Source organism: Bufo bufo, chromosome 2, assembly GCF_905171765.1.
Source record: "Bufo bufo chromosome 2, aBufBuf1.1, whole genome shotgun sequence".
NCBI lineage: Eukaryota > Metazoa > Chordata > Amphibia > Anura > Bufonidae > Bufo > Bufo bufo.
The window spans coordinates 842,049,306-842,121,394 of NC_053390.1; the positions used below are offsets into that span (position 1 = coordinate 842,049,306).

The window sequence follows — 72,089 nt, forward strand, 5'->3', positions numbered from 1 at the left end:
GTGCTCTCCACAGTGCTGCACCCCCTACATCTCCTCCTCATCTCTGTCTACCATCCTACCTGTACTCTCCACAGTGCTGCACCTCATACATCTCCTCCTCATCTCTGTCTACCATCCTACCTGTGCTCTCCACAGTGCTGCACCTCCTACATCTCCTCCTCATCTCTGTCTACCATCCTACCTGTACTCTCCACAGTGCTGCACCCCTTACATCTCCTCCCCATCTCTGCCTACCATCCTACCTGTGCTCTCCACAGTGCTGCACCCCTTACATCTCCTCCCCATCTCTGCCTACCATCCTACCTGTACTCTCCACAGTGCTGCACCTCCTACATCTCCTCCTCATCTCTGTCTACCATCCTACCTGTACTCTCCACAGTGCTGCACCTCCTACATCTCCTCCTCATCTCTGTCTACCATCCTACCTGTACTCTCCACAGTGCTGCACCCTCTACATCTCCTCCTCATCTCTGTCTACCATCCTACCTGTACTCTACACAGTGCTGTACCCCCTACATCTCCTCCTCATCTCTGTCTACCATCCTACCTGTACTCTCCACAGTGCTGCGCTCCTACATCTCCTCCTCATCTCTGTCTACCATCCTACCTGTACTCTCCACAGTGCTGCACCCCCTACATCTCCTCCTCATCTCTGTCTACCATCCTACCTGTGCTCTCCACAGTGCTGCACCCCCTACATCTCCTCCTCATCTCTGTCTACCATCCTACCTGTACTCTCCACAGTGCTGCACTCCTACATCTCCTCCTCATCTCTGTCTACCATCCTACCTGTACTCTCCACAGTGCTGCACCCCCTACATCTCCTCCTCATCTCTGTCTACCATCCTACCTGTACTCTCCACAGTGCTGCACCCCCTACATCTCCTCCTCATCTCTGTCTACCATCCTACCTGTGCTCTCCACAGTGCTGCACCCCTACATCTCGTCCTCATCTCTGTCTACCATCCTACCTGTGTTCTCCACAGTGCTGCACCCCCTACATCTCCTCCTCGTCTCTGTCTACCATCCTACCTTTGCTCTCCACAGTGCTGCACCCCCTACATCTCCTCCTCATCTCTGTCTACCATCCTACCTGTACTCTCCACAGTGCTGCACCCCCTACATCTCCTCCTCATCTCTGTCTACCATCCTACCTGTGCTCTCCACAGTGCTGCACTCCTACATCTCCTCCTCATCTCTGTCTACCATCCTACCTGTACTCTCCACAGTGCTGCACCTCCTACATCTCCTCCTCATCTCTGTCTACCATCCTACCTGTGCTCTCCACAGTGCTGCACCTCCTACATCTCCTCCTCATCTCTGTCTACCATCCTACCTGTGCTCTCCACAGTGCTGCACCTCCTACATCTCCTCCTCATCTCTGTCTACCATCCTACCTGTACTCTCCACAGTGCTGCACCCCTACATCTCCTCCTCATCTCTGTCTACCATCCTACCTGTACTCTCCACAGTGCTGCACCTCCTACATCTCCTCCTCATCTCTGTCTACCATCCTACCTGTACTCTCCACAGTGCTGCACCCCCTACATCTCCTCCTCATCTCTGTCTACCATCCTGCCTGTACTCTCCACAGTGCTGCACCTCCTACATCTCCTCCTCATCTCTGTCTACCATCCTACCTGTACTCTCCACAGTGCTGCACCCCCTACATCTCCTCCTCATCTCTGTCTACCATCCTACCTGTACTCTCCACAGTGCTGCACCCCCTACATCTCCTCCTCATCTCTGTCTACCATCCTACCTGTACTCTCCACAGTGCTGCACCCCCTACATCTCCTCCTCATCTCTGTCTACCATCCTACCTGTACTCTCCACAGTGCTGCACCCCCTACATCTCCTCCTCATCTCTGTCTACCATCCTACCTGTGCTCTCCACAGTGCTGCACCTCCTACATCTCCTCCTCATCTCTGTCTACCATCCTACCTGTACTCTCCACAGTGCTGCACCTCCTACATCTCCTCCTCATCTCTGTCTACCATCCTACCTGTGCTCTCCACAGTGCTGCACCTCCTACATCTCCTCCTCATCTCTGTCTACCATCCTACCTGTACTCTCCACAGTGCTGCACCTCCTACATCTCCTCATCTCTGTCTACCATCCTACCTGTGCTCTCCACAGTGCTGCACCTCCTACATCTCCTCCTCATCTCTGTCTACCATCCTACCTGTACTCTCCACAGTGCTGCTCCTCCTACATCTCCTCCTCATCTCTGTCCACCATCCTACCTGTACTCTCCACAGTGCTGCACCTCCTACATCTCCTCCTCATCTCTGTCTACCATCCTACCTGTACTCTCCACAGTGCTGCACCTCCTACATCTCCTCCTCATCTCTGTCTACCATCCTACCTGTACTCTCCACAGTGCTGCACCTCCTACAACTCCTCCTCATCTCTGTCTACCATCCTACCTGTACTCTCCACAGTGCTGCACCCCCTACATCTCCTCCTCATCTCTGTCTACCATCCTACCTGTACTCTCCACAGTGCTGCACCTCCTACATCTCCTCCTCATCTCTGTCTACCATCCTACCTGTACTCTCCACAGTGCTGCACCTCCTACATCTCCTCCTCATCTCTGTCTACCATCCTACCTGTACTCTCCACAGTGCTGCACCTCCTACATCTCCTCCTCATCTCTGTCTACCATCCTACCTGTACTCTCCACAGTGCTGCACCCCCTACATCTCCTCCTCATCTCTGTCTACCATCCTACCTGTACTCTCCACAGTGCTGCACCTCCTACATCTCCTCCTCATCTCTGTCTACCATCCTACCTGTACTCTCCACAGTGCTGCACCTCCTACATCTCCTCCTCATCTCTTTCTACCATCCTACCTGTGCTCTCCACAGTGCTGCACCCCCTACATCTCCTCCTCATCTCTGTCTACCATCCTACCTGTACTCTCCACAGTGCTGCACCTCCTACATCTCCTCCTCATCTCTGTCTACCATCCTACCTGTACTCTCCACAGTGCTGCACCTCCTACATCTCCTCCTCATCTCTGTCTACCATCCTACCTGTACTCTCCACAGTGCTGCACTCCTACATCTCCTCCTCATCTCTTTCTACCATCCTACCTGTGCTCTCCACAGTGCTGCACCCCCTACATCTCCTCCTCATCTCTGTCTACCATCCTACCTGTACTCTCCACAGTGCTGCACCCCCTACATCTCCTCCTCATCTCTGTCTACCATCCTACCTGTACTCTCCACAGTGCTGCACCTCCTACATCTCCTCCCCATCTCTGTCTACCATCCTACCTGTACTCTCCACAGTGCTGCACCCCTACATCTCCTCCTCATCTCTGTCTACCATCCTACCTGTACTCTCCACAGTGCTGCACCTCCTACATCTCCTCCTCATCTCTGTCTACCATCCTACCTGTACTCTCCACAGTGCTGCACCCCCTACATCTCCTCCTCATCTCTGTCTACCATCCTACCTGTACTCTCCACAGTGCTGCACCCCCTACATCTCCTCCTCATCTCTGTCTACCATCCTACCTGTGCTCTCCACAGTGCTGCACCTCCTACATCTCCTCCTCATCTCTGTCTACCATCCTACCTGTACTCTCCACAGTGCTGCACCTCCTACATCTCCTCCTCATCTCTGTCTACCATCCTACCTGTGCTCTCCACAGTGCTGCACCCCTACATCTCCTCCTCATCTCTGTCTACCATCATACCTGTACTCTCCACAGTGCTGCACCTCCTACATCTCCTCATCATCTCTGTCTACCATCCTACCTGTACTCTCCACAGTGCTGCACCCCCTACATCTCCTCCTCATCTCTGTCTACCATCCTACCTGTACTCTCCACAGTGCTGCACCTCATACATCTCCTCCTCATCTCTGTCTACCATCCTACCTGTGCTCTCCACAGTGCTGCACCCCTTACATCTCCTCCTCATCTCTGTCTACCATCCTACCTGTGCTCTCCACAGTGCTGCACCCCCTACATCTCCTCCTCATCTCTGTCTACCATCCTACCTGTACTCTCCACAGTGCTGCACCTCATACATCTCCTCCTCATCTCTGTCTACCATCCTACCTGTGCTCTCCACAGTGCTGCACCCCCTACATCTCCTCCTCATCTCTGTCTACCATCCTACCTGTACTCTCCACAGTGCTGCACCTCATACATCTCCTCCTCATCTCTGTCTACCATCCTACCTGTGCTCTCCACAGTGCTGCACCTCCTACATCTCCTCCTCATCTCTGTCTACCATCCTACCTGTACTCTCCACAGTGCTGCACCCCTTACATCTCCTCCCCATCTCTGCCTACCATCCTACCTGTGCTCTCCACAGTGCTGCACCCCTTACATCTCCTCCCCATCTCTGCCTACCATCCTACCTGTACTCTCCACAGTGCTGCACCTCCTACATCTCCTCCTCATCTCTGTCTACCATCCTACCTGTACTCTCCACAGTGCTGCACCTCCTACATCTCCTCCTCATCTCTGTCTACCATCCTACCTGTACTCTCCACAGTGCTGCACCTCTACATCTCCTCCTCATCTCTGTCTACCATCCTACCTGTACTCTACACAGTGCTGTACCCCCTACATCTCCTCCTCATCTCTGTCTACCATCCTACCTGTACTCTCCACAGTGCTGCGCTCCTACATCTCCTCCTCATCTCTGTCTACCATCCTACCTGTACTCTCCACAGTGCTGCACCCCCTACATCTCCTCCTCATCTCTGTCTACCATCCTACCTGTGCTCTCCACAGTGCTGCACCCCCTACATCTCCTCCTCATCTCTGTCTACCATCCTACCTGTACTCTCCACAGTGCTGCACCCCCTACATCTCCTCCTCATCTCTGTCTACCATCCTACCTGTGCTCTCCACAGTGCTGCACCCCTACATCTCGTCCTCATCTCTGTCTACCATCCTACCTGTGTTCTCCACAGTGCTGCACCCCCTACATCTCCTCCTCGTCTCTGTCTACCATCCTACCTTTGCTCTCCACAGTGCTGCACCCCCTACATCTCCTCCTCATCTCTGTCTACCATCCTACCTGTACTCTCCACAGTGCTGCACCCCCCTACATCTCCTCCTCATCTCTGTCTACCATCCTACCTGTGCTCTCCACAGTGCTGCACTCCTACATCTCCTCCTCATCTCTGTCTACCATCCTACCTGTACTCTCCACAGTGCTGCACCTCCTACATCTCCTCCTCATCTCTGTCTACCATCCTACCTGTGCTCTCCACAGTGCTGCACCTCCTACATCTCCTCCTCATCTCTGTCTACCATCCTACCTGTGCTCTCCACAGTGCTGCACCTCCTACATCTCCTCCTCATCTCTGTCTACCATCCTACCTGTACTCTCCACAGTGCTGCACCCCTACATCTCCTCCTCATCTCTGTCTACCATCCTACCTGTACTCTCCACAGTGCTGCACCTCCTACATCTCCTCCTCATCTCTGTCTACCATCCTACCTGTACTCTCCACAGTGCTGCACCCCCTACATCTCCTCCTCATCTCTGTCTACCATCCTGCCTGTGCTCTCCACAGTGCTGCACCCCCTACATCTCCTCCTCATCTCTGTCTACCATCCTACCTGTACTCTCCACAGTGCTGCACCCCCTACATCTCCTCCTCATCTCTGTCTACCATCCTACCTGTGCTCTCCACAGTGCTGCACCTCCTACATCTCCTCCTCATCTCTGTCTACCATCCTACCTGTACTCTCCACAGTGCTGCACCTCCTACATCTCCTCCTCATCTCTGTCTACCATCCTACCTGTGCTCTCCACAGTGCTGCACCTCCTACATCTCCTCCTCATCTCTGTCTACCATCCTACCTGTACTCTCCACAGTGCTGCACCTCCTACATCTCCTCATCTCTGTCTACCATCCTACCTGTGCTCTCCACAGTGCTGCACCCCCTACATCTCCTCCTCATCTCTGTCTACCATCCTACCTGTGCTCTCCACAGTGCTGCACCTCCTACATCTCCTCCTCATCTCTGTCTACCATCCTACCTGTACTCTCCACAGTGCTGCTCCTCCTACATCTCCTCCTCATCTCTGTCCACCATCCTACCTGTACTCTCCACAGTGCTGCACCTCCTACATCTCCTCCTCATCTCTGTCTACCATCCTACCTGTACTCTCCACAGTGCTGCACCTCCTACATCTCCTCCTCATCTCTGTCTACCATCCTACCTGTACTCTCCACAGTGCTGCACCTCCTACATCTCCTCCTCATCTCTGTCTACCATCCTACCTGTACTCTCCACAGTGCTGCACCCCCTACATCTCCTCCTCATCTCTGTCTACCATCCTACCTGTACTCTCCACAGTGCTGCACCTCCTACATCTCCTCCTCATCTCTGTCTACCATCCTACCTGTACTCTCCACAGTGCTGCACCTCCTACATCTCCTCCTCATCTCTGTCTACCATCCTACCTGTACTCTCCACAGTGCTGCACCTCCTACATCTCCTCCTCATCTCTGTCTACCATCCTACCTGTACTCTCCACAGTGCTGCACTCCTACATCTCCTCCTCATCTCTTTCTACCATCCTACCTGTGCTCTCCACAGTGCTGCACCCCCTACATCTCCTCCTCATCTCTGTCTACCATCCTACCTGTACTCTCCACAGTGCTGCACCTCCTACATCTCCTCCTCATCTCTGTCTACCATCCTACCTGTACTCTCCACAGTGCTGCACCTCCTACATCTCCTCCTCATCTCTGTCTACCATCCTACCTGTACTCTCCACAGTGCTGCACTCCTACATCTCCTCCTCATCTCTTTCTACCATCCTACCTGTGCTCTCCACAGTGCTGCACCCCCTACATCTCCTCCTCATCTCTGTCTACCATCCTACCTGTACTCTCCACAGTGCTGCACCTCCTACATCTCCTCCTCATCTCTGTCTACCATCCTACCTGTACTCTCCACAGTGCTGCACCTCCTACATCTCCTACTCATCTCTGTCTACCATCCTACCTGTACTCTCCACAGTGCTGCACCCCCTACATCTCCTCCTCATCTCTGTCTACCATCCTACCTGTGCTCTCCACAGTGCTGCACCCCCTACATCTCCTCCTCATCTCTGTCTACCATCCTACCTGTACTCTCCACAGTGCTGCACCCCTACATCTCCTCCTCATCTCTGTCTACCATCCTACCTGTACTCTCCACAGTGCTGCACCCCCTACATCTCCTCCTCATCTCTGTCTACCATCCTACCTGTACTCTCCACAGTGCTGCACCTCCTACATCTCCTCCTCATCTCTGTCTACCATCCTACCTGTGTTCTCCACAGTGCTGCACCCCCTACATCTCCTCCTCATCTCTGTCTACCATCCTACCTGTGCTCTCCACAGTGCTGCACCTCCTACATCTCCTCCTCATCTCTGTCTACCATCCTACCTGTACTCTCCACAGTGCTGCACCCCCTACATCTCCTCATCATCTCTGTCTACCATCCTACCTGTACTCTCCACAGTGCTGCACCTCCTACATCTCCTCCTCATCTCTGTCTACCATCCTACCTGTACTCTCCACAGTGCTGCACCTCCTACATCTCCTCCTCATCTCTGTCTACCATCCTACCTGTACTCTCCACAGTGCTGCACCTCCTACATCTCCTCCTCATCTCTGTCTACCATCCTACCTGTACTCTCCACAGTGCTGCACCTCCTACATCTCCTCCTCATCTCTGTCTACCATCCTACCTGTACTCTCCACAGTGCTGCACTCCTACATCTCCTCCTCATCTCTTTCTACCATCCTACCTGTGCTCTCCACAGTGCTGCACCCCCTACATCTCCTCCTCATCTCTGTCTACCATCCTACCTGTACTCTCCACAGTGCTGCACCTCCTACATCTCCTCCTCATCTCTGTCTACCATCCTACCTGTACTCTCCACAGTGCTGCACTCCTACATCTCCTCCTCATCTCTTTCTACCATCCTACCTGTGCTCTCCACAGTGCTGCACCCCCTACATCTCCTCCTCATCTCTGTCTACCATCCTACCTGTACTCTCCACAGTGCTGCACCTCCTACATCTCCTCCTCATCTCTGTCTACCATCCTACCTGTACTCTCCACAGTGCTGCACCTCCTACATCTCCTACTCATCTCTGTCTACCATCCTACCTGTACTCTCCACAGTGCTGCACCCCCTACATCTCCTCCTCATCTCTGTCTACCATCCTACCTGTGCTCTCCACAGTGCTGCACCCCCTACATCTCCTCCTCATCTCTGTCTACCATCCTACCTGTACTCTCCACAGTGCTGCACCCCTACATCTCCTCCTCATCTCTGTCTACCATCCTACCTGTACTCTCCACAGTGCTGCACCCCCTACATCTCCCCCTCATCTCTGTCTACCATCCTACCTGTACTCTCCACAGTGCTGCACCCCCTACATCTCCTCCTCATCTCTGTCTACCATCCTACCTGTACTCTCCACAGTGCTGCACCCCTACATCTCCTCCTCATCTCTGTCTACCATCCTACCTGTACTCTCCACAGTGCTGCCACCCCCTACATCTCCTCCTCATCTCTGTCTACCATCCTACCTGTACTCTCCACAGTGCTGCACCCCCTACATCTCCTCCTCATCTCTGTCTACCATCCTACCTGTACTCTCCACAGTGCTGCACCCCCTACATCTCCTCCTCATCTCTGTCTACCATCCTACCTGTACTCTCCACAGTGCTGCACCCCCTACATCTCCTCCTCATCTCTGTCTACCATCCTACCTGTACTCTCCACAGTGCTGCACCCCCTACATCTCCTCCTCATCTCTGTCTACCATCCTACCTGTACTCTCCACAGTGCTGCACCCCTACATCTCCTCCTCATCTCTGTCTACCATCCTACCTGTACTCTCCACAGTGCTGCACCCCCTACATCTCCTCCTCATCTCTGTCTACCATCCTACCTGTACTCTCCACAGTGCTGCACCCCTACATCTCCTCCTCATCTCTGTCTACCATCCTACCTGTACTCTCCACAGTGCTGCACCCCCTACATCTCCTCCTCATCTCTGTCTACCATCCTACCTGTACTCTCCACAGTGCTGCACCCCCTACATCTCCTCCTCATCTCTGTCTACCATCCTACCTGTACTCTCCACAGTGCTGCACCCCTACATCTCCTCCTCATCTCTGTCTACCATCCTACCTGTACTCTCCACAGTGCTGCACCCCTCTACATCTCCTCCTCATCTCTGTCTACCATCCTACCTGTACTCTCCACAGTGCTGCACCCCCTACATCTCCTCCTCATCTCTGTCTACCATCCTACCTGTACTCTCCACAGTGCTGCACCCCCTACATCTCCTCCTCATCTCTGTCTACCATCCTACCTGTACTCTCCACAGTGCTGCACCCCCTACATCTCCTCCTCATCTCTGTCTACCATCCTACCTGTACTCTCCACAGTGCTGCACCCCCTACATCTCCTCCTCATCTCTGTCTACCATCCTACCTGTACTCTCCACAGTGCTGCACCCCCTACATCTCCTCCTCATCTCTGTCTACCATCCTACCTGTACTCTCCACAGTGCTGCACCCCTACATCTCCTCCTCATCTCTGTCTACCATCCTACCTGTACTCTCCACAGTGCTGCACCCCTACATCTCCTCCTCATCTCTGTCTACCATCCTACCTGTACTCTCCACAGTGCTGCACCCCCTACATCTCCTCCTCATCTCTGTCTACCATCCTACCTGTACTCTCCACAGTGCTGCACCCCCTACATCTCCTCCTCATCTCTGTCTACCATCCTACCTGTACTCTCCACAGTGCTGCACCCCTACATCTCCTCCTCATCTCTGTCTACCATCCTACCTGTACTCTCCACAGTGCTGCACCCCCTACATCTCCTCCTCATCTCTGTCTACCATCCTACCTGTACTCTCCACAGTGCTGCACCTCCTACATCTCCTCCTCATCTCTGTCTACCATCCTACCTGTACTCTCCACAGTGCTGCACCCCTACATCTCCTCCTCATCTCTGTCTACCATCCTACCTGTACTCTCCACAGTGCTGCACCCCCTACATCTCCTCCTCATCTCTGTCTACCATCCTACCTGTGCTCTCCACAGTGCTGCACCTCCTACATCTCCTCCTCATCTCTGTCTACCATCCTACCTGTACTCTCCACAGTGCTGCACCTCCTACATCTCCTCCTCATCTCTGTCTACCATCCTACCTGTACTCTCCACAGTGCTGCACCTACATCTCCTCCTCATCTCTGTCTACCATCCTACCTGTGCTCTCCACAGTGCTGCACCTCCTACATCTCCTCCTCATCTCTGTCTACCATCCTACCTGTACTCTCCACAGTGCTGCACCCCCTACATCTCCTCCTCATCTCTGTCTACCATCCTACCTGTACTCTCCACAGTGCTGTACCCCCTACATCTCCTCCTCATCTCTGTCTACCATCCTACCTGTACTCTCCACAGTGCTGCACCTCCTACATCTCCTCCTCATCTCTGTCTACCATCCTACCTGTACTCTCCACAGTGCTGCACCCCTACATCTCCTCCTCATCTCTGTCTATCATCCTACCTGTACTCTCCACAGTGCTGCACCCCCTACATCTCCTCCTCATCTCTGTCTACCATCCTACCTGTACTCTCCACAGTGCTGCACCTCCTACATCTCCTCCTCATCTCTGTCTACCATCCTACCTGTGCTCTCCACAGTGCTGCACCTCCTACATCTCCTCCTCATCTCTGTCTACCATCCTACCTGTACTCTCCACAGTGCTGCACCTCCTACATCTCCTCCTCATCTCTATCTACCATCCTACCTGTACTCTCCACAGTGCTGCACCCCCTACATCTCCTCCTCATCTCTGTCTACCATCCTACCTGTACTCTCCACAGTGCTGCACCCCCTACATCTCCTCCTCATCTCTGTCTATCATCCTACCTGTACTCTCCACAGTGCTGCACCCCCTACATCTCCTCCTCATCTCTGTCTACCATCCTACCTGTACTCTCCACAGTGCTGCACCCCCTACATCTCCTCCTCATCTCTGTCTACCATCCTACCTGTACTCTCCACAGTGCTGCACCTCCTACATCTCCTACCTCATCTCTGTCTACCATCCTACCTGTACTCTCCACAGTGCTGCACCTCCTACATCTCCTCCTCATCTCTGTCTACCATCCTACCTGTACTCTCCACAGTGCTACACCCCTACATCTCCTCCTCATCTCTGTCTACCATCCTACCTGTACTCTCCACAGTGCTGCACCCCCTACATCTCCTCCTCATCTCTGTCTACCATCCTACCTGTACTCTCCACAGTGCTGCACCCCCTACATCTCCTCCTCATCTCTGTCTACCATCCTACCTGTACTCTCCACAGTGCTGCACCTCCTACATCTCCTCCTCATCTCTGTCTACCATCCTGCCTGTACTCTCCACAGTGCTGCACCCCTACATCTTCTCCTCATCTCTGTCTACCATCCTACCTGTGCTCTCCACAGTGCTGCACCCCCTACATCTCCTCCTCATCTCTGTCTACCATCCTACCTGTACTCTCCACAGTGCTGCACCCCCTACATCTCCTCCTCATCTCTGTCTACCATCCTACCTGTGCTCTCCACAGTGCTGCACCCCCTACATCTCCTCCTCATCTCTGTCTACCATCCTACCTGTACTCTCCACAGTGCTGCACCTCCTACATCTCCTCCCCATCTCTGTCTACCATCCTACCTGTACTCTCCACAGTGCTGCACCCCTACATCTCCTCCTCATCTCTGTCTACCATCCTACCTGTACTCTCCACAGTGCTGCACCCCCTACATCTCCTCCTCATCTCTGTCTACCATCCTACCTGTACTCTCCACAGTGCTGCACCTTCTACATCTCCTCCTCATCTCTGTCTACCATCCTACCTGTACTCTCCACAGTGCTGCACCCCCTACATCTCCTCCTCATCTCTGTCTACCATCCTACCTGTACTCTCCACAGTGCTGCACCCCCTACATCCCCTCCTCATCTCTGTCTACCGTCCTACCTGTACTCTCCACAGTGCTGCACCTCCTACATCCCCTCCTCATCTCTGTCTACCATCCTACCTGTACTCTCCACAGTGCTGCACCCCTACATCTCCTCCTCATCTCTGTCTACCATCCTACCTGTACTCTCCACAGTGCTGCACCCCCTACATCTCCTCCTCATCTCTGTCTACCATCCTACCTGTACTCTCCACAGTGCTGCACCCCCTACATCTCCTCCTCATCTCTGTCTACCATCCTACCTGTACTCTCCACAGTGCTGCACCCCCTACATCTCCTCCTCATCTCTGTCTACCATCCTACCTGTACTCTCCACAGTGCTGCACCCCTACATCTCCTCCTCATCTCTGTCTACCATCCTACCTGTACTCTCCACAGTGCTGCACCCCCTACATCTCCTCCTCATCTCTGTCTACCATCCTACCTGTACTCTCCACAGTGCTGCACCTTCTACATCTCCTCCTCATCTCTGTCTACCATCCTACCTGTACTCTCCACAGTGCTGCACCCCCTACATCTCCTCCTCATCTCTGTCTACCATCCTACCTGTACTCTCCACAGTGCTGCACCCCCTACATCTCCTCCTCATCTCTGTCTACCATCCTACCTGTACTCTCCACAGTGCTGCACCCCCTACATCTCCTCCTCATCTCTGTCTACCATCCTACCTGTACTCTCCACAGTGCTGCACCCCCTACATCTCCTCCTCATCTCTGTCTACCATCCTACCTGTACTCTCCACAGTGCTGCACCTCCTACATCTCCTCCTCATCTCTGTCTACCATCCTACCTGTGCTCTCCACAGTGCTGCACCCCCTACATCTCCTCCTCATCTCTGTCTACCATCCTACCTGTACTCTCCACAGTGCTGCACCCCTACATCTCCTCCTCATCTCTGTCTACCATCCTACCTGTACTCTCCACAGTGCTGCACCCCCTACATCTCCTCCTCATCTCTGTCTACCATCCTACCTGTACTCTCCACAGTGCTGCACCCCCTACATCTCCTCCTCATCTCTGTCTACCATCCTACCTGTACTCTCCACAGTGCTGCACCCCCTACATCTCCTCCTCATCTCTGTCTACCATCCTACCTGTACTCTCCACAGTGCTGCACCCCTACATCTCCTCCTCATCTCTGTCTACCATCCTACCTGTACTCTCCACAGTGCTGCACCCCCTACATCTCCTCCTCATCTCTGTCTACCATCCTACCTGTGCTCTCCACAGTGCTGCACCTCCTACATCTCCTCCTCATCTCTGTCTACCATCCTACCTGTACTCTCCACAGTGCTGCACCTCCTACATCTCCTCCTCATCTCTGTCTACCATCCTACCTGTACTCTCCACAGTGCTGCACCTACATCTCCTCCTCATCTCTGTCTACCATCCTACCTGTGCTCTCCACAGTGCTGCACCTCCTACATCTCCTCCTCATCTCTGTCTACCATCCTACCTGTACTCTCCACAGTGCTGCACCCCCTACATCTCCTCCTCATCTCTGTCTACCATCCTACCTGTACTCTCCACAGTGCTGTACCCCCTACATCTCCTCCTCATCTCTGTCTACCATCCTACCTGTACTCTCCACAGTGCTGCACCTCCTACATCTCCTCCTCATCTCTGTCTACCATCCTACCTGTACTCTCCACAGTGCTGCACCCCCTACATCTCCTCCTCATCTCTGTCTATCATCCTACCTGTACTCTCCACAGTGCTGCACCCCCTACATCTCCTCCTCATCTCTGTCTACCATCCTACCTGTACTCTCCACAGTGCTGCACCCCCTACATCTCCTCCTCATCTCTGTCTACCATCCTACCTGTACTCTCCACAGTGCTGCACCTCCTACATCTCCTCCTCATCTCTGTCTACCATCCTACCTGTGCTCTCCACAGTGCTGCACCCCCTACATCTCCTCCTCATCTCTGTCTACCATCCTACCTGTACTCTCCACAGTGCTGCACCCCTACATCTCCTCCTCATCTCTGTCTACCATCCTACCTGTACTCTCCACAGTGCTGCACCCCCTACATCTCCTCCTCATCTCTGTCTACCATCCTACCTGTACTCTCCACAGTGCTGCACCTCCTACATCTCCTCCTCATCTCTGTCTACCATCCTACCTGTACTCTCCACAGTGCTGCACCTACATCTCCTCCTCATCTCTGTCTACCATCCTACCTGTGCTCTCCACAGTGCTGCACCTCCTACATCTCCTCCTCATCTCTGTCTACCATCCTACCTGTACTCTCCACAGTGCTGCACCCCCTACATCTCCTCCTCATCTCTGTCTACCATCCTACCTGTACTCTCCACAGTGCTGTACCCCCTACATCTCCTCCTCATCTCTGTCTACCATCCTACCTGTACTCTCCACAGTGCTGCACCTCCTACATCTCCTCCTCATCTCTGTCTACCATCCTACCTGTACTCTCCACAGTGCTGCACCCCCTACATCTCCTCCTCATCTCTGTCTATCATCCTACCTGTACTCTCCACAGTGCTGCACCCCCTACATCTCCTCCTCATCTCTGTCTACCATCCTACCTGTACTCTCCACAGTGCTGCACCTCCTACATCTCCTCCTCATCTCTATCTACCATCCTACCTGTACTCTCCACAGTGCTGCACCCCCTACATCTCCTCCTCATCTCTGTCTACCATCCTACCTGTACTCTCCACAGTGCTGCACCCCCTACATCTCCTCCTCATCTCTGTCTATCATCCTACCTGTACTCTCCACAGTGCTGCACCCCCTACATCTCCTCCTCATCTCTGTCTACCATCCTACCTGTACTCTCCACAGTGCTGCACCCCCTACATCTCCTCCTCATCTCTGTCTACCATCCTACCTGTACTCTCCACAGTGCTGCACCTCCTACATCTCCTCCTCATCTCTGTCTACCATCCTACCTGTACTCTCCACAGTGCTGCACCTCCTACATCTCCTCCTCATCTCTGTCTACCATCCTACCTGTACTCTCCACAGTGCTACACCCCTACATCTCCTCCTCATCTCTGTCTACCATCCTACCTGTACTCTCCACAGTGCTGCACCCCCTACATCTCCTCCTCATCTCTGTTTACCATCCTACCTGTACTCTCCACAGTGCTGCACCTCCTACATCTCCTCCTCATCTCTGTCTACCATCCTACCTGTGCTCTCCACAGTGCTGCACCCCCTACATCTCCTCCTCATCTCTGTTTACCATCCTACCTGTACTCTCCACAGTGCTGCACCTCCTACATCTCCTCCTCATCTCTGTCTACCATCCTACCTGTACTCTCCACAGTGCTGCACCCCCTACATCTCCTCCTCATCTCTGTCTACCATCCTACCTGTACTCTCCACAGTGCTGCACCTCCTACATCTCCTCCCTCATCTCTGTCTACCATCCTACCTGTACTCTCCACAGTGCTGCACCCCCTACATCCCCTCCTCATCTCTGTCTACCATCCTACCTGTACTCTCCACAGTGCTGCACCTCCTACATCTCCTCCTCATCTCTGTCTACCATCCTACCTGTGCTCTCCACAGTGCTGCACCCCCTACATCTCCTCCTCATCTCTGTCTACCATCCTACCCGTGCTCTCCACAGTGCTGCACCCCTACATCTTCTCCTCATCTCTGTCTACCATCCTACCTGTGCTCTCCACAGTGCTGCACCTTCTACATCTCCTCCTCATCTCTGTCTACCATCCTACCTGTACTCTCCACAGTGCTGCACCTCCTACATCTCCTCCTCATCTCTGTCTACCATCCTACCTGTACTCTCCACAGTGCTGTACCCCCTACATCTCCTCCTCATCTCTGTCTACCATCCTACCTGTACTCTCCACAGTGCTGCACCTCCTACATCTCCTCCTCATCTCTGTCTACCATCCTACCTGTACTCTCCACAGTGCTGCACCCCCTACATCTCCTCCTCATCTCTGTCTATCATCCTACCTGTACTCTCCACAGTGCTGCACCCCCTACATCTCCTCCTCATCTCTGTCTACCATCCTACCTGTACTCTCCACAGTGCTGCACCTCCTACATCTCCTCCTCATCTCTGTCTACCATCCTACCTGTGCTCTCCACAGTGCTGCACCTCCTACATCTCCTCCTCATCTCTGTCTACCATCCTACCTGTACTCTCCACAGTGCTGCACCTCCTACATCTCCTCCTCATCTCTATCTACCATCCTACCTGTACTCTCCACAGTGCTGCACCCCCTACATCTCCTCCTCATCTCTGTCTACCATCCTACCTGTACTCTCCACAGTGCTGCACCCCCTACATCTCCTCCTCATCTCTGTCTATCATCCTACCTGTACTCTCCACAGTGCTGCACCCCCTACATCTCCTCCTCATCTCTGTCTACCATCCTACCTGTACTCTCCACAGTGCTGCACCCCCTACATCTCCTCCTCATCTCTGTCTACCATCCTACCTGTACTCTCCACAGTGCTGCACCTCCTACATCTCCTCCTCATCTCTGTCTACCATCCTACCTGTACTCTCCACAGTGCTGCACCTCCTACATCTCCTCCTCATCTCTGTCTACCATCCTACCTGTACTCTCCACAGTGCTACACCCCTACATCTCCTCCTCATCTCTGTCTACCATCCTACCTGTACTCTCCACAGTGCTGCACCTCCTACATCTCCTCCTCATCTCTGTCTACCATCCTACCTGTACTCTCCACAGTGCTGCACCCCCTACATCTCCTCCTCATCTCTGTCTACCATCCTACCTGTACTCTCCACAGTGCTGCACCTCCTACATCTCCTCCCTCATCTCTGTCTACCATCCTACCTGTACTCTCCACAGTGCTGCACCCCCTACATCCCCTCCTCATCTCTGTCTACCATCCTACCTGTACTCTCCACAGTGCTGCACCTCCTACATCTCCTCCTCATCTCTGTCTACCATCCTACCTGTACTCTCCACAGTGCTGCACCCCCTACATCTCCTCCTCACCTCTGTCTACCATCCTACCTGTACTCTCCATAGTGCTGCACCTCCTACATCTCCTCCTCATCTCTGTCTACCATCCTACCTGTACTCTCCACAGTGCTGCACCCCTACATCTTCTCCTCATCTCTGTCTACCATCCTACCTGTGCTCTCCACAGTGCTGCACCCCCTACATCTCCTCCTCATCTCTGTCTACCATCCTACCTGTACTCTCCACAGTGCTGCACCCCCTACATCTCCCCCTCATCTCTGTCTACCATCCTACCTGTACTCTCCACAGTGCTGCACCCCCTACATCTCCTCCTCATCTCCATCTACCATCCTACCTGTACTCTCCACAGTGCTGCACCCCCTACATCTCCCCCTCATCTCTGTCTACCATCCTACCTGTACTCTCCACAGTGCTGCACCTCCTACATCTCCTCCTCATCTCTGTCTACCCTCCTACCTGTACTCTCCACAGAGCTGCACCTCCTACATCTCCTCCTCATCTCTGTCTACCATCCTACCTGTACTCTCCACAGTGCTGCACCCCCTACATCTCCTCCTCATCTCTGTCTACCATCCTACCTGTGCTCTCCACAGTGCTGCACCCCCTACATCTCCTCCTCATCTCTGTCTACCATCCTACCTGTACTCTCCACAGTGCTGCACCCTCTACATCTCCTCCTCATCTCTGTCTACCATCCTACCTGTACTCTCCACAGTGCTGCACCCCCTACATCTCCTCCTCATCTCTGTCTACCATCCTACCTGTACTCTCCACAGTGCTGCACCTCCTACATCTCCTCCTCATCTCTGTCTACCATCCTACCTGTACTCTCCACAGTGCTGCACCCCTACATCTCCTCCTCATCTCTGTCTACCATCCTACCTGTGCTCTCCACAGTGCTGCACCCCCTACATCTCCTCCTCATCTCTGTCTACCATCCTACCTGTACTCTCCACAGTGCTGCACCCCTACATCTCCTCCTTATCTCTGTCCACCATCCTACCTGTACTCTCCACAGTGCTGCACCTCCTACATCTCCTCCTCATCTCTGTCTACCATCCTACCTGTACTCTCCACAGTGCTGCACCTCCTACATCTCCTCCTCATCTCTGTCTACCATCCTACCTGTGCTCTCCACAGTGCTGCACCCCTACATCTCCTCCTCATCTCTGTCCACCATCCTACCTGTGCTCTCCACAGTGCTGCACCCCCTACATCTCCTCCTCATCTCTGTCTACCATCCTACCTGTACTCTCCACAGTGCTGCACCCCCTACATCTCCTCCTCATCTCTGTCTACCATCCTACCTGTACTCTCCACAGTGCTGCACCTCCTACATCTCCTCCTCATCTCTGTCTACCATCCTACCTGTACTCTCCACAGTGCTGCACCTCCTACATCTCCTCCTCATCTCTGTCTACCATCCTACCTGTACTCTCCACAGTGCTGCACCCCCTACATCTCCTCCTCATCTCTGTCTACCATCCTACCTGTACTCTCCACAGTGCTGCACCCCCTACATCTGCTCCTCATCTCTGTCTACAGTCCTACCTGTACTCTCCACAGTGCTGCACCTTCTACATCTCCTCCTCATCTCTGTCTACCATCCTACCTGTGCTCTCCACAGTGCTGCACCTCCTACATCTCCTCCTCATCTCTGTCTACCATCCTACCTGTACTCTCCACAGTGCTGCACCCCCTACATCTCCTCCTCATCTCTGTCTACCATCCTACCTGTACTCTCCACAGTGCTGCACCTCCTACATCTCCTCCTCATCTCTGTCTACCATCCTACCTGTACTCTCCACAGTGCTGCACCCCCTACATCTCCTCCTCATCTCTGTCTACCATCCTACCTGTACTCTCCACAGTGCTGCACCCCTACATCTCCTCCTCATCTCTGTCTACCATCCTACCTGTACTCTCCACAGTGCTGCACCTCTACATCTCCTCCTCATCTCTGTCTACCATCATACCTGTACTCTCCACAGTGCTGCACCCCCTACATCTCCTCCTCATCTCTGTCTACCATCCTACCTGTGCTCTCCACAGTGCTGCACCTCCTACATCTCCTCCTCATCTCTGTCTACCATCCTACCAGTACTCTCCACAGTACTGCACCCCCTACATCTCCTCCTCATCTCTGTCTACCATCCTACCTGTACTCTCCACAGTGCTGCACCCCTACATCTCCTCCTCATCTCTGTCTACCATCCTACCTGTGCTCTCCACAGTGCTGCACCTCCTACATCTCCTCCTCATCTCTGTCTACCATCCTACCTGTACTCTCCACAGTGCTGCACCCCCTACATCTCCTCCTCATCTCTGTGCGATGGGTGTACAGGGCGCAGTGCGGTTTCTAAGCGTCCAGCTTTATTCTATATCTGACCCGTGGTGATGCTGGGACTTGTGGTACTCCCATCTTGATTCTTGCCCAATACTATCCAGGAGCCAGAAGCTGGGTTTGCTGGGATGTGTAGTTCTCCTCCCATGATAGGAAGGGGCTGTTCTGATTACTAGGGGTTTGTAGCCACGCCCTTCTATTGAGACCTCGCCCTGTGAGGGGCAAGAGATTAACATTGTACAAGAGGCGTTTCTAAGCAACAACCGAGCTTCCGCCCACTCACGTGAGTGATCACATGATTGTGACAGCATTAAAGGGTCCTTAACTTTAGAGCCCCGCCCCCTCCAGCATTGGTCACGTGACAGTGACGTCATCGCAGGTCTTTTATCTCGTGCAGGGGAGCAGATAAAGAGCAGGTGCTGCCCGGCGGCTGTAGTGTCCGGTCCTGTCTGGCGGGCGGCCCTCAGTCACACCGGCTGACCGTGCGGTTTTCCGCTAGAAGGTGAGTGTACATGATGCGGTTTTGGTGCAGTCCTATTAGACCTGCGGCCTGTAGTGCTGCTGCTGCTGCGTCTCCCTCCCTTTGTCAGATGCTGGATCTGTATTAGAAATCCACTATCTCCTCAGCAACTTGTGGTGGGAAGAGCTGCAGATCCCCATTCACATTAGGGAGGTGAGGAGCAGTTTACAGCGATTGTCACAGGGAAATAACCGCGGAGACAGCGGAGCAGTGACCCCCTAAGTGACTGAGGGCTATGAATGATCTCTGTGACTCCTCCTCCCCGATCCTGCGCTCTCCTAACTCCTCCTCCCCGATCCTGCGCTCTCCTAACTCCACCTTCCCGATCCTGCGCTCTCCTAACTTCTCCTCCCCGATCCTGCGCTCTCCTAACTCCACCTCCCCGATCCTGCGCTCTCCTAACTCCACCTCCCCGATCCTGCGCTCTCCTAACTCCACCTCCCCGATCCTGCGCTCTCCTAACTCCACCTCCCCGATCCTGCGCTCTCCTAACTCCCATAGTGGTGAATGAGAGCTATGAATGATCTCTGTAACTCCACCTCCCCGATCCTGCGCTCTCCTAACTCCACCTCCCCGATCCTGCGCTCTCCTAACTCCACCTCCCCGATCCTGCGCTCTCCTAACTCCACCTCCCCGATCCTGCGCTCTCCTAACTCCGATGGCGATGAATGAGAGCTATGAATGATCTCTGTAACTCCACCTCCCCGATCCTGCGCTCTCCTAACTCCACCTCCCCGATCCTGCGCTCTCCTAACTCCACCTCCCCGATCCTGCGCTCTCCTAACTCCGATGGCGGTGAATGATCTCTGTAACTCCCCCGATCCTGCGCTCTCCTAACTCCCATAGCGGTGACTGAGAGCTATGAATGATCTCTGTAAATCCACCTCCCCGATCCTGTGCTCTCCTAACTCCACCTCCCCGATCCTGCGCTCTCCTAACTCCTCCTCCCCGATCCTGTGCTCTCCTAACTCCTCCTCCCCGATCCTGTGCTCTCCTAACTCCTCCTCCCCGATCCTGTGCTCTCCTAACTCCTCCTCCCCGATCCTGTGCTCTCCTAACTCCTCCTCCCCGATCCTGTGCTCTCCTAACTCCTCCTCCCCGATCCTGTGCTCTCCTAACTCCTCCTCCCCGATCCTGCGCTCTCCTAACTCCTCCTCCCCGATCCTGCGCTCTCCTAACTCCTCCTCCCCGATCCTGCGCTCTCCTAACTCCTCCTCCCCGATCCTGTGCTCTCCTAACTTCACCTCCCCGATCCTGTGCTCTCCTAACTCCACCTCCCCGATCCTGCGCTCTCCTAACTCCCATAGCGGTGAATGAGAGCTATGAATGATCTCTGTAAATCCACCTCCCCGATCCTGTGCTCTCCTAACTCCTCCTCCCCGATCCTGTGCTCTCCTAACTCCACCTCCCCGATCCTGCGCTCTCCTAACTCCCATAGCGGTGAATGAGAGCTATGAATGATCTCTGTAACTCCACCTCCCCGATCCTGCACTCTCCTAACTCCGATGGCGGTGAATGAGAGCTATGAATGATCTCTGTGACTCCTCCTCCCCGATCCTGTGCTCTCCTAACTCCTCCTCCCCGATCCTGTGCTCTCCTAACTCCTCCTCCCCGATCCTGTGCTCTCCTAACTCCTCCTCCCCGATCCTGTGCTCTCCTAACTCCTCCTCCCCGATCCTGTGCTCTCCTAACTCCTCCTCCCCGATCCTGTGCTCTCCTAACTCCTCCTCCCCGATCCTGTGCTCTCCTAACTCCTCCTCCCCGATCCTGTGCTCTCCTAACTCCTCCTCCCCGATCCTGTGCTCTCCTAACTCCTCCTCCCCGATCCTGCGCTCTCCTAACTCCCATAGTGGTGAATGAGAGCTATGAATGATCTCTGTAACTCCACCTCCCCGATCCTGCGCTCTCCTAACTCCACCTCCCCGATCCTGCGCTCTCCTAACTTCTCCTCCCCGATCCTGCGCTCTCCTAACTCCCATAGTGGTGAATGAGAGCTATGAATGATCTCTGTAACTCCTCCTCCCCGATCCTGCGCTCTCCTAACTCCCATAGTGGTGAATGAGAGCTATGAATGATCTCTGTAACTCCTCCTCCCCGATCCTGCGCTCTCCTAACTCCACCTCCCCGATCCTGCACTCTCCTAACTCCGATGGCGGTGAATGAGAGCTATGAATGATCTCTGTAACTCCACCTCCCCGATCCTGCGCTCTCCTAACTCCGATGGCGGTGAATGAGAGCTATGAATGATCTCTGTAACTCCACCTCCCCGATCCTGCGCTCTCCTAACTCCACCTCCCCGATCCTGCGCTCTCCTAACTCCCATAGCGGTGACTGAGAGCTATGAATGATCTCTGTAACTCCACCTCCCCGATCCTGCGCTCTCCTAACTTCTCCTCCCCGATCCTGCGCTCTCCTAACTCCCATAGCGGTGACTGAGAGCTATGAATGATCTCTGTAACTCCACCTCCCCGATCCTGCGCTCTCCTAACTCCACCTCCCCGATCCTGCACTCTCCTAACTCCGATGGCGGTGAATGATCTCTGTAACTCCCCCTTCCCGATCCTGCTCTCTCCTAACTCCACCTCCCCGATCCTACGCTCTCCTAACTCCACCTCCCCGATCCTGCGCTCTCCTAACTCCCATAGCGGTAAATGATCTCTGTAACTCCACCTCCCCGATCCTGCACTCTCCTAACTCCGATGGCGGTGAATGAGAGCTATGAATGATCTCTGTAACTCCACCTCCCCGATCCTGCGCTCTCCTAACTCCACCTCCCCGATCCTGTGCTCTCCTAACTCCGATGGCGGTGACTGAGAGCTATGAATGATCTCTGTAACTCCACCTCCCCGATCCTGCACTCTCCTAACTCCACCTCCCCGATCCTGCACTCTCCTAACTCCGATGGCGGTGAATGATCTCTGTAACTCCCCCTCCCCGATCCTGCTCTCTCCTAACTCCACCTCCCCGATCCTACGCTCTCCTAACTCCACCTCCCCGATCCTGCGCTCTCCTAACTCCCATAGCGGTAAATGATCTCTGTAACTCCACCTCCCCGATCCTGCACTCTCCTAACTCCGATGGCGGTGAATGAGAGCTATGAATGATCTCTGTAACTCCACCTCCCCGATCCTGCGCTCTCCTAACTCCACCTCCCCGATCCTGTGCTCTCCTAACTCCGATGGCGGTGAATGATCTCTGTAACTCCCCCTCCCCGATCCTGCTCTCTCCTAACTCCACCTCCCCGATCCTACGCTCTCCTAACTCCACCTCCCCGATCCTGCGCTCTCCTAACTCCCATAGCGGTAAATGATCTCTGTAACTCCACCTCCCCGATCCTGCGCTCTCCTAACTCCACCTCCCCGATCCTGTGCTCTCCTAACTCCGATGGCGGTGACTGAGAGCTATGAATGATCTCTGTAACTCCACCTCCCCGATCCTGCACTCTCCTAACTCCGATGGCGGTGAATGATCTCTGTAACTCCCCCGATCCTACGCTCTCCTAACTCCACCTCCCCGATCCTGCGCTCTCCTAACTCCGATGGTGATGAATGAGAGCTATGAATGATCTCTGTAACTCCCCCTCCCCGATCCTGCTCTCTCCTAACTCCACCTCCCCGATCCTACGCTCTCCTAACTCCACCTCCCCGATCCTGCGCTCTCCTAACTCCCATAGCGGTAAATGATCTCTGTAACTCCACCTCCCCGATCCTGCACTCTCCTAACTCCGATGGCGGTGAATGAGAGCTATGAATGATCTCTGTAACTCCTCCTCCCCGATCCTGTGCTCTCCTAACTCCTCCTCCCCGATCCTGCGCTCTCCTAACTCCACCTCCCCGATCCTGCGCTCTCCTAACTCCGATGGCGATGAATGAGAGCTATGAATGATCTCTGTAACTCCACCTCCCCGATCCTGCGCTCTCCTAACTCCACCTCCCCGTCCAAACATGCTCGATTTTTCTCACGCGAGTGCAAAACGCATTACAATGTTTTGCACTCGCGGGGAAAAATCGCGGGTGTTCCCGTAACGCCCGTGTGAAAGGGGCCTTAGTAATGCAGCACCGCTGAGTAACTACTGTCACCAACAGGCTTGATTTTGGGCTAAGCCAAAGCGCGTTATCCTGGCCGTTCCCTGCGTTCACCCTTTAGCCCCTATACAGGGATCTAGACTTCGCTGCAGTGGAGCCACCAGACCACTACCTACTGGTATACGGTTAACACACAGTCTGCAATAGCCGAGGTCGGGGCGTATTCCGTCTAAGGCCGAGGTCAGGGCGGGTTTGTGCGCGTTCCGCATATAGGACCGAGGTCAGGGCGGGTTTGTCCGTATTCCGGATATAGGAGGCCGAGGTCAGGGCGGGTTTGTCCGTATTCCGTCTAAGGCCGAGGTCAGGGCGGGTTTGTGCGCGTTCCGCATATAGGACCGAGGTCAGGGCGGGTTTGTGCGTATTCCGTCTATAAGGCCGAGGTCAGGGCGGGTTTGTCCGTATTCCGGATATAGGAGCCCGAGGTCAGGGCGGGTTTGTCCGTATTCCGGATATAGGAGCCCGAGGTCAGGGCGGGTTTGTGCGTGTTCCGGATATAGGAGCCCGAGGTCAGGGCGGGTTTGTGCGTGTTCCGGATATAGGAGCCCGAGGTCAGGGCGGGTTTGTCCGTATTCCGGATATAGGAGCCCGAGGTCAGGGCGGGTTTGTGCGTATTCCGGATATAGGAGCCCGAGGTCAGGGCGGGTTTGTCCGTATTCCGGATATAGGAGCCCGAGGTCAGGGCGGGTTTGTGCGTGTTCCGGATATAGGAGCCCGAGGTCAGGGCGGGTTTGTGCGTGTTCCGGATATAGGAGCCCGAGGTCAGGGCGGGTTTGTGCGTGTTCCGGATATAGGAGCCCGAGGTCAGGGCGGGTTTGTCCGTATTCCGGATATAGGAGCCCGAGGTCAGGGCGGGTTTGTCCGCATATAGGAGCCCGAGGTCAGGGCGGGTTTGTCCGTATTCCGCATATAGGAGCCCGAGGTCAGGGCGGGTTTGTCCGTATTCCGCATATAGGAGCCCGAGGTCAGGGCGGGTTTGTCCGTATTCCGCATATAGGAGCCCGAGGTCAGGGCGGGTTTGTCCGTATTCCGCATATAGGAGCCCGAGGTCAGGGCGGGTTTGTCCGTATTCCGCATATAGGAGCCCGAGGTCAGGGCGGGTTTGTCCGTATTCCGGATATAGGAGCCCGAGGTCAGGGCGGGTTTGTGCGTGTTCCGGATATAGGAGCCCGAGGTCAGGGCGGGTTTGTCCGTATTCCGGATATAGGAGCCCGAGGTCAGGGCGGGTTTGTGCATATTCCGGATATAGGAGCCCGAGGTCATGGCGGGTTTGTCCGTATTCCGGATATAGGAGCCCGAGGTCAGGGCGGGTTTGTCCGTATTCCGGATATAGGAGCCCGAGGTCAGGGCGGGTTTGTCCGTATTCCGCATATAGGAGCCCGAGGTCAGGGCGGGTTTGTCCGTATTCCGCATATAGGAGCCCGAGGTCAGGGCGGGTTTGTCCGTATTCCGCATATAGGCGCCCGAGGTCAGGGCGGGTTTGTCCGTATTCCGCATATAGGCGCCCGAGGTCAGGGCTGGCAGCAGAGGGTCAGAATCTAATAAACTGGCGCCAATCAATAAATGGGCAAACGGGAACAGGTGCCTTTCTATACCCGCTAATTGCTCTGGCAAGGACATGGGTTCAGCAGCGGTGGTATTGAAGACTAGATGGGAGTAATGTCCCTGACAGACGCAGCAATGACGGGCATGGACTGCGGAGGTAACAGCGCCCCCTTTATCTCTTTAGTCTGCAGTGTTGCAGGGACTTTTTCAGCAGAACAGAGGCATTGGGTTCTCAGCCGCTCCTAAGGGCTCTCTTCTGGAGCAGCGATCACTAATGCCATCACTCGTCCTCATACAGAAGTGTTCCTTCCTGACAGTCGTCTGCTCGCTCAGTGGAGGAGACACCTTTACATGCAGGGATCTCCTCCACAGTACAGGGAGCAGTGATCACTTATACCATCACTCGTCCTCATACAGAAGTGTTCCTTCCTGACAGTCGTCTGCTCGCTCAGTGGAGGAGACACCTTTACATGCAGGGATCTCCTCCACAGTACAGGGAGCAGTGATCACTTATACCATCACTCGTCCTCATACAGAAGCGTTCCTTCCTGACAGTCGTCTGCTCGTCAGTGGAGGAGACACCTTTACATGCAGGGATCTCCTCCACAGTATAGGGAGCAGTGATCACTTATACCATCACTCATCCTCATACAGAAGCGTTCCTTCCTGACAGTCGTCTGCTCGTCAGTGGAGGAGACACCTTTACATGCAGGGATCTCCTCCACAGTATAGAGAGCAGCGATCACTTATACCATCACTCGTCCTCATACAGAAGCGTTCCTTCCTGACAGTCGTCTGCTCGTCAGTGGAGGAGACACCTTTACATGCAGGGATCTCCTCCACAGTATAGGGAGCAGTGATCACTTATACCATCACTCGTCCTCATACAGAAGTGTTCCTTCCTGACAGTCGTCTGCTCGTCAGTGGAGGAGACACCTTTACATGCAGGGATCTCCTCCACAGTACAGGGAGCAGTGATCACTTATACCATCACTCGTCCTCATACAGAAGTGTTCCTTCCTGACAGTCGTCTGCTCGCTCAGTGGAGGAGACACCTTTACATGCAGGGATCTCCTCCACAGTATAGGGAGCAGTGATCACTTATACCATCACTCGTCCTCATACAGAAGTGTTCCTTCCTGACAGTCGTCTGCTCGCTCAGTGGAGGAGACACCTTTACATGCAGGGATCTCCTCCACAGTATAGGGAGCAGTGATCACTTATACCATCACTCGTCCTCATACAGAAGTGTTCCTTCCTGACAGTCGTCTGCTCGCTCAGTGGAGGAGACACCTTTACATGCAGGGATCTCCTCCACAGTATAGGGAGCAGTGATCACTTATACCATCACTCGTCCTCATACAGAAGTGTTCCTTCCTGACAGTCGTCTGCTCGCTCAGTGGAGGAGACACCTTTACATGCAGGGATCTCCTCCACAGTATAGGGAGCAGTGATCACTTATACCATCACTCGTCCTCATACAGAAGTGTTCCTTCCTGACAGTCGTCTGCTCGCTCAGTGGAGGAGACACCTTTACATGCAGGGATCTCCTCCACAGTATAGGGAGCAGTGATCACTTATACCATCACTCGTCCTCATACAGAAGTGTTCCTTCCTGACAGTCGTCTGCTCGCTCAGTGGAGGAGACACCTTTACATGCAGGGATCTCCTCCACAGTATAGGGAGCAGTGATCACTTATACCATCACTCGTCCTCATACAGAAGTGTTCCTTCCTGACAGTCGTCTGCTCGCTCAGTGGAGGAGGCACATTTACATGCAGGGATCTCCTCCACAGTATAGGGAGCAGTGATCACTTATACCATCACTCGTCCTCATACAGAAGTGTTCCTTCCTGACAGTCGTCTGCTCGTCAGTGGAGGAGACACATTCACATGCAGCGATCTCCTCCGCAGTACAGGGAGCAGTGATCACTAATGTCATGCCGGCGGTGGAGGGTCCTGTAGTATACACTTGGATAGGATGGAGCCGTCCCATTGAAGTAATGACACAATGTCGAGGAGGTAAAGATTGCAGGGTCTTCTCTTCAACCAGCTGATGACCTACCCTGGGAATCTGCCAGAAAGCTTGTGTTTAGTCCCCGGTAATCCTCGGCACCGAGCAGTGAGGACTTCTGGATGAAGCCCCTTCCCGGCTTCCTCTAGTAGCCGGGTCTGAACCTTCTCTCTTCCGTCAGCGGCTCCTTATCTCTGCTCTGACCTTCATAAACCCTCACCATGGCTCCGGCCTTATCTGACTGACAAGAATATGGCCGATAAGACGCGCCCGGGTATTTGAGGAGGAAAATAAGATTATTTTTTTTTAACTAATAGGAGTGCTTTTGGTGGGGTTTGAACTAATGGGGGATCTGCGGATGACACGGTTATTGGGGGGGATCTGCGGATGACACGGTTATTGGGGGGGATCTGTGGATGACGCACTGTTATGGGGGGGGATCTGTGGATGACACGGTTATTGGGGGGGGGATCTGTGGATGACGCACTGTTATTGGGGGGGATCTGTGGATGACGCACTGTTATGGGGGGGGATCTGCGGATGACGCACTGTTATGGGGGGGGATCTGCGGATGACGCACTGTTATGGGGGGGGATCTGCGGATGACGCACTGTTATGGGGGGGGGGGATCTGCGGATGACGCACTGTTATGGGGGGGGGATCTGCGGATGACGCACTGTTATGGGGGGGGATCTGCGGATGACGCACTGTCATGGGGGGATCTGCGGATGACACACTGTTATGGGGGGGGATCTGCGGATGACGCACTGTTATGGGGGGGGATCTGCGGATGACGCACTGTTATGGGGGGGGATCTGCGGATGACGCACTGTCATGGGGGGATCTGCGGATGACACATATATAGCATCTTATGTGGCCCTCATGTCCCTCTGTAAATAGTGACCCCCATTACACCGGGCCCCGCTCGCAGCAGTGGCTCTGCTTTGTTAAACTGCCGTAATTGTCTGTTGTAGTACTCGCTATGAAAGCGGCGGGCAGGACGGCAGCGTAACGTCGCGCTCTTGCTCCGCCAGCTTCACGGAGTGAGTGAGGTTATGCTGCCGGCCTACCCGCTGCTTTGGTGAGTACTACCGCCGACTATTACGGTAGTTTAAAAGGGTTGTCCAAGTTCTGAAACAGCACTCCATGTTACGGGCCGCTCTCAGGTAATCTACTTACCTGGTCTCCCTGTGCACTGATGAAAACATTCGGTGGGGGGGAGCCTCCCTAGCGTCAGCTCATCCTCGCCCGCCATTGGCTGCTCCCCCCCAACACAGGATGTTTTCATCTGTGTACAGGGAGAAGCGGCGCCGGGTAAGTACAGGGTGGGCCATTTATATGGATACCTTAATAAAATGGGAATGGTTGGTGATATTAACTTCCTGTTTGTGGCACATTAGTATATGTGAGGGGGGAAACTATTCAAGATGGGTGGTGACCATGGTGGCCATTTTGAAGTCGGCCATTTTGAATCCAACTTTTGTTTTTTCAATAGGAAGAGGGTCATGTGACACATCAAACTTATTGGGAATTTCACACGAAAAACAATGGTGTGCTTGGTTTTAACGTAACTTTATTCTTTCATGAGTTATTTGCAGGTTTCTGACCACTTATAAAATGTGTTCAATGTGCTGCCCATTGTGTTGGATTGTCGATGCGACCGTCTTCTCCCACTCTTCACACACTGATAGCAACACCGCAGGATAAATGCTAGCACAGGCTTCCAGTATCCGTAGTTTCAGGAGCTGCACATCTCGTATCTTCACAGCATAGACAATTGCCTTCAGATGATACGAGATGTGCAGCACCTGAAACTACGGATACTGGAAGCCTGTGCTAGCATTTCTCCTGCGGTGTTGCTATCAGTGTGTGGAGAGTGGGAGAAGAGGGTTGCATTGACAATCCAACACAATGGGCAGCACATTGAACACATTTTATAAGTGGTCAGAAACTTGTAAATAACTCATGAAAGAATAAAGTTACGTTAAAACCAAGCACACCATTGTTTTTCGTGTGAAATTCCCAATAAGTTTGACGTGTCACATGACCCTCTTCCTATTAAAAAAACAAAAGTTGGATTCAAAATGGCCGCCATGGTCACCACCCATCTTGAAAAGTTTCCCCCCTCACATATACTAATGTGCCACAAAGAGGAAGTTAATATCACCAACCATTCCCATGTTATTAAGGTGTATCCAGATAAATGGCCCACCCTGTACTTACCTGTTGGAGAACAGGCCGCGCTGTGCAGCATAGCGGCCGGCGATGTATCCGTGTCAGCCATGGAAAAATTGCACTATTCGCTTTATAAGGCGCATTTTTTTTTTGGGGGGGGGGGGGGGGGGAGTGTGTCTTATAAAGCAAAAAATACGGTAAGTAAATTAGAGAAGGTTTATTATAGCATTCACACAGCTAGACAGTTAACCCTTTTGTGACAGAACGGCTGAATATTTTTAATGAAGACCAATTGAAAAGATTTTTAGCCTAAAATGCAATCACAAAAAAAGAATTGTGCATTACCTTTAAGATTTTTCTTACATTTCCCACCAACAAAGCTTTATAGGCTCTTGAAGTTTGCAGAATTGGGGGCGGGGGGGGGGGGGGGGGGGGGGGCTGGTGTCGATGGGTTCATTATTGTGAGTCTTGTTCATTATTGTTTTTTCCTTGACTCCATGCCTGGTTCCAGACCTTCTACATGAGCTTGTCCGTGAATGATTTCCAACCGCTTCTTCTTTTTTCATAAAGGAATCTGAAATACTAGAAACTTCCAGTTCATCCAGTTTTCTCTTCTTCTGAATGACCCACCAAGAATGGACCCGAAGGAGATCAGCAGAAGAATATTGGACTTCACCTTGGAGATCATCTACCTATTGAGCGGAGAGGTAAACTTTTAAAACGATTAAAGAGAAGAATGAGTGGCTTACAAGAGCTTACAATCTATGGGGGTGACACATAAGGTAAAAGTGCTTGTTTTGTACTATGATCTGGCCATATCAACAAAGTAAGGGAGTAGATCTAAATGATTGGGGGGGGGGGGGAGAGAAGAGTTGAGTTAAATCGGGGGATGTGATAGGCTAACCTAAAAAGATGCTTTGGGTAGAGCATTCCAGAGAACTGGTGCAGCTTGGGAGAAGTCTTAACGACAGCAGTTGGATTATGATGTATGTTAGTCAGAAATCATTGGCTGAATGGAGAGCGTGGATAGGATGGTAGACTGAGATGAGGAGGAGATGTAGGGGGTGCAGCATTGTGGAGAGTACAGGTAGGATGGTAGACAGAGATGAGGAGGAGATGTAGGAGGTGCAGCACTGTGGAGAGTACAGGTAGGATGGTAGACAGAGATGAGGAGGAGATGTAGGAGGTGCAGCACTGTGGAGAGCACAGGTAGGATGGTAGACAGAGATGAGGAGGAGATGTAGGGGTGCAGCACTGTGGAGAGTACAGGTAGGATGGTAGACAGAGATGAGGAGGAGATGTAGGAGGTGCAGCACTGTGGAGAGTACAGGTAGGATGGTAGACAGAGATAGGGAGGAGATGTAGGGGTGCAGCACTGTGGAGAGCACAGGTAGGATGGTAGACAGAGATAGGGAGGAGATGTAGGAGGTGCAGCACTGTGGAGAGTACAGGTAGGATGGTAGACAGATGAGGAGGAGATGTAGGGGTGCAGCACTGTGGAGAGCACAGGTAGGATGGTAGACAGAGATGAGGAGGAGATGTAGGGGGTGCAGCACTGTGGAGAGTACAGGTAGGATGGTAGACAGAGATGAGGAGGAGATGTAGGGGTGCAGCACTGTGGAGAGTACAGGTAGGATGGTAGACAGAGATGAGGAGGAGGTGCAGCACTGTGGAGAGTACAGGTAGGATGGTAGACAGAGATGAGGAGGAGATGTAGGGGGTGCAGCACTGTGGAGAGTACAGGTAGGATGGTAGACAGAGATGAGGAGGAGATGTAGGGGTGCAGCACTGTGGAGATCACAGGTAGGATGGTAGACAGAGATGAGGAGGAGATGTAGGGGTGCAGCACTGTGGAGATCACAGGTAGGATGGTAGACAGAGATGAGGAGGAGATGTAGGGGGTGCAGCACTGTGGAGAGTACAGGTAGGATGGTAGACAGAGATGAGGAGGAGATGTAGGGGTGCAGCACTGTGGAGAGTACAGGTAGGATGGTAGACAGAGATGAGGAGGAGATGTAGGAGGTGCAGCACTGTGGAGAGTACAGGTAGGATGGTAGACAGAGATGAGGAGGAGATATAGGAGGTGCAGCACTGTGGAGAGCACAGGTAGGATGGTAGATAGAGATGAGGAGGAGATGTAGGAGGTGCAGCACTGTGGAGAGCACAGGTAGGATGGTAGACAGAGATGAGGAGGAGATGTAGGAGGTGCAGCACTGTGGAGAGTACAGGTAGGATGGTAGACAGAGATGAGGAGGAGATGTAGGAGGTGCAGCACTGTGGAGAGTACAGGTAGGATGGTAGACAGAGATGAGGAGGAGATGTAGGGGGTGCAGCACTGGAGAACACGCGTGTTTAGGGGTCGGGGGAGTGACTGGCCCAGGGCAGAGACGTCGGGGGAGTGACTGGCCCAGGGCAGAGACGTCGGGGGAGTGACTGGCCCAGGGCAGAGACGTCGGGGGAGTGACTGGCCCAGGGCAGAGACGTCGGGGGAGTGACTGGCCCAGGGCAGAGACGTCGGGGGAGTGACTGGCCCAGGGCAGAGACGTCGGGGGAGTGACTGGCCCAGGGCAGAGACGTCGGGGGAGTGACTGGCCCAGGGCAGAGACGTCGGGGGAGTGACTGGCCCAGGGCAGAGACGTCGGGGGAGTGACTGGCCCAGGGCAGAGACGTCGGGGGAGTGACTGGCCCAGGGCAGAGACGTCGGGGGAGTGACTGGCCCAGGGCAGAGACGTCGGGGGAGTGACTGGCCCAGGGCAGAGACGTCGGGGGAGTGACTGGCCCAGGGCAGAGACGTCGGGGGAGTGACTGGCCCAGGGCAGAGACGTCGGGGGAGTGACTGGCCCAGGGCAGAGACGTCGGGGGAGTGACTGGCCCAGGGCAGAGACGTCGGGGGAGTGACTGGCCCAGGGCAGAGACGTCGGGGGAGTGACTGGCCCAGGGCAGAGACGTCGGGGGAGTGACTGGCCCAGGGCAGAGACGTCGGGGGAGTGACTGGCCCAGGGCAGAGACGTCGGGGGAGTGACTGGCCCAGGGCAGAGACGTCGGGGGAGTGACTGGCCCAGGGCAGAGACGTCGGGGGAGTGACTGGCCCAGGGCAGAGACGTCGGGGGAGTGACTGGCCCAGGGCAGAGACGTCGGGGGAGTGACTGGCCCAGGGCAGAGACGTCGGGGGAGTGACTGGCCCAGGGCAGAGACGTCGGATTGGAGAGGGGGGAAGTCTGGGGAGGATACCAATTTGTAATGAGTTGCAGTAATCCATACGAGAATGGATCAGGGTAGCAATGAGAATTTTTGGTGTTTCCACAGTAAGAAAGGGGTAGATTCTAGAGCTGTTCCTAAGGTGCAGGTGGCATGAGCGGGCAAGATTTCTATCTGTTCAGATCCGTAACATGAAGTTCTAAGCATCCTCCAGAGTCCTGTGAAATGGTTCACACCTTCTAAGTGATGGACAATGTCAGGGTCAGCCCCCAATATGCACCGCGTTCCAGATTATTATGCAAATTATATTTTTCTGATTTTCCTAAGTGGTCGATGCAGATGACAGTCATCAAATTTTATAGAATAAACCTCCCAATGATGACTGGATTATTTTTCACAAATTAAAAAACTCAAAATGCAATGTTCCAAATTATTCTGCACAGCGGAGTCTCCCAACATTTTCTAGGTTGTAAGGAACTGAAAATGGTCAATTGTTGAATTTGCAGCATTAAGAGGTCATTTACTGGAATCAGAAGCCTCTTAATCGGCCAGGCTGCATGTTAACATGGGAGCCCTTCTCTGATGTCCCCTCCACAATTCTCGCATCCATTGACCTTGTGAGCTTCTGTCAGAACGGCCTCCCTGAGCTGCTTCCCAGCCACATAGATCATTTGCTTGAGGGGACTTCAGAGGTTCTCCATAGGGCTGAGGTCAGGGGAAGATGGTGGCCACACCGTGAGTTTCTCTCCTTTTATCCCCAGAGCAGCCGATGACTCGGGTCTTCTGTGCAGCATGAGAGGGGGCATTGCCAGCATCCAGATGAACTTACTAGGGAAGGGACGGTTCTTTTTGTACCATGGAAGAAAGTAATCAGTCACAAGCTCTATATACTTTGCCGAGGTCATATTCACATCTTCAGGGGTATACCAGCTCCCCCACTTCGCCCCAAACGTTATTCCGCCACCTACTTGCTGACATCGCATCCTTGTTGGAGTATGGTGGCCATCCATCTGGACCATCCAGGGTTGCCCAGAACAAGATTTCCTGTATGTCTGGCCCCACTGCAACCGTTTTTGCTCGTGAGCACTGGTTTGGGTGGTCGACTAGTAGGTTTATGCGCGACTGCAAGCCTCTGGAGGACCCTACAACTTGAGGTTGGTGGACACCAGAGGCACCAGCAGCTTCAAATACCTGGTTAGTGCTGCTCTCTTATTCCGATGAATGTCTGGCAGAAACCTTCCTCATTCTGCCTTTATCTGTACGAAACCATCTGCGCTCTGAATCAGCCACAATCTCTTCACAGTACGATGGTCGCGCTTACGTTTTCGTGAAATATCTAATGTTTTTATACTTTGTCCAAGCCACTGCACTATTTGATGCTTTTCAGCAGTAGAGATCCTTTTTCTATCCCATATTGCTTGAAACTGGTGGCCTGCTTAATTATGTGGAACGTCCTTCTTAAAGGAAATGTCACCAAAAATGTTATCTGCCAGTTTTCAAATCTGTTTTTATTTTTTGATTGTGGATTTTTAAAATTTTTATTCTTCTACGTCATTATAGGGTGTCGGCCATCTTGTTCTTAACAGCATTTACAAAGCATTAAAAAAAATTGCTTTATGGCAGCCCCATAGACACAGCGGTCAGGAGGGGACCCTCTGTGACCTGTGCAGAGGTCATTGTACACGGGAAGAATAGATAAGATTTTCAATCGCCTACTGTGAATGAAGGATCCGGTCTTATTTATACACAGAGGTGGTATCACTACAGGCAGGATTAGAATGAGTGTGTAACGGTATCACCCGTTGGCGACGTCCCTCTCCCGTGGTCAGCGTGGCGCTGTAGAGCAGCTCCAGAGACTTCCAAGCCGAGTGGCGATTCCCAGTAGCTGTGCAGCTCTTACAGGAGCTAGTAGTGATATAGCTGTTCTCTACAACACCAGAAGGGGCTGCGATTCCCAGTAGCTGTGCAGCTCTTACAGGAGCTAGTAGTGATATAGCTGTTCTCTACAACACCAGAAGGGGCTGCGATTCCCAGTAGATGTGCAGCTCTTACAGGAGCTAGTAGTGATATAGCTGTTCTCTACAACACCAGACGGGGCTGTGATTCCCAGTAGCTGTGCAGCTCTTACAGGAGCTAGTAGTGATATAGCTGTTCCCTACAACACCAGAAGGGGCTGCGATTCCCAGTAGCTGTGCAGCTCTTACAGGAGCTAGTAGTGATATAGCTGTTCTCTACAACACCAGACGGGGCTGTGATTCCCAGTAGCTGTGCAGCTCTTACAGGAGCTAGTAGTGATATAGCTGTTCTCTACAACAGTGGTCCCCAACCTTTTTTGCACCAAGGACCGGTTTCATGCGAGACAATTTTTCCAGGGACCCGGTGGAAGGGGGGTGGGGGTTCTGGGGCGGGGCTTAGGGGGTGGGCGGGGCTGACTGATTCACGCGCATAACAAAACACAAGGTGCATATAAAATATATAACACTATATAATGACTATATAAATTGACTATGGTCTCTGCTGCACTGGTCTCTGCTGCACTGTACCGTATTTTTCGCCCTATAAGATGCACCTAGTTTTAGAGGAGAACAATAAGAAGAAAAAAAAAATCATTACACCTCAGGTCAGACCAGCAATCAGACCCCCAATGTTAATCAGACCTCAGATCAGACCCCCAATGGCTCAGATGAACCCCCAAACCTTTAGCCATCTATCAGCCCCCAATGTCAGCCATAACCCCCCCCCAATGTCAGCCATAACCCCCCCCCAATGTCAGCCATAACCCCCCCCCAATGTCAGCCATAACCCCCCCCAATGTCAGCCATAAACCCCCCCCCCCAATGTCAGCCATAAACCCCCCCCCCCAATGTCAGCCATAAACCCCCCCCCCAATGTCAGCCATAAACCCCCCCCCCCCCAATGTCAGCCATAAACCCCCCCCCCAATGTCAGCTATAAACCCCCCCCCCCAATGTCAGCCATAAACCCCCCCCCCAATGTCAGCCATAACCCCCCCCCAATGTCAGCCATAAACCCCCCCCCCCCCCCAATGTCAGCCATAACCCCCCCCCAATGTCAGCCATAAACCCCCCCCCCCAATGTCAGCCATAAACCCCCCCCCCCAATGTCAGCCATAAACCCCCCCCCCCAATGTCAGCCATAAACCCCCCCCCCCCCCAATGTCAGCCATAAACCCCCCCCCCCCCAATGTCAGCCATAAGCCCCCCCCAATGTCAGCCATAAGCCCCCCATTAGCCCCTCATGTCAGCCATAAGCCCCCCATTAGCCCCTCATGTCAGCCATAAGCCCCCCATTAGCCCCTCATGTCAGCCCCATGTCCCTCATGTCAGCCCCATGTCCCCCAGGTCAGCCATCAGCCCCTAGTGCAAATAAAATAAAATGAAAAAAACACTTACCTCTCCTGCTCCTGGTCACCATTGCGATCCTCTTCATTCTGCTGTCGGCTGGCTGTGTATAGCGGCGCACAGTGATGTCACAGAGCGACCTCACGCTGTGCGCAGCCATGCACAGCCGATAGCCGAGCCGAGGACCAGGAAGTGGTGAGTACAGATCCTTCACCGCTCCCTGGTCCTTCTGTACTAATGAAGCGCTTCCATAATGGAAGCGCTTCATTAGTACAGAGTTAAAGACTGCCCTGATAGCCGCGGCCCGGCAAACAATCTTCCAGGGCCTGGGCCGCGGCCCGGCGGTTGGGGACCGCTGCTCTACAACACCAGAAGGGGCTGCGATGCCCAGTAGCTCTGCAGCTCTTACAGGAGCTAGTAGTGATATAGCTGTTCCCTACAACACCAGAAGGGGCTGCGATTCCCAGTAGCTGTGCAGCTCTTACAGGAGCTTGTAGTGATATAGCTGTTCCCTACAACACCAGAAGGGGCTGCGATTCCCAGTAGCTGTGCAGCTCTTACAGGAGCTAGTAGTGATATAGCTGTTCCCTACAACACCAGAAGGGGCTGTGATTCCCAGTAGCTGTGCAGCTCTTACAGGAGCTAGTAGTGATATAGCTGTTCCCTACAACACCAGACGGGGCTGTGATTCCCAGTAGCTGTGCAGCTCTTACAGGAGCTAGTAGTGATATAGCTGTTCCCTACAACACCAGACGGGGCTGCGATTCCCAGTAGCTGTGCAGCTCTTACAGGAGCTAGTAGTGATATAGCTGTTCTCTACAACACCAGACGAGGCTGCGATTAGAGGGTAAGAAGAACAGCATATATTGCTGCCACCCTTGGCCTTATATACAAGTCTCCATGGAAGGGTCCCTCCCCCGTGGACCTGATGGAGAGCTGCAATACAAACACACAGACCAATAGAAATAATCCCACAATCCGGGACAGTCCTACACAATGTCTCCCCTCTGACTGGGAGATAATCAGGTCAGATACTGTAGTAGGGCTGCACGATATGGGAATTTTGTACGTTTGCGATTAGGGCCCTAAAAATTGCGATAACGATATGCGATGGGATATTTTAAGGAAATTATGCTAGAGGTCTATTTGCTTGGATTTTCCCATATGAGCCGCTGACGCGGCTGGGTATGACATAGTTATGGGGGATCTGTGGAGGACGCTGTTATGTGGGGGATCTGTGGATGACGCTGTGTTGTGGGGGATCTGTGGAGGACGCTGTTATGTGGGGGATCTGTGGATGACGCTGTGTTGTGGGGGATCTGTGGAGGACGCTGTGTTGTGGGGGATCTGTGGAGGACGCTGTTATGTGGGGGATCTGTGGAGGACGCTGTGTTGTGGGGGATCTGTGGAGGACGCTGTTATGTGGGGGATCTGTGGAGGACGCTGTTATGTGGGGGATCTGTGGAGGACGCTGTTATGTGGGGGATCTGTGGAGGACGCTGTTATGTGGGGGATGTGTGCTATGACACATAGGGCCATGAGGGGGGCCAGCATAAGACTCACATAGAGCATCTTATGCTGGTTCCCCTAATGGCCCTATGTGACCCCTCATGTGTCCTAAACTGCGCACATAACTGGCTTTGTGTGTAAAGTATTTTACTACTGTCTGAAAAATGCTCTCTCCTATTGATAACATGGCCGCCTCTGTACTCACTTTCACTATGAATGCACTGCAGCCGGCCGTCCGGCCGGCGCGTGATTAACGTCACTGTCACGCTCCTCCCACTTAGTCACGCTCCTGCTTCCTGAATTAAGTGACGTCAGTCACGCGCCGGCCGGCTCGCTCGCTGCCGCTCATTCATCGTGAAAGTGAGTACAGAGGCTGGCTATTTTATCAATTGGAGAGAGTCCATTTTATCAATAGGGGCCCCTTCATATATAATCGCGGGATTTTCGTGTCGGCCAAATCGCCATATCGCATTTGGCGATTATCGCGATTCGATTATTTTTTCGATATATCGTGCCGCCCTACACTGTAGTAACCTAATCATCTCCAGACAGTAAACCACACTGTGTATAAAGACCCCCATACAGGACATACAATGTCTCCCCCCTGACTGGGAGATAATCAGGTTAGACACTGTAGTATAAATCACAGAAAAAATGCACCAAACGGACATGCCACTGACTATTCTGGCTAGTCATAAATACAGATATTAAAAGCTGAGACTTTCGCCAATATATTCCTGTCAGGAAAATATCGGAGCCCATCATTGCACCACGTCACGGTCACTCAGCATGGCAGAGGGTCCTACCACTACGCTACCTATGGTGTGAACACGGTCTGAAGGCGATGTAATCCAGCTCGCAGCCAGGCTTCCACACAACCGCCTAGCAGGACAACTAGTGCAATGTGAACAAAGCCAAGACTGCGAGCCACACCCATATCAGACCGTGTGATGGAGGCTACCAGGTGCAAAAGAGTGTTTGAATGCCAGGTAACGGCACATACACTACATATAGAACAAGACAAAAACACAGAAATATAGTGGCAATACTGGAGGAGCGGCTCAACCCCTAACACTGTAGCGTGTTTTACATTGGGGGAGCAGCCCCACCGCATGTGGACCGCAGCAAACGACTATCCCCAGCAAAAAATGCATACGTGGAGGATGTCGGCGCGGTCCACATGCACCACAAGAGCATCCTACACAAAACGGAGCATTGTGCGGATGTAAATACAATCATATAAATCACAGAAAAAATGCACCAAACGGATATGCCACTGACTATACTGGCTAGTCATAAATACAATGTAAAACACGCTACAGTGTTAGGGGTTGAGCCGCTCCTCCAGTATTGCCACTATATTTCTGTGTTTTTGTCTTGTTCTATATGTAGTGCATGTGCCGTTACCTGGCATTCAAACACTCTTTTGCACCTGGTGACCTCCATCACATGGTCTGATATGGGTGTGGCTCGCAGTCTTGGCTTTGTTCACATTGCACTAGTTGTCCTGCTAGGCGGTTGTGTGGAAGCCTGGCTGCGAGCTGGATTACATCGCCTTCAGACCGTGTTCACACCATAGGTAGCGTAGTGGTAGGACCCTTTGCCATGCTGAGTGACCGTGACGTGGTGCAATGATGGGCTCCGATATTTTCCTGACAGGAATATATTGGCGAAAGTCTCAGCTTTTAATATCTGCATTTATGACCAGCTAGTTTAGTCAGTGGCATATCCGTTTGGTGCATTTTTTCTGTGATTTATATGATTGTATTTACATCCGCACAATGCTCCGTTTTGTGTAGGATGCTCTTGTGGTGCATGTGGACCGCGCCGACATCCTCCACGTATGCATTTTTTGCTGGGGATAGTCGTTTGCTGCGGTCCACATGCGGTGGGGCTGCTCCCCCAATGTAAAACACGCTACAGTGTTAGGGGTTGAGCCGCTCCTCCAGTATTGCCACTATATTTCTGTGTTTTTGTCTAGACACTGTAGTAACCTAATCATCTCCAGACAGTAAAACCACATTGTGCATAAAGACCCCCGTACAGGACGTACAATGTCTCCCCCCTGACTGGGAGATAATCAGGTTAGACACTGTAGTAACCTAATCATCTCCAGACAGTAAAACCACATTGTGTATAAAGACTCCCAGTCAGGACGTACAATGTCTCCCCCTCTGCCTGTGAGATAATCAGGTTAGAACTGTAGTAACCTAATCATCTCCAGACAGTAAAACCACATTGTGTATAAAGACCCCCATACAGGACGTACAATGTCTCCCCCTCTGCCTGTGAGATAATCAGGTTAGAACTGTAGTAACCTAATCATCTCTAGACAGTAAAACCACATTGTGTATAAAGACTCCCAGTCAGGACGTACAATGTCTCCCCCTCTGCCTGTGAGATAATCAGGTTAGAACTGTAGTAACCTAATCATCTCCAGACAGTAAAACCACACTGTGTATAAAGACCCCCATACAGGACGTACAATGTCTCCCCCTCTGCCTGTGAGATAATCAGGTTAGAACTGTAGTAACCTAATCATCTCCAGACAGTAAAACCACATTGTGTATAAAGACTCCCAGTCAGGACGTACAATGTCTTCCCCCTGACTGGGAGATAATCAGGTTAGAACTGTAGTAACCTAATCATCTCCAGACAGTAAAACCACATTGTGTATAAAGACCCCCATACAGGACGTACAATGTCTTCCCCCTGACTGGGAGATAATCAGGTTAGAACTGTAGTAACCTAATCATCTCCAGACAGTAAAACCACATTGTGTATAAAGACCCCCATACAGGACGTACAATGTCTCCCCCCTGACTGGGAGATAATCAGGTTAGACATTGTAATAACCTAATCATCTCCAGACAGTAAAACCACATTGTGTATAAAGACCCCCATACAGGACGTACAATGTCTTCCCCCTGACTGGGAGATAATCAGGTTAGAACTGTAGTAACCTAATCATCTCCAGACAGTAAAACCACATTGTGTATAAAGACCCCCATACAGGACGTACAATGTCTTCCCCCTGACTGGGAGATAATCAGGTTAGACACTGTAATAACCTAATCATCTCCAGACAGTAAAACCACATTGTGTATAAAGACTCCCAGTCAGGACGTACAATGTCTTCCCCCTGACTGGGAGATAATCAGGTTAGAACTGTAGTAACCTAATCATCTCCAGACAGTAAAACCACATTGTGTATAAAGACCCCCATACAGGACGTACAATGTCTTCCCCCTGACTGGGAGATAATCAGGTTAGACACTGTAGTAACCTAATCATCTCCAGACAGTAAAACCACACTGTGTATAAAGACCCCCATACAGGACGTACAATGTCTCCCCCAGACTGAGAGATAATGAGGTTAGACACTGTAATAACCTAATCATCTCCAGACAGTAAAACCACATTGTGTATAAAGACCCCCACAGTGCTCCAGACTAAAAAAAAATACATAGTCGCCATTGGCTCCTGAACTGAAATTTTTAGTCGCCAAATCGAAACCGAATCAAAATTTTGGTATCGTGACAACGCTACGCCGATCAGATCGGCGTAGGGTTGTTTTGAAACCAAAATTTTGATTCGCTTTCGTCACCATAAAAAAGTATTGCGATACTCAATACCGCGCCAAAAAAAGCTGCGTGCATTTTGCATTTTATGAAACATTCGGCCCATAATAGAACAGTCCTATGCTATTTTTTTGGAGTGACAAGGTAACTAAAAAATGGCGAATGCTCACCGCATAGGAGAAATTTATTAATAATTTAATAGTTTGGACATTTCGGACGCAGCGCTATGTAATATGTTTATTTATTGTTTATATATTTTATATGTAAAATTGGGAAAGGGGGGGATTTAAACTTAATATTTTAGGGTACTTTCACACTAGCGTTTTTCTTTTCCGGCATAGAGTTCCGTCACAGGGGCTCTATACCGGAAAAGAACTGATCGGGCATATCCCCATGCATTCTGAATGGAGAGCGATCCGTTCAGGATGCATCAGGACGTCTTCAGTTCAGTCATTTTGACTGATCAGGCAAAAGAGAAAACCGCAGCATGCTACGGTTTTATCTCCGGCGAAAAAAACTGAAGATTTGCCTGAATGCCGGATCTGGCATTTTTCCCCATAGGAATGTATTCGTGCCGGATCCGGCATTCAAAACACCGGAATGCACCCGCACTGAATCCGGACCCATTCACTTCTATGGGGCTGTGCACATGAGCGGTGATTTTCACACATCACTTGTGCGTTGCGTGAAAATCGCAGCATGCTCTATGTTGTGCGTTTTTCACACAACGCAGGCCCTATAGAAGTTAATGGGGCTGCATGAAAATCGCAAGCGAGTGCGGATGCGGTGCGATTTTCACGCACGGTTCCTAGGATGAAAGTCTATTCACTGTATTATTTTCCCTTATAACAACATGGCTCTAAGGGAAAATAATAGCATTCTGAATACAGACTGCATAGTAGAAGGTCAGTATAATAAACATTGGTGGCGCAGTGCGCCCCCCCCCAACACTCCAGTATAATAAACATTGGGGTTAATACAGGGTAAGGTTTGCAGAGGTTCAGGGATTGCAGGGGTTAATAGCTATTGCAGGGGTTTATTACAGGGGTAAATGCGTTGGTGGTATAGGGATTGGTGGTGTAGGGGTAATGCAGGGGTTAATTTGGGTTAATTCATTGGTGGTATAGGGTAGGGTTACTCAGCCATCCAGGGGTTAATTGCTCGTCCTCCAGGGGTTAATGCTGGAGCGCAGTTCCGCCAGACTATTTAAATCCAGCGGCGCTCGCTCCTGAACGGCCCGCGCTGCAGGCATGTATGCCGCGGACCTCCCCAGCCAGCGTACGCACAAGGACTGGGGAGCCTCCCCGGCCCTGTCGGAGGTGCTATCAAAAGGCGGAGGATCTCTACTGATCCTGTCGTTTGAAGTGTCCAGTCACCTAGGGGAAATCAGCTGGAGGAGGGGGCACCTGTGATTGGGGGGTATGTATACACTCCCAAACAATCCTGGGGGCATATTAACCCTTAAAGGGGTTATCCCATCATAATGGTCACTGTTAAATCTGTTAATGATTTGACAGTGATCATTTTTGTAAATTTACTTGATTAACAAATTCCCACCGTTTAGGATAAAATTCCTCCCGACTTACCTCATTGTTGTGATTCGGTCTCCCCTGGTTACGGCCACCGCTCTTCTCCAGAATCCCGGTGGCCGCGCTTGCGCAGAAGACTCCTTTTCTCCCGGCCGGGCCGCTTGCTGTCCTGAACGCGCAACTTCTTCCCAGCCAAAGTAGTACAGAGCTGCGCACGCGCACACTGGCTCTGTACTAAACCGACCAGAAATAAGTCACCATGGCGCATGCACGGCGGCGTTCGCAGTCCAGCGCAGGCCCGGCCGGGAGAAGACTTCAATCAAGATGAAGCCAGAATCCAGGAAGTGAACGCCGCGCTGGCAGCAGGTAAGTATAAAAGGGCGAAGTGGGAATACCCCTTTAAGGACCCTGCCATTTTTTGCAAATCTGACATGCGTCACTTTATGTAGTGATAACTTTAAAACGCTTTTACTTATCCAGGCCGTTCTGAGATTGTTTTCTCGTCACGTATTGTACTTCATGACACTGGTAAAATTATTTTTATTTGTAAAATTCCAAATTTACCAAAAATTTTGAAAAATTACCAAATTTTCTAATTTCTATTTCTCTAGTTTTAGAATAGTAATTTCTCCAACAATGGTTATTACTTTACATTCCCCATATGTCTAATTCATGTTTGGATCATTTTGTGAATACCATTTTTTATTTTTTGGGGACGTTACAAGGTTTAGAAGCAAATCTTTTACATTTTTCAGAAAATTTCTAAAACCCACTTTTTAAGGACCAGTTCAGGTCTGAAGTCACTTTGCGAGGCTTACATAATAGAAACCACCCAAAAATGACCCCATTTTACAAACTACACCCCTCAGGGTATTCCAAACTGATTTTACAAACTTTGTTAACCCTTTAAGTGTTCCACAAGAATTAATGGAAAATAGAGATAATTTCCAAATTTCACTTTTTAGGCAGATTTTCCATTTGAATAATTTTTTTCCAGTAACAAAGCAAGGGTTAACAGCCAAACCAAACTCAATATTAATAGCCCTGATTCTGTAGTTTACAGAAACACCCCATATGTGGTTGTAAACTACTGTACGGGCACACGGCAGGGTGTAGAGGGAAAGGAATGCCATACGGTTTTTGGAAGGCAGGTTTTGCTGGACTGGTTTTTTGACACCATGTCCCATTTGAAGCCCCCCTGATGCACCCCTAGAGTAGAAACTCCAAAAAAAAGACCCAATTTTGGAAACTACGGGATAAGGTGGCAGTTTTGTTTTTTACTATTTTAGGGTACATATGCTTTTTGGTTGCTCTATATTAGACTTTTTGTGAGGCAAGGTAACAAGAAATAGCTGTTTTGGCACAGTTTTTATTTTTTGTTATTTACAACATTCATCTGACAGGTTAGATCATGTGGTATTTTTATAGAGCAGGTTGTCACGGACGCCGCGACAATACCAAATATGACAACTTTTTTGGTTGTTTCAGTTTTACATAACAAAGCATTTTTGAAAAAAAAATATTTTGTCTCCACATTCTGAAAGCCATAGGTTTATTTTTATTTTTTTGGGTGACTGTCTTGTGTAGGGGCTCATTTTTTTTTCGGGATGAGATGACTGTTTGGTACTATTATTGAGTGCATCTGACTTTTTGATCGCTTGCTATTACACTTTTTGTGATGTAAGGCGACAAAAAATGGCTTTTTTAACATCGTTTTTATTTTTAAAAAAATTTACGGTGTTCACCTGAGGGATTAGGTCATGTGATATTTTTATAGAGCAGGTTCTTACGGACGCGGCGATGCCTAATATGTATACTTTTTTTTTATTTACTTAAGTTTTACACAATAACAACATTTTTAAAACCAAAAAAACTGTTTTAGTGTCTCCATATTCTGAGCGATTAGGGCTCATTTTTTGCGGGATGAGGTGACGGTTAGATTGGTATTTTGGCGGGCATACACATTTTTGATTGCTTGGTGTTGAACTTTTTAGTGATGTAGGGTGACAAAAAAATTGTTCATTTTAGCTTTTTTTTTTTTTTTGGTGTACATCTGAGGGGTAAGGTCATGTGATATGTTTATAGAGCCAGTCGATACGGACGCAGCGATACCTAATATGTCTACTTTTTTTTTTTTTTTTTCACTTTCTTTTTTTGTCCCACTTTGGGGCTTCAACTTTTGGGGGTCTGATCCCCTTTACGATGCATGACAATACTTCTGTATTGGAATGCATTGGCTGTATGTGTAATACAGTGTGTATTACTCATAGAGCTTCCGGCCTGTGAGATCTAGGGGGCTGGATCTCACAGGCTCGTCACCGGAAGGCATCACGCTGCCTTCCATGCCATCGGGTCCCCGTCACAGCAGCACGGGGACCTGATGGCAGCTCCGATCCCCGCCCGACATCGCACATCAAGGGTTAATGCGCTGGCATCAGTGATTTCACTGATGCCGGCACATGCAGCTGGGGTCCGGCTATCAGTGACTGCCGGACCCCTGCCATGGTTCGGGTGGGCACAGCTCCTGCACCCGCCCAATCACCATGAAGTACATGTACGTCACGGGTCTCTATATATACTTATAAGCCTGTACCCCTACTGGCCATTCAGGCCCAGTCTATATGTAAATTATAGTGGAGACATATAGATTTATATCTACCCCTTCCCTCTACAATCCCCCTGTTGTCGAGTACACTACAATAAAGTTAGAGGGAAGGGTTGGGATATATTTCCCTTATCCACCCCACTCACTGTTGGCAACAGTTCAGAAGGACTGAAGTATAAATCTGGCCCTTGGGTACTTGGACGTTGCCCATCGCGACCGACACCTCCGACCTGCCCTTAAATGTAACCAAACGTCTCCATCCACAGAATACACAGTCTTCTCTCTGGATCTTGGTCTGGAACTTTCTTGGTTCCTTTCATTTCTGTGGGCTGTCAGTGTCGATCTTCCCAATGTCGTCTATTTCTGACTCTGGAATGGCTTCACCCTTCTCAGTCTCTGGGCTGATCCACGTAGCATAGGCGCGACTTTCATCTGTGAGTGTCAATCTTCAGGTATCGGCCGCTCCCACTGTCGTCTTTTATAGGTCTGACTCTGGAATGGCTTCACCCTCCTCAGTCTCTAGGCTGATCCACGTAGCATAGGCACGACTTTCATCTGTGAGTCTCAATCTTCAGGTATCGGCCGCTCCCACTGTCGTCTTTTATGGCTCTGACTCTGGAATGGCTTCACCCTCCTCAGTCTCTAGGCTGATCCACGTAGCATAGGCGCGACTTTCATCTGTGAGTGTCAATCTTCAGGTATCGGCCGCTCCCACTGTCGTCTTTTATGGGTCTGACTCTGGAATGGCTTCACCCTCCTCAGTCTCTAGGCTGATCCACGTAGCATAGGCACGACTTTCATCTGTGAGTCTCAATCTTCAGGTATCGGCCGCTCCCACTGTCGTCTTTTATGGCTCTGACTCTGGAATGGCTTCACCCTCCTCAGTCTCTAGGCTGATCCACGTAGCATAGGCGCGACTTTCATCTGTGAGTGTCAATCTTCAGGTATCGGCCGCTCCCACTGTCGTCTTTTATGGGTCTGACTCTGGAATGGCTTCACCCTCCTCAGTCTCTAGGCTGATCCACGTAGCATAGGCGCGACTTTCATCTGTGAGTGTCAATCTTCAGGTATCGGCCGCTCCCACTGTCGTCTTTTATGGCTCTGACTCTGGAATGGCTTCACCCTCCTCAGTCTCTAGGCTGATCCACGTAGCATAGGCGCGACTTTCATCTGTGAGTGTCAATCTTCAGGTATCGGCCGCTCCCACTGTCGTCTTTTATGGGTCTGACTCTGGAATGGCTTCACCCTCCTCAGTCTCTAGGCTGATCCACGTAGCATAGGCGCGACTTTCATCTGTGAGTCTCAATCTTCAGGTATTGGCCGCTCCCACTGTCGTCTTTTATAGGTCTGACTCTGGAATGGCTTCACCCTCCTCAGTCTCTAGGCTGATCCACGTAGCATAGGCGCGACTTTCATCTGTGAGTCTCATTCTTCAGGTATCGGCCGCTCCCACTGTCGTCTTTTATGGGTCTGACTCTGGAATGGCTTCACCCTCCTCAGTCTCTAGGCTGAACCACGTAGCATAGGCACGACTTTCATCTGTGAGTGTCAATCTTCAGGTATCGGCCGCTCCCACTGTCGTCTTTTATGGGTCTGACTCTGGAATGGCTTCACCCTCCTCAGTCTCTAGGCTGATCCACGTAGCATAGGCGCGACTTTCATCTGTGAGTGTCAATCTTCAGGTATCGGCCGCTCCCACTGTCGTCTTTTATGGCTCTGACTCTGGAATGGCTTCACCCTCCTCAGTCTCTAGGCTGATCCACGTAGCATAGGCGCGACTTTCATCTGTGAGTCTCAATCTTCAGGTATCGGCCGCTCCCACTGTCGTCTTTTATGGGTCTGACTCTGGAATGGCTTCACCCTCCTCAGTCTCTAGGCTGAACCACGTAGCATAGGCACGACTTTCATCTGTGAGTGTCAATCTTCAGGTATCGGCCGCTCCCACTGTCGTCTTTTATGGGTCTGACTCTGGAATGGCTTCACCCTCCTCAGTCTCTAGGCTGATCCACGTAGCATAGGCGCGACTTTCATCTGTGAGTGTCAATCTTCAGGTATCGGCCGCTCCCACTGTCGTCTTTTATGGCTCTGACTCTGGAATGGCTTCACCCTCCTCAGTCTCTAGGCTGATCCACGTAGCATAGGCGCGACTTTCATCTGTGAGTGTCAATCTTCAGGTATCGGCCGCTCCCACTGTCGTCTTTTATGGGTCTGACTCTGGAATGGCTTCACCCTCCTCAGTCTCTAGGCTGATCCACGTAGCATAGGCGCGACTTTCATCTGTGAGTCTCAATCTTCAGGTATCGGCCGCTCCCACTGTCGTCTTTTATAGGTCTGACTCTGGAATGGCTTCACCCTCCTCAGTCTCTAGGCTGATCCACGTAGCATAGGCGCGACTTTCATCTGTGAGTCTCATTCTTCAGGTATCGGCCGCTCCCACTGTCGTCTTTTATGGGTCTGACTCTGGAATGGCTTCACCCTCCTCAGTCTCTAGGCTGAACCACGTAGCATAGGCACGACTTTCATCTGTGAGTGTCAATCTTCAGGTATCGGCCGCTCCCACTGTCGTCTTTTATGGGTCTGACTCTGGAATGGCTTCACCCTTCTCAGTCTCTGGGCTGATCCACGTAGCATAGGCGCGACTTTCATCTGTGAGTGTCAATCTTCAGGTATCGGCCGCTCCCACTGTCGTCTTTTATAGGTCTGACTCTGGAATGGCTTCACCCTTCTAGTCTCTGGCAACCGTGGACTGGCCTCCTTTCAGCAAAGGCACAACTTTTTTTTCCGACATTCAGTCCAACCCTTACAAATGTCACCATTCTTAGGGTTAAGGTAGAAAATAACTAGTAGAGGAGGGGGCCTGTCTGTAGGGTATCTACTCTTTCCCCATTCACACAAAAAACAGATCCTCATCCCTCCCCCACCAAACACCACCAAACCAATATGACAGTGGTATAATCAATACAAATACGACATTATGGGGTTTCGGGACCATTTTGAAATCCTGTCCTGAACACCCATAACAATACATATAAGTCTTAAAGAGGACCTTTCACTAGAATAAAACATCTAAACTAAGTATACAGACATGGAGAGCGGCGCCCAGGGATCCCCCTGCACTTACTGTTATCCCCGGGCGCCGCTCCGTTCTCCCGTTATAGCCTCCGGTATCTTCATAGTTAGGCTCCACCCAGGAGAACCTGACGCCGTCTCTTTCTCCTATACTGTAGTGCTGGCCAATCGCAGCACTCAGCTCATAGCCTGAGAGAAAAAAAAAACCTCACAGGCTATGAGCTGAGCGCTGCGATTGGCCAGCGCTACAGTCTGGGAGAAGGAGACGCCGGCAGGTTTCCCTGGGTGGAGCCTAACTATGAACATACCGGAGGCTATAACGGGAGAACGGAGCGGCGCCCGGGGATAACAGTAAGTGCAGGGAGATCCCCGGGCGCCGCTCTACATGTCTGTATAGTTAGTTTAGATGTTTAATTCTAGTGAAAGGTCCTCTTTAAGGTTTCCCGGCTTCTTAGAAGTTAGACCCTGAACCTTCTCCTTCGCTGTCTCTCATGGCCTTGAGGTACCTGGCCTCCTTCTCCGGTTAGCTTTGTGAAGTTCTGTCTGCTTCTGGTGTAACTGGTCAGCAAGTCCCTTGACTCTCCGGTCACAGTCCCAAATAGATGGTGATCACCAGAAGAACTGTCACCGGGTGTATCAAGTGGTTGTAGAGCCTTTGCACTGTAGCCAAATAGACTTTCCCACCATGAAACCTTGAGTCCTTTTCTAAGGAATGGGAGATCCCTGTTATCCTGTAATGCTCCTGCTGGATTGTGGCTTGGTTCTCCGTCTCTTGAAGACCTCTGAGAAGTTCTTGTTTGCGGAAATCTAACAAGAGTTGCAGGAGCTGGCCGCCAAAACAGAGTGGGATCCTCTGGAGCCTCATGAGGGTGTCAGGGCGGCTATCAGGTCTCTTCTCTGGTGTCATCTGGATTTTTCCTTCTGCTCTATTATACCCATTCCTAAGACGAAAAAATACCATCCGCTCCTGGGGAAGTTCTCCCCTCATGGTGCCCAAAAGTAGAGAAAGGCATTGGGCTGAACTTCATCTCACAGGACCCCTTGTTATCCTCACTGGTGTGTAAACACCCAACTAACAGAGGCTCGCATCCTCTGCTTACACATCCCTCTGCACCCAATAGGTTAGGATATCCGAGGGGAGCTGTGGATGAAGCACCATCTTGATGGCACTGTATCCTTGTCTTACTCGTGTGTACTGGTTTCCCCCTGTCATCCTGTCTTGTGGAGGCCAGCAGAATCCATGGCATAAGTCATGCCTCGACTCTTCAGGACTCCACAACACAAACACAGGCCACGCTCTGCCGTCAATCACTCTGCGTCCAATCCCAATCAGAGCTGTGTTGGCTGATCTTACTAGAATTAAGTGCCCCAATCCACAGTATAACACAGCCCTAGCGAAAACAGTGTTGCCCGTATCAATCTGAGACCTTGGTTGCGCAGCGTAACATCCACTAAACCGTGTCCCGATGCCGCCCGTCCGCAAACACCTTCCTCAGTCCACAGTATAACACAGTTCTACTCAAAGGGGACACGAGAATAAATCAAAAACCGCAGCGACTGGACTCACAGCGGGGAATGCCAACTACAAACATCAGCAGGGCGAAACACATTCGTACACTAGGACTACCACCATCAACATCAAGAAAAACATACAAATAACAAAAACGCACATCAGGGACATACACGGGGAACAAACGGTATAACAAATAGTACAGGGGTGTCAAATATTTCCTAGCCTAGATTGGCCATTCTGACCCCTCAGCGCCTGGTGGGGCGTATGGTGCTGAGAGGTAACCCCTTTATGGCCGAGCTGACTAGCTCCCACTGTATGGTTTGTTACCTGGCTGCTACCACTGGACACATTACAATTCCTTGCAATATGTCCTTTGTTACCACACCTGAAGGACCTAACCTGGCTTCCTGTCCAGAGTGTTTTGTTCTTACCTGCGTTGCAGTGTTTCGCTATTTGACCTAGGCCACCACATGCAAAACATCTGATGTTTGCCCTGCATGGCTTAGGTCCGTCTACACTGCCGTCGTGCTCCCTTCTCCTGAACTGTTCCATCCTCAGGGATGCACTCTTCACAATATTGCTTTTGCCCAAAGTCAGGGACCAATCTGTTCTGGACAGGCTCAAATTTTGGGAGATTTGGCTTGTCAGAAACCCCCCCCCCCCCCCCATAACCCTTTTTGGAGATTCTGGCCCTGACTTTAAGGAAAAAGAAAGGGCCGGTACCATTTTGGAAACCTTTTTGATGACCTGTTGCATGCCAGTCATTAGCTTGGACCTTACAGCAACCTCAGCCTTCAATTTGGCTACCGTCACGTCAGTAGAGGCAGCCTGTTCCTTGAAGGCCTTGATCTCAGCATATTACTGAGTCAACTGAGCCTCAATCTCCTCCTTCTGCCTCTGCAGCTCTACTAACTGTGACTCTACCGTTGACCAGGACACGCAGGTGGCTAGGATAAACTGTACATTCTCTGCCAGCTGCGCCCGCAATGTCAAAACCTGGTTGGAATTACTGACCCAGCATTGGCGATGAATGGTCGGAGGAATTGTCTCTGTTGACCGAGACACCAGTGCAACACGCTTTGGCTTGCAGATGCTAACCTCAAATGTATGCAGAAGTTTGGCTAGCATCTGAAGCAGTTTGGTTGCCTTATTCAATAGCGTCCGTTTGTTAACACATAGCTCGTCATAACTACAAGCCTGCGCTAACAAATCTGACCAAAACATTTCTGCTGACTTGTAAGTGGTGGGGAGGATGGGGTTAAATGTCCTGTGTTTTGCTAGGTGTTTCAGTCTTGTTGAGATGCCATCTTCTCTGGTGCTGTCTTTTCCTGTCCTTGGTTCGCTGCTTGGAGGAGGTCCTCTAGTACCCGGAAGGCCTTCTCCTGCCCAGCCAGACTTCTTCTGAGCGGCTCCAACGGCCATGATGCTTTCAAAGCGACGGTATGTGACGACTTCTTCTGTGACACTCGCACGTGTTCAAGGTTCGTAAAAGGCAATGGAAAATCGTTAAATACAAAAATCCAAAGATTTAGGTTCTCTGCTGTAGATATTACCTTGTGTTTAGTTCTGATTGGAAAAAAAAGAACCCGTTACCCGTCTGAAGTATCAGGCCCTGGACGCTCAGAAACCACTGACCGCGTCTTGCCTGACCAGTTCAGAGTAAGCCGTTTTTCTTCACCAAAGCCAAACACAAAAACAGAATCTTAGCAGTGGGCCTGGCTCGCCAATGTTAAAGGAAATATGAATTATTAATATTTTGTGTGAATATCAATAATCATAAATAGGAGTGAGTCGTCTATCGATGGCTCTGCCCTATTTATATACGGACTACGTGCGCTATGTTACGGCGGCGACCACAGAAGACTATAAACTATTGTAAACAATAAAGGAATTTATTACCAAACACAAGTCTACAGTCTATAAATTCTGCTATATCTATATTTATATCAATGGTTATAAATATGTGTATATCGACACACACCGCAATACAGTAACGGCACTACGATACCCCTAAACTACGCTAACACGACTCCATCCCAATTCCACGCCACACACGTTAAGTAGAAGCGGCACCCTCCCTCCTGACGCTATACGCTGTCCCTATGAGGTATACAGGGTTACAGGGGTTAACTGGGGGTAGTGGCACTGCCAGGGTTAATACAATGCAGGCCAGGGGTACAGGAAGGGATGGTAGGGAATATTTAATACTTCCCTCTACAGGGCCCAATATGCATATATAGATACATACACACAATGGGGCATATGTGTGTAGATATATATTTTATTAGAAAAAACCACTGGCAGCACCACCCAAAAAAAGGTAAATGGGGAAAAAAGCGGGTGCAATGTCCAAGTATGGCAACAGGAGCTTACCCACTTGTATAGAATAAATATCGGACTGCGCTCCAGATGAATCTTCAATGAAACAGTGTGTTTTTATTCACCCGTACAGTGGCATTTTGAAGAGCATTTTGCCACTGTATGGGTGAATAAAAACATACTGTTTATATATACATACACACTAGGGTTGTTGCGGGTATTGCACTTTCGATACCCAATCGATACTTTTGTCCCGGTATCGATACAATACCGGGATTTCCATTTTTTCGATACTGGGCTGCGCTTCTGCGCAGTCTAGTATCTCTGAACAGCGCGCTCATGTTCCCTCAGCAGCACAGGGGAGAAGGAAGCAGTCTCCCCGTTCATTGGTGGCAGGGGCAGCACAGGGGGAGGGGGAGACTGCTTCCTGCGCACTCCGCCACCAATGATAGGACTTTTCCTACACAGAGCGGCGCCCAGCGATGTCCCAGCACTCACTATTAGTCCTGGGCGCCCCTCCGTTCGCCTGCTGCGCCCCATTACTGTCTCCTGCTCCACATGCTGATTACTATCGGAGCGATGGGGAGGAGACATCAGCTTCTCTAGTGGGCGTTCCTTCTCCCTGGCTGTAGCACTGTCCAATCGCAGCGCAGGAAGAAGGAACGCCCACTAGTGAAGCTGATGTCTCCTCCCCATCGCTCCGATAGTAATCAGCATGTGGAGCAGGAGACAGTAATGGGGCACTGCGGGTGAACGGAGCGGCGCCCAGGACTAATAGTGAGTGCTGGGACATCGCTGGGTGCCGCTCTGTGTAGCCTAATACTTGGTCTGGAGTCTGGACCCAGGAAAAGTAGTCTAACACATAATACAGGAGGTGGGTGCCGGCAGCAGAATCGCATTGCCGGCACCCTGCCTCTGACAAGGAGCTGCGATCAGCGGCAGTTAACCCCTCAGGGGTTAACTGCCGCTGATCTGCCAGTACCCGCCTCCTGTAATTATCATTGGTGGCACAGTGCGCCCCCCCAATTAAAATCATGCGCCACAGGGTCCTCTCCCCTCCCCCTCATTGGTGGTGCAGTGGCAGCTTCTGATCGGAGCCCCAGCAGTGTAAGCCTGGGGCTCTGATCGGTTACCATGGCAGCCAGGACGCTACTGAAGCCCTGGCTGCCATGGTAACATCCCTGATGCTGTGTGCACAAAGCCCAGAGCAGCAGGGAGAGTGTGAAGTCCTAGAGCTCGATCAGGGAGAATAGGACAAGGGATGAAAAAAAAATCCCAGGTTCTAGCCCCTAAGGGGGGAGATGGTTATTAAATAAAAAGTGTAAAAATAAAGTAAAAAAAAAAAACCAAAATATGAAGTATAAATCACCCCCTTTTCCCAATTTCACATATAAAATGTATAAATAATAAACCTATTACATATTGCCACGTCAGAAAAGTCCAAACTATTGAAATATTTTAAAAAAATCTATGCGGTGAACGCCGGAACAGAAAAAATAAATAAAAACTGCGCGATTTGCCATTTTTTAAAATGCGGAATGCACTTGGCTTTTTTGGTTTATTTTTTTCGCGTGGTATCGAGTATCGCAATACTTTTTCATGGTATCGAAAATTTGGTATCGCAACAACTCTAATATACACACACCTACCAGGCACTTCCCTCTACAATCTATATAGACAGAAAAAAAGTTGGCGTCAGGAGGAGAGCACATGGACCGTCTAGTTTGCCCTAATATTATGGCTGTTTTTCTGTGCATCAATGTATATATATCCTTAGATTACATTCTTTTACAGTGGATTTTACTAGGACATTTTCATGACTTTGTTCCAAGCATCTACTGTACATTGTCACGGTCCACTACCACCAGACCATGACAGCCGTGACACACATTCAGCAAAGTGCTTCTCATCTTCTCTTGGACTAATTTTAGACTGTGCCTTGTGTTCTTCTCCGTCCTGTCCTCCCTTTCTCCTCTTCTCTCATATAACATATATAAAGGTCTCCGTCGTGTCCTCCCTCCCTTTCTCTTCTCTCATATAACATATATAAAGGTCTCCGTCGTGTCTTCCCTTTCTCTTCTTCTCTCATGTAACATATATAAAGGTCTCCGTCGTGTCCTCCCTTTCTCCTCTTCTCTCATGTAACATATATAAAGGTCTCCGTCGTGTCCTCCCTTTCTCCTCTTCTCTCCTGTAACATATATAAAGGTCTCCGTCGTGTCCTCCCTTTCTCTTCTCTCATGTAACATATATAAAGGTCTCCGTCGTGTCCTTCCTTTCTCTTCTTCTCTCATGTAACATATATAAAGGTCTCCGTCGTGTCCTCCCTTTCTCTTCTCTCATGTAACATATATAAAGGTCTCCGTCGTGTTCTCCCTTTCTCCTCTTCTCTCATGTAACATATATAAAGGTCTCCGTCGTGTCCTCCCTTTCTCTTCTTCTCTCCTGTAACATATATAAAGGTCTCCGTCGTGTCCTCCCTTTCTCTTCTTCTCTCCTGTAACATATATAAAGGTCTCCTCCTGTCCTTCCTTTCTCTTCTTCTCTCATGTAACATATATAAAGGTCTCCGTCGTGTCCTCCCTTTCTCTTCTCTCATGTAACATATATAAAGGTCTCCGTCGTGTCCTTCCTTTCTCTTCTTCTCTCATGTAACATATATAAAGGTCTCCGTCGTGTCCTCCCTTTCTCTTCTTCTCTCATGTAACATATATAAAGGTCTCCGTCGTGTCCTCCCTTTCTCTTCTTCTCTCATGTAACATATATAAAGGTCTCCGTCGTGTCCTTCCTTTCTCTTCTTCTCTCATGTAACATATATAAAGGTCTCCGTCGTGTCCTCCTTTTCTCTTCTCCCCCCATGTAACATATATAAAGGTCTCCGTCGTGTCCTCCCTTTCTCCTCTCTCATGTAACATATATAAAGGTCTCCGTCGTGTCCTCCCTTTCTCCTCTTCTCTCCTGTAACATATATAAAGGTCTCCGTCATGTCCTTCCTTTCTCCTCTCTCATGTAACATATATAAAGGTCTCCGTCGTGTCCTCCCTTTCTCCTCTCTCATGTAACATATATAAAGGTCTCCGTCGTGTCCTCCTTTTCTCTTCTTCTCTCCTGTAACATATATAAAGGTCTCCTCCTGTCCTTCCTTTCTCTTCTTCTCTCCTGTAACATATATAAAGGTCTCCGTCATGTCCTCCTTTTCTCTTCTTCTCTCATGTAACATATATAAAGGTCTCCGTCCTGTCCTCCCTTTCTCTTCTTCTCTCATGTAACATATATAAAGGTCTCCGTCCTGTCCTCCCTTTCTCCTCTCTCATGTAACATATATAAAGGTCTCCGTCGTGTCCTCCCTTTCTCTTCTTCTCTCATGTAACATATATAAAGGTCTCCGTCGTGTCCTCCTTTTCTCTTCTTCTCTCCTGTAACATATATAAAGGTCTCCTCCTGTCCTTCCTTTCTCTTCTTCTCTCCTGTAACATATATAAAGGTCTCCGTCGTGTCCTCCCTTTCTCTTCTTCTCTCATGTAACATATATAAAGGTCTCCGTCGTGTCCTTCCTTTCTCTTCTTCTCTCATGTAACATATATAAAGGTCTCCGTCGTGTCCTCCTTTTCTCTTCTCCCCCCATGTAACATATATAAAGGTCTCCGTCGTGTCCTCCCTTTCTCTTCTTCTCTCATGTAACATATATAAAGGTCTCCGTCATGTCCTCCTTTTTCTCTTCTAGACTACACAAGTGAAGTTTAAGTCTTCCCTTTTGAGGGTTGTCCACAGAGTTAGGGCTCTTTCACACCTGCGTTGTTGTCTTCCGGCATAGAGTTCCGTCGTCGGGGCTCTATGCCGGAAGAATCCTGATCAGGATTATCCTAATGCATTCTGAATGGAGAGAAATCCGTTCAGGATGCATCAGGATGTCTTCAGTTCCGGATCGGAACGTTTTTTGGCCGGAGAAAATACCGCAGCATGCTGCGCTTTTTGCTCCGGCCAAAAATCCTGAACACTTGCCGCAAGGCCGGATCCGGGATCAATGCCCATTGAAAGGCATTGATCCGGATCCGGCCTTAAGCTAAACGTCGTTTCGGCGCATTGCCGGATCCGACGTTTAGCGTCCTTGCAGCCATGGTAACCATTCAGAAAAAGCTAAAGTCCTGGTTGCCATGGTAAAGTGTAGCGGGGAGCGGGGGAGCAGTGTACTTACAGTCCGTGCGGCTCCCCGGGCGCTCCAGAGTGACGTCAGGGCGCCCCATGCGCATGGATGACGTGATCACATGGACACGTCATCCATGCGCATGGGGTGCTCTGACGTCATTCTGGAGCGCCCCGGGAGCCGCACGGACTGTAAGTATACTGCTCCCCCGCTCCCCGCTCCTACTATGGCAACCAGGACTTTAATAGCGTCCTGGGTGCCATAGTAACACTGAACGCATTTTGAAGACGGATCCGTCTTCAAATGCTTTCAGTACACTTGCGTTTTTTCCGTATCCGGCGTGTAATTCCGGCAAATGGAGTACACGCCGGATCCGGACAACGCAAGTGTGAAAGAGCCCTTGGCCTACATGCACACAAACGTTTTTTGTTTTTTTTTCCTGTTCGTTTTTTTTTGTTTTTTTGTGGATAGGATGCGGACCCATTCATTTCAATGGGTCCGGAAAAAAAATGCGGACAACAGACAGTGTGCTGTCCGCATCAGTATGTCCGTTCCATAGCTCTGCAAAAAAATATGTGTCCGTTTTGTGGACAAGGATAGGCATTGTTACAATGGATCTGCAAAAAAAATGGTATACGGATGTTTTTTTGTTTGTTTTTTTTGCAGATCCTAACCTTAACCCCAATTTGCGGACCGCAAAACACATACGGTTGTGTGCATGTAGGCTTATTCTGATTTCCATATTTGGAGAAATTAATTTCCATCCATGTCTGTCTCCATTCACAGGATTACACAGTAGTGAAGAAGACCTCAGTGGACTGTGTCCATGATTCGGGAGGATTGCCCTCTCAACCCCTCATACATGAGCAGAAGATCCTAGAACTCGCCCACAAGATCACTGAGCTGCTGACTGGAGAGGTGACACTGCTGGGAATACTGGGAGGTTCTCCAGTAACAGCGCTGGAGGGGTCTGGGTGATGATGGTGTCATTGTGTTGTCAGGTCCATGTAAGGTGTCAGGATGTCGCTGTCTATTTCTCCTTGGAGGAGTGGGAGTATATAGAAGGACACAAGGATCTGTATAAGGATGGCCTGATGGAGGACCAGCGGCCCCTCGCATCACCAGGTAATTATATAGGTTCGACCGTTACTTGAAGTGTAGACTGGCACTGGTGGATATGTGCAGTACATACAGAGGTCTGACCTATATGTTAATGCATTTATAGGTTGTCTTTCTAGTGACAGAAGCCACAGTTGTATGTGAGCCCATCTGTCAGGCTGGTATATTAGACTAGGCTGTTTTTCTATGCTCAGCACCCATGTTTATCCCATATGTAATAAGCTCTGCACGCATGATCCAAAAAATGCATTCAGTTTCATAAAAAAAAAATAGTATTGATACATACTTGAGAAAGATTCATGTCCGTCTACACACTGTAAAGAAGAAAGACGAGTGTGAGACGTGGTGGGCAAAACAAGGGATCGCCCTACATTTGCCGCCTAGGTCAGGGGTCGGCAACCTTTAGCACACCAGCTGCTGTAAACCTACAGTTCCTAGTATGCTCCATTAATTTCTATAGGAGTTGTATTTTTACAACCGCTGGAGTGACAGAGGTTGCCTACTTCTGGCCTAGGCTATAGCACATAGAAATAGTAAACCTGGGACTGAAATGGAAATATTATCTGAAATGGAAATATTATCTGTTGTAGAAATATTAATATTAGAAATCCGCTCTCCAATGTCTTTGTGTAAGGAGAGGTAAAAATCTCAACCCCAGTCAGTCAAAGGTGTTCTCATGTTAAGTTCTGCTGAGAATCTGCCCCGTCCTGCTCAGTCTGCTCACCTTTATTTACTAACAAAAGGTGTAAAAGGGGCTGGCCCAAAACAAGGGAACAGGAAGTGATGACAGACAGGAAGTGATGACAGACAGGAAGTGATGACAGACAGGAAGTGATGACAGACAGGAAGTGATGACAGACAGGAAGTGATGACAGACAGGAAGTGATGACAGACAGGAAGTGATGACAGACAGGAAGTGATGACAGACAGGAAGTGATGACAGACAGGAAGTGATGACAGACAGGAAGTGATGACAGACAGGAAGTGATGACAGACAGGAAGTGATGACAGACAGGAAGTGATGACAGACAGGAAGTGATGACAGACAGGAAGTGATGACAGACAGGAAGTGATGACAGACAGGAAGTGATGACAGACAGGAAGTGATGACAGACAGGAAGTGATGACAGACAGGAAGTGATGACAGACAGGAAGTGATGACAGACAGGAAGTGATGACAGACAGGAAGTGATGACAGACAGGAAGTGATGACAGACAGGAAGTGATGACAGACAGGAAGTGATGACAGACAGGAAGTGATGACAGACAGGAAGTGATGACAGACAGGAAGTGATGACAGACAGGAAGTGATGACAGACAGGAAGTGATGACAGACAGGAAGTGATGACAGACAGGAAGTGATGACAGACAGGAAGTGATGACAGACAGGAAGTGATGACAGACAGGAAGTGATGACAGACAGGAAGTGATGACAGACAGGAAGTGATGACAGACAGGAAGTGATGACAGACAGGAAGTGATGACAGACAGGAAGTGATGACAGACAGGAAGTGATGACAGACAGGAAGTGATGACAGACAGGAAGTGATGACAGACAGGAAGTGATGACAGACAGGAAGTGATGACAGACAGGAAGTGATGACAGACAGGAAGTGATGACAGACAGGAAGTGATGACAGACAGGAAGTGATGACAGACAGGAAGTGATGACAGACAGGAAGTGATGACAGACAGGAAGTGATGACAGACAGGAAGTGATGACAGACAGGAAGTGATGACAGACAGGAAGTGATGACAGACAGGAAGTGATGACAGACAGGAAGTGATGACAGACAGGAAGTGATGACAGACAGGAAGTGATGACAGACAGGAAGTGATGACAGACAGGAAGTGATGACAGACAGGAAGTGATGACAGACAGGAAGTGATGACAGACAGGAAGTGATGACAGACAGGAAGTGATGACAGACAGGAAGTGATGACAGACAGGAAGTGATGACAGACAGGAAGTGATGACAGACAGGAAGTGATGACAGACAGGAAGTGATGACAGACAGGAAGTGATGACAGACAGGAAGTGATGACACCATCATTTAGAATAACCCAGCTAACAAACACATGTATACTATAACCTACCATTACCACTGGAGTGAACCTTATCCAGCCTTGCTCAGTGATCAATGCCAGATAAAGTTACTATGATCCTCATGCATGTTTATTTACAGGACAGCGTCATTATCTCCAGCGGCTGATCAGGCGCACTAGAGACAACAAACGCACGTTCCTTTCATATATTGTTCTCCTAACAAATGCATCCACGCCAAGCCAATAAATCCGCGTCTTGCGCGGGGGCCCTAGCCGGCGTCCATACATCAGCCAACAAAACACTGCTCTGCTGAACACATCAGTCTCCCCCGGCCCACAGCCCAGTGCTTAGCACATGGACCATTCGCCGACGGAGACCTCTGCGCCCCGGCAGCTGTGACAGGACATACACGGGAAGATATCCACTCCAATGGTTTACCCTGACACTGAGAGACATGATGACAATACACAATATATTAAATACAGACCCTAATAACATTTCCACAACAGTCCCTCCTCTTTGTCATATGCTCCCCAGTGTCCCTTGACGAATCTCGATCTTCTTTGAAAAAAACAATCTTGTCTACGAAAAGTCCTGAATCCATAAAGCAAAACAGATGATGGAAAACAGAAAGTCAATCTTGACACGTAGCTTCTTTTCTTCGCGAGGTGACTTAGGGGGTGGCGTTTCGCGTTGGTCGCCGGCTGGTTTGGGATCCTCTGCATCTGGTCCATGGTTTGGTCTTCAGGGCGTCTTGTCTGTTCGGGCTTCGGTGACTCGGTCGATTAGACATCATCAACATCTCACTCCGGCGTATAGAAGGAATGGAAACAAAAAACATAAGTACATGTCCTATTTCCTTTCGCCTGGATCCAATGGAAAACCAGTGAGCCCCGAAACCTCCCAAAGCTTTAAAAAGGATTCCAACCCTCACTAGTCATAGTCTGCCTCTGCCCTGCTCCTGTCAGTATGGTACTGACCCTTGTCAATGGTGTCTGCTAGCCAGGCATAACCGTCATCTAATTCACAGAAACCCTCCTCTGGACGCTCTACTGATTTCTCGGTGATCTTTCACTGCATCAGCGGTTTCTTTGAACATCTCATCCACTATGGACGAGAAATTGTTCAATCGCTTCATAAGTCCAACTCCCCATCCCGTCCAGCCAGAAAACGACTCCCTTCCAGCTCTCCTTGCCCTTCTTACCTCCTTCTACACCATCAGTTTCTCCCAATCGGCTGCAACGTAAGATACAGAGACAAGCTTCACCAGGACACATGAACCTCTGGCATTAGGGGGAATTACCTTTTATAAGCGGCTAACCCGCATAGGAAATAGTATGGACCCGTCAACTCCACACAAGAACTTCTGACGGTCACAGGCTTCCAGTAATAACTGAATAAACTCAGGGATCGCTCCCTGAGTCTGAACGTCACACCCTTTTTTCCAGCAGATATAATCTGGTCTATGGGTGTTATGGTAGAGATAGGGGGTTTCATTAGTAAGGTTGACCGTTATACCTTCCTCACAACTGGAGGATCCCACAAACTTATGCCCTTTACCACATCTATGGGCCGCCTAGCTGCCTGGACACCCATACAGGATTAACAAGCGAGGAGCAGGAGCCAGAGCCATTATTAAACCTATAGCTGATATTACCCTATAGGAATGTAAAACCAGTGCTATCAACAATCATTAAACTAAACAAATAAACAAAAGTGATACTCTTCATTCTTTGACTTAGTTGAGCAGCTTCTTGCAGTGACCCGTGTGGATCCAGTTGTCTCGTCCCTTGAACTTTAGAGAGGTTGGCGTCATCAGCAGCACCTGGAATGGCCCAAGATATCTCGGCTCTAGTCCCGTCCTCGGATGTTTCTTTAGCACGACCCAATTACCTGGTTGACTAGAATGAACACTTGTTATTGAGTCTGGGTCCGGGAGAGACTCCCGAACCCGGTGGTGGACATCGGGTGATAACCCGTGGGGCTGCCTGTGGGCATACCTGATGGAATAAAGGGTTACAGCTAAACATTCAGGCCATGGATCGGCCATGATTTTTACCTTCTTTGCAAAAATCGGACCCAAGTACCGTCAAAGAAAAGGCAGTTGTGATGGTTCTTGACGTAATTCTCTACTAGGTTAGAAAAATGATTGACATTTGAGAGGTTGGAATGGTTAGTAAAAAGTTTGAAGATCGTTGTTTTCTGCACCACTTTCCCCCCTTCTCATCGTCCTTAAAACCAGGATGAAGAGAAGCTGGATTAAACATGGTGCATCGTCTCAAGGTTAGATAGAGGGATGAGGGAAGGATGAGAGAGATAAAGAGAAAAGCAACCCTTTCAGTAGTGGAGGTGGAAGTGACAGTTGGGGACTCACTTACCTCGGGTACTGGTTGTTTCAGTAGGCCCGGGTTTAGTGGATCCGGCCTGTTTCAGCAAAGTCAGCCCAGATAGAGCCTCCTCTGCTTCCTGCATCGGATCCCTAAACTCAGTTTACCCCCTCAGGCCAGGCGTACATCACTCGGTTCTTCCGGATTAAAACTGGGTTCTGTACGCCCTGCTTTATTACCATGATTGACTTTTGCAGCCACAATTGTGCTACCTAACTTCCAGAGGGATACTCCAATTAGTTCCCTTGGACCACCTACTCCATTCTTTAAGGGGCTTTGTGGCCTTCACCCCATAACTAGATCTCATGTACTGAGCAGCCGTCTGACCCCACAAGGGGTCTATGTTCCCCCCCCCCGAAAATGGATCTGCAACAACCCATCCTTGGTTAACCAAGCCTTACCAGTGTTGCCTGCGTCCAGGGACACGCTTTTGACCGTACACGGAGGGTACCGCCCGGCTCATTCTTACGGTACGTCTGTCCAACCCCGACTTTTACACAGTCTATGTCGGACAGCTAGAAATCTCGTGCACTGAGGGCGGCCTATTGCTACTCTCAATGCTATTTCCACTCCCACAGGGCATTCAAGCCAGAGCTCCTTTTGCTGGATTCCCAGTATGCCTCCTAAAGGGCTACACACAGCTGAGCTGCCTGCGTTTGGTCAGCAACGACTAGCCAATAATTGAGACCCGCTTTTCTCCAGCTCAATGTGGCTCCTCCAGTCAATCTCCTGCTGATAAAGTAAAAATAAATACGGGGTTAATCTCTGGTTGTTAAAGAGAGAAGAGTCCTGGAGTGTAGAACGTCGCTTGGAAAAGAGAAATAGAAGGAAAAAGATTGAATATAGAACTGCAGAAACTGAAAAAAACTTGATTACATCAATAAAAACCTAAAAAATAAAAATGGATTAAAAAGGAAAAAATTTATAATAGACTAGAAATAAAAATGGGTTGGTAAATAAGGAAAAACTGAAAGAAACTTCAATAAAAACCTAAAAAATAAAAATGGATTAGTAAAAGAAAAATGTAAATTAATCAAAGAAATTCCCAAACGAAAATAGACAAAAATAACTGAAAAATAAAAAAGGAAAAAACTTGATTACAACAATAAAACCTAAAAATAAAAATGGATTCGTAGAAAAACAGGAGAGAAAAACAAACCTAGCAAACTTCAGTTGCAGACAGTCCTGCTATATACATTGAGATTCAGTAAAAAGTTAATTTTAACTTGAAACCCAAAACTCAAACCTTAGGAACACATACAATTGTGTAGGACTGAATTAACAAATCAATGTCTTAGAGGGTTCCCCTGAAACCGTACAGGAGAATTTCTACCCACCCAGTAATTGAAATGTTAATTTGCCCCCAGCCCCAAACAGCTTCAGATTCCTACCAGAGAAGCAGGATTTAACATTTCAATGTCCCAAAACCGGTTTTTCCTAGACCTTGGCTGTCCCTGGGGTCTCTGCCTTTGCAAAGGACCATGTCTGGGACCATTACCCCACCTTGCTGAATAAACCACTTCACTTCTAGGTGTGGTTCTGGGGTACTTAACATACCTGTGTCTGTTGCCATTAGCAACGTCACAATATCGTGCAATGTGCCCGTATTCCCTGCATGCAAAACAAAGGATAGCTTGCCTCCCTGCATAATACCTTGTCTGGGCACATGGCGATTTGACTTGGCGCACTACATTTACCATCCCAGCATGACTAGATCCCACACTACTATCTGTATTGAGTCCACTTACCACGGACTCATCTGAGGAATCTTCTGGCCTTGTGTTAATACGCCCAACTCCAGGGTCAGACACATTGTCCATCTCCATCCCTGAGTCGGTTCCACTATCTGACCCACAGTCCTCAGACTTCTCCATACCTACAGCCCATACATTGCCTCTAACCCCAGACACATTACTCTCTAACGGTTGTTTCAATAACTGGCAATTCCCTTACAGCACCCTGTGCATGCGTCAGGCTTTCAGATAAACATTCATTCTCCTTGCGCAGCTCAGTATTACACCTCACAGTACATTCATACTCGGGGCTAGCTTCAGCTGCCTGCTGGACAAGAGTTCTCAATTTAACAATTTCCACTTTTAAATCTTCCACTTCTCCTTCCAAACTCAGCTTCAGCCTACAAGACTCCTGATATTTATCCGCTATCCACCCAGCAGCAAAAATCAGAGCATACTTGCCTTTCCTTTTGCGCCATTTTCTGGTACCGATCAGGTTTGCTACACAATTCTGAGCCTGCAGCCATGGGTCAGTAGATCCCTGCATAGCCTGAAGAATGGCCGCCGTGTCCTTCAACTTTGCTACTTCTTTAAAAATACTTTCCATTGCACAAGAAACAAACACCACAATGGTTGCTACAAAAAACAAAACACTAGTACCAATTTCTAAGAGTTGTCCCAATACTTCTGGCACAGAACCTTTCTACACTGTAATACCCGTATTAATTATGCCAAACAAGTCTACAATTCAGTGTAACAGCCACAGATATACAAACATTAAGCAGAATCATCAACTATAGGACAATTTCACCACTAAACTGCCACTAATGCTCACACAGTGATTCCTGTATCAGACTGGTCACTGAGCTATAACATAACCGAACACTCAACTGATATCTAGTACAAAACTTATCAAAACAGAGTCAGACTGTACATAGGTTACAAAAAGACAAGATAACTATTCTGGACAAAACTGGCATTTCAGGCAAAAACAATCAGATCGCTTTCCATAGCAACTTAAAGATGGCCGACAAGCCACCTGGTCATAAAGATGGCCGACAAGCACATGGTCATCACACAAAGGTAATCAAGATAGTGTCTACAATATCCAGCAATAAAAACAGTTTCTATATTTCCTGTTCCCTACCCCCGAAACCAGAGCACAGCCTCCACTCTGTGGGTGATTTACAGGTTAACAATATAAAAATACTCTCTAAACGCTGTCTCTAATGTACAAACACTAAAACCAATTGTTGCCTCTATAAACCTCTATAAAATCGCCTCTTACAAAATCACAGTAACATAAAAGTTAAGAAGTGAAAAAAAACACAATACCCTGTACTGCTCAGCACACACATCACAATCTCTGTACAATCAACACAACGGAAAAGCGCTCACCTTATCCTTACACAAATAGAGCGAAAAATGTTCTTTTAACAAGCAGAAATTTTCTCTCACGCAGCAGACAAAACCACAGTTTCTTTCCCTTTTACCTGCTGTGCAGAGAAAAAAATCTGTTGAATCCTTCCAAGCTCGCCATCTGAAATGGAAATATTATCTGTTGTAGAAATATTAATATTAGAAATCTGCTCTCCAATGTCTTTGTGTAAGGAGAGGTAAAAATCTCAACCCCAGTCAGTCAAAGGTGTTCTCATGTTCAGTTCTGCAGAGCATCTGCCCCGCCTGCCCAGTCTGCTCACTTTTATTTACTAACAAAAGGTGTAAAAGGGGCTGGCCCAAAACAAGGGAACAGGAAGTGATGACAGACAGGAAGTGATGACAGACAGGAAGTGATGACAGACAGGAAGTGATGACAGACAGGAAGTGATGACAGACAGGAAGTGATGACAGACAGGAAGTGATGACAGACAGGAAGACAAGACACCATCATTTAGAATAACCCAGCTAACAAACACATGTATACAATAATCTCCCATTACCACTGGAGGTAACTTTATCCATCCTCGCTCAGTGATCAATGCCAGATAAAGTTACTATGACCCTCATGCATGTTTATTTACAGGACAGCGTCATTATCTCCAGCGGCTGATCAGGCGCACTAGAGATAACAAACGCACGTTCCTTTCGTTATATTGTTCTCCTAACAAATGCATCCACGCCAAGCCAATAAATCCGCGTCTTGCGAGGGGGCCCTAGCCGGCGTCCATACATCAGCCAACAAAACACTGCTCTGCTGAACACATCAGTCTCCCCCGGCCCACAGCCCAGCGCTTAGCACATGGACCATTCGCCGACGGAGACCTCTGCGCCCAGCAGCTGTGACAGGACATACACGGGAAGATATCCCCTCCAATGGTTTACCCTGACACTGAGAGACATGGTGACAATACACAATATATTAGAAAGACATCCTAATAACATTTCCACAACAGGACCCTGGTGTGGGCTGCACATCAGTGACTTCAGCTGCTTTTATGTGCATTGGGTTAGCGTTAACCCTAACCCCAAACATTGCTTTTCAGGATTTATTTTCATTTTATTCTCCATATGGTGTATATAACGTGTAAATTCTACGTGTCGTTAGGATTATAACGATACTATATTTATAAATCTATACTTTATGGTAATTTTGCGTCTTTAAATTCATCTACATCTATACATGTAGTAAAGATCCTCTGTCAGCGTGATCAATCCTATTGAACCAGGCATACTGCCTTGTAGGGCTTTCATAGCATGTACATATCATATACTACTTACTATAGCCTTACAGTCATGTGAAAAAATTAGGACACCCTTTGAAAGCATGTGGTTTTTTGTAACATTTTTAATAAATGGTTATTTCATCTCCGTTTCAACAATACAGAGAGATTAAAGTAATCCGACTAAACAAAGAAAACTGAAGAAAAGTCTTTTCAAGATCTTCTGTAAATGTCATTCTACAAAAATGCCTATTCTAACTGAGGAAAAAGATAGGACACCCTCACATGTATTCCCTCTTAAATTGGCTCAGATCTCACACAGGTATATCACACCAGGTGCACATAATTAGTAGATCGTTACTCTGCATGTTGAATGAGGCTTGCCCTATTTAAACCTCAGACATTTAGTTTGGTGTGCTCCTGACTGTTGAAGTGAGAGTGAGCACCATGGTGAGAGCAAAAGAGCTGTCAGAGGACTTCAGAAAAAAGATTGTAGCAGCCTATGAGTCTGGGAAGGGATTTAAAAAGATCTCAAAAGATTTTGAAATCAGCCATTCCACTGTCCGGAAGATAGTCTACAAGTGGAGGGCTTTCAAAACAACTGCCAACATGCCCAGGACTGGTCGCCCCAGCAAGTTCACCCCAAGAGCAGACCGCAAGATGCTAAAAGAGGTATCCAAAAACCCTAAAGTGTCATCTCGAGAACTACAGCAGGCTCTGGCTACTGTTGATGTAGAAGTACATGCCTCTACAATCAGAAAGAGACTGTACAAGTTTAACTTGCATGGGAGGTGTGCAAGGAGGAAACCTTTGCTTTCCAAGAGAAACATCGAGGCCAGACTGACATTTGCCAGCGATAAAGTTGACAAAGACCAGGACTTCTGGAATAATGTTCTTTGGACAGATGAGTCCAAAATTGAATTATTTGGACACAACAGCAGAGGACATGTTTGGCGTAAACCAAACACAGCATTCCAAGAAAAGAACCTCATACCAACTGTGAAGCATGGAGGTGGAAGTGTCATGGTTTGGGGCTGCTTTGCTGCAGCAGGACCTGGTCAGCTCACCATCATAGAATCCACGATGAATTCTACTGTGTATCAGAAGGTGCTTGAAGAACATGTGAGACCATCAGTTAGAAAATTAAAGCTGAAGCGGAACTGGACCATGCAACATGACAATGACCCAAAACATACTAGTAAATCAACCAAAGATTGGCTGAAAAAGAAGAAATGGAGAGTCCTGGAATGGCCAAGTCAAAGTCCAGATTTGAATCCCATTGAGATGCTGTGGGGTGACTTGAAAAGGGCTGTACGTGCAAGAAACCCCTCAAACATCTCACAGCTGAAAAAGTTCTGCATTGAGGAGTGGGGTAAAATTTCCTCAGACCGATGTCGAAGACTGGTAGATGGCTACAAGAACCGTCTCACTGCAGTTATTTCAGCCAAAGGAGGTAACACTCGCTATTAGGGGCAAGGGTGTCCTATCTTTTTCCTCAGTTAGAATAGGCATTTTTGTAGAATGACATTTACAGAAGATCTTGAAAAGACTTTTCTTCAGTTTTCTTTGTTTAGTCGGATTACTTTAATCTCTCTGTATTGTTGAAACGGAGATGAAATAACCATTTATTAAAAATGTTACAAAAAACCACATGCTTTCAAAGGGTGTCCTAATTTTTTCACAAGACTGTATATTGATAAGAGTGGGTTTCTTTGTTTTAGAAAGCTAATACATATTACTACTTTATAGGCACGATTTATTATTACAAATAAGTCAGTAATATTAGCTTTCTAAGTATAGAAAAACTACAGCTCTTAGTCACTGTATTCTCGCACAATTTTTGTTCATTTAATAGAGAATGGTGTAACTAGCAGGCAGGGGCACACATAGAAGTCACTGGGCCCCATAGCAAAAATCTAAATGGGGGCCCCCCTGCCCCATTCATAACCCCTTCCACTACCTGGCTAGTATATACAGCAGGTACTGATATGTGAGGTATAAATCACAGCTCGTACCTCACATATATAGTATATACAGAAGTGTACTGATATCTGTACACACTGCATCTATTATACCTCATACCTCACATATCAGTGCACTGCGGTATATACTATATATCTGTACACACTGCATCTATTATACCTCATACCTCACATATCAGTACGCCGCTGGGTATACTACATGCCTGTGTCCACTTCATCTATTACACTGTATAATAGATGCAGTGTGTGTGTGTGTGTGTGTGTGTGTGTGTGTGTAATTATATAGAGCAGTGTACTGAGGTGAGAAGTACAAGGTATAATAGTGCAGTATGTGCAGATATATATGTATACAGCGGTGTACTGAGGTGAGAAGTACAAGGTATAATAGTGCAGTATGTGCAGATATATATGTATACAGCGGTGTACTGAGGTGAGAAGTACAAGGTATAATAGTGCAGTATGTGCAGATATATATGTATACAGCGGTGTACTGAGGTGAGAGGTACAAGGTATAATAGTGCAGTATGTGCATATATATATGTATACAGTACAAGGTATAATAGTGCAGTATGTACAGATATATATGTATACAGCAGTGCACTGAGGTGAGAGGTACAAGGTATAATAGTGCAGTATGTACAGATATATATGTATACAGCGGTGTACTGAGGTGAGAGGTACAAGGTATAATAGTGCAGTATGTGCAGATATATATGTATACAGTACAAGGTATAATAGTGCAGTATGTACAGATATATATGTATACAGCGGTGTACTGAGGTGAGAAGTACAAGGTATAATAGTGCAGTATGTACAGATATATATGTATACAGCAGTGCACTGAGGTGAGAGGTACAAGGTATAATAGTGCAGTATGTGCAGATATATATGTATACAGCAGTGCACTGAGGTGAGAGGTACAAGGTATAATAGTGCAGTATGTGCAGATATATATGTATACAGTACAAGGTATAATAGTGCAGTATGTACAGATATATATGTATACAGCGGTGTACTGAGGTGAGAAGTACAAGGTATAATAGTGCAGTATGTGCAGATATATATGTATACAGCGGTGTACTGAGGTGAGAGGTACAAGGTATAATAGTGCAGTATGTGCAGATATATATGTATACAGTACAAGGTATAATAGTGCAGTATGTACAGATATATATGTATACAGCGGTGTACTGAGGTGAGAGGTACAAGGTATAATAGTGCAGTATGTGCAGATATATATGTATACAGTACAAGGTATAATAGTGCAGTATGTACAGATATATATGTATACAGCAGTGCACTGAGGTGAGAGGTACAAGGTATAATAGTGCAGTATGTACAGATATATATGTATACAGCGGTGTACTGAGGTGAGAGGTACAAGGTATAATAGTGCAGTATGTACAGATATATATGTATACAGTACAAGGTATAATAGTGCAGTATGTACAGATATATATGTATACAGCAGTGCACTGAGGTGAGAGGTACAAGGTATAATAGTGCAGTATGTGCAGATATATATGTATACAGTACAAGGTATAATAGTGCAGTATGTACAGATATATATGTATACAGCAGTGCACTGAGGTGAGAGGTACAAGGTATAATAGTGCAGTATGTGCAGATATATATGTATACAGCAGTGCACTGAGGTGAGAGGTACAAGGTATAATAGTGCAGTATGTGCAGATATATATGTATACAGCAGTGCACTGAGGTGAGAGGTACAAGGTATAATAGTGCAGTATGTGCAGATATATATGTATACAGTACAAGGTATAATAGTGCAGTATGTACAGATATATATGTATACAGCAGTGCACTGAGGTGAGAGGTACAAGGTATAATAGTGCAGTATGTGCAGATATATATGTATACAGCGGTGTACTGAGGTGAGAGGTACAAGGTATAATAGTGCAGTATGTGCAGATATATATGTATACAGCGGTGTACTGAGGTGAGAAGTACAAGGTATAATAGTGCAGTATGTGCAGATATATATGTATACAGCAGTGCACTGAGGTGAGAGGTACAAGGTATAATAGTGCAGTATGTGCAGATATATATGTATACAGCGGTGTACTGAGGTGAGAAGTACAAGGTATAATAGTGCAGTATGTGCAGATATATATGTATACAGCGGTGTACTGAGGTGAGAAGTACAAGGTATAATAGTGCAGTATGTGCAGATATATATGTATACAGCAGTGTACTGAGGTGAGAAGTACAAGGTATAATAGTGCAGTATGTGCATATATATGTATACAGTACAAGGTATAATAGTGCAGTATGTACAGATATATATGTATACAGTACAAGGTATAATAGTGCAGTATGTGCAGATATACAGTATATGTATACAGTACAAGGTATAATAGTGCAGTATGTGCATATATATGTATACAGTACAAGGTATAATAGTGCAGTATGTACAGATATATATGTATACAGCAGTGCACTGAGGTGAGAGGTACAAGGTATAATAGTGCAGTATGTGCAGATATATATGTATACAGCGGTGTACTGAGGTGAGAGGTACAAGGTATAATAGTGCAGTATGTGCAGATATATATGTATACAGTGGTGTACTGAGGTGAGAGGTACAAGGTATAATAGTGCAGTATGTGCAGATATATATGTATACAGCGGTGTACTGAGGTGAGAGGTACAAGGTATAATAGTGCAGTATGTGCATATATATGTATACAGTACAAGGTATAATAGTGCAGTATGTACAGATATATATGTATACAGCAGTGCACTGAGGTGAGAGGTACAAGGTATAATAGTGCAGTATGTGCAGATATATATGTATACAGTACAAGGTATAATAGTGCAGTATGTACAGATATATATGTATACAGCGGTGTACTGAGGTGAGAAGTACAAGGTATAATAGTGCAGTATGTGCAGATATATATGTATACAGCGGTGTACTGAGGTGAGAAGTACAAGGTATAATAGTGCAGTATGTGCAGATATATATGTATACAGCGGTGTACTGAGGTGAGAGGTACAAGGTATAATAGTGCAGTATGTGCAGATATATATGTATACAGTACAAGGTATAATAGTGCAGTATGTACAGATATATATGTATACAGCAGTGCACTGAGGTGAGAGGTACAAGGTATAATAGTGCAGTATGTACAGATATATATGTATACAGCGGTGTACTGAGGTGAGAGGTACAAGGTATAATAGTGCAGTATGTACAGATATATATGTATACAGTACAAGGTATAATAGTGCAGTATGTACAGATATATATGTATACAGCAGTGCACTGAGGTGAGAGGTACAAGGTATAATAGTGCAGTATGTGCAGATATATATGTATACAGTACAAGGTATAATAGTGCAGTATGTACAGATATATATGTATACAGCAGTGCACTGAGGTGAGAGGTACAAGGTATAATAGTGCAGTATGTACAGATATATATGTATACAGCGGTGTACTGAGGTGAGAGGTACAAGGTATAATAGTGCAGTATGTACAGATATATATGTATACAGCAGTGCACTGAGGTGAGAGGTACAAGGTATAATAGTGCAGTATGTGCAGATATATATGTATACAGCGGTGTACTGAGGTGAGAGGTACAAGGTATAATAGTGCAGTATGTGCAGATATATATGTATACAGT

General features: G+C 49.2%; 1 protein-coding gene across 1 annotated transcript; it reads left to right on the forward strand.

Moving 5' to 3' along the window:
* Window positions 1-19,753: 19,753 nt before the first annotated feature.
* Window positions 19,754-57,802, forward strand: LOC120991118 (gastrula zinc finger protein XlCGF66.1-like). The gene is made up of 5 exons (XM_040420007.1): window positions 19,754-19,846; window positions 30,251-30,387; window positions 57,295-57,426; window positions 57,510-57,633; window positions 57,747-57,802. Exons 2-5 carry the CDS (start codon window positions 30,316-30,318, stop codon window positions 57,800-57,802), a joined length of 384 nt encoding a protein of 127 aa, XP_040275941.1. The 5' UTR covers window positions 19,754-19,846; window positions 30,251-30,315.
* The last annotated feature ends 14,287 nt before the right edge of the window (window positions 57,803-72,089 follow it).

Excerpts from the sequence above, each read along its gene's own strand:
- LOC120991118 (XM_040420007.1), top strand. The coding sequence starts at position 30,316 with ATGGACCCGAAGGAGATCAGCAGAAGAATATTGGACTTCACCTTGGAG. Across the intron at positions 57,427-57,509 it reads CTGAGCTGCTGACTGGAGAG|GTCCATGTAAGGTGTCAGGA; the intron begins GTGACACTGCTG and ends TTGTGTTGTCAG. Across the intron at positions 57,634-57,746 it reads GCGGCCCCTCGCATCACCAG|TGACAGAAGCCACAGTTGTA; the intron begins GTAATTATATAG and ends TTGTCTTTCTAG.